Source organism: Pyrus communis, chromosome 6 (assembly GCF_963583255.1).
Source record: "Pyrus communis chromosome 6, drPyrComm1.1, whole genome shotgun sequence".
NCBI lineage: Eukaryota > Viridiplantae > Streptophyta > Magnoliopsida > Rosales > Rosaceae > Pyrus > Pyrus communis.
The window spans coordinates 26,169,592-26,233,658 of NC_084808.1; the positions used below are offsets into that span (position 1 = coordinate 26,169,592).

Consider the following 64,067-nt stretch of genomic DNA (forward strand, 5'->3'; position numbering starts at 1 on the left):
ATATTAGTCATACGATTTACGATAAATGAACACAAAGAGGATCCGAAGAGGATCCTCGTTCATAGTTTTGTGCATCTAATTGTGTGCTTGTGGCTTTTGATGCACCACCACTATCATTTATCAACATCATGTAGTTCTCATTGGCTACAAACTTATCTGCTACGCTTGGGATCTAGTGCTAGGTTGTTGACTATATCTTATCTTTTGATTAGAAGCATGCCAACTTTAATTATTATGCCTACACATCTTCTTTTCAGCTGTCTCCTCATTCAGCTAAAACAAGTTAAAGGAAGCTCCATAACATGATAATTCAAATTTTTTTCCCTTAAAGGGCGTTTGGATTGATTATTTTCATCTCCATATTTGCAATACATATCTGATCATTCAAATGTTAAACTGTTATATTCTCGGAAACCTCCGACGTTATTACAATCTTGTGGGGCGAAACTGATCAACATTTTTTGTTATGTGAGTTGAAATTTTAACTGACCATTTAATAATCATTTTATTTTTAATTTTAGTTTATAAAGACTATAAACTTATTTGGTAAATGTTTTCAATTAAAAATAAAATAAGATAAATTTAAAGCTATTTTTTGAGTTTTCATACATTGGGGGATTTAAAAAAAAAAACAAACTAAAATGGTTATTTTTTGGTGTACTAATAAGAGTTTGAAAACTGAAAATAAAGGGTGGTTTGATAACCAATTCATTTCAGTTTTTATTTTTATATTTTTTTTAACTAAAAACTTGTTGGTAACTATTTTTAGTTTTCCAAAAATTGAAAACTACTACTGAGCCTGGTAACTTAGATTTGTAACTATGCAGCGCATTAAAGTGATTGGTAGTGGTAGAGCTTGAGTTGGGTGGGTAAAGGTGGGGTGCGAGGTTGCATTAAGCACGTCATATGCTACTCGGGTTAGTAGGGCACCCCACTCCTCAAGGGTGGTAGCAAACCAACAAAAATTAAAAACTTTTTTTTCTTTTTTTTGCCTTTTTGAGCTGGTTTTGACTTGGTTAACAAATGGGGTGGCTATATTACTCTCAGGAGGTGGTATGCGCTAAGACTCGTGCATTCATATATATATATATATATATATATATATATATATATATATAGATCAAAATATGCATCAATTGAGAATTTTGGGATTGACCAGAACATTTTAAAAAGTAAGAGGGAAAAAGCTTACAAAAGAAGAAACGCATACAAATTGATGCCGTACGTTCTCTTTCAGAATGGCTGCAGTAAAAAAATATATATATATATATATATATGATCAAAATATGCATCAATTGAGAATTTTGGGATTGACCAGAACATTTTAAAAAGTAAGAGGGAAAAAGCTTACAAAAGAAGAAACGCATACAAATTGATGCCGTACGTTCTCTTTCAGAATGGCTGCAGTAAAAAACGCAAAACCCTTTAGTGTGTAATAATCCATGAGATACGCAAATTTCATTTTCAGTGCTGTTAATCATGGTTTAGCAGATAATACGTACTTAATTTAACTAAATCTTTGTTGTGTAGGTAGGGCTGTAGGATCAATATTGTTAAATTAGCTTGGCCAACGTCGTCGTCTCTACAGGCCATGCATGCATGCGGGTAGGCTTAGCAGCTGCATTTTCTTCAGCTTCTGATCTAGCTAGTATATATTAAGCTTTGTATGTAAATTAATGGATTGTACCTCATGAACAGAATCTTTCATTTTTTGTACATATATATAATCGAACAAATTATCCCAAGAATATCATATATTTATTCGCAACGTTAATTGCGAAAGTTGATTAACTCAAAACTGAGATTTGATTACCATATTTATTCAGACAGAATTTTTGAAGACTCCACTTTTTGTTTTATTTCACGTGATATTTTTTCAGACATCGTATCGTTTTAGTATGCAGTTTTAGTTCTTAATACTGATCACATTGGATTTGGTTGGTTTTACGGACTTTAATTTGTATTATTTTATAATATAAATAAAGCATTTATTCAACAAATAATATATATGTGTGTATATATATATATATGTGTGTGTGTGTGTGTGTGTACCATGCATCGATCGTATTGTAATCATTTCGGTAGGTTTTGTAAAGTAATCGTCAGCTTCAAAACCCAGAATTAATCGCCAAACTAAATTTGTATGATCCTTGAAACATATTGTTTTTCCAGGAGATATGTGAATTGCCCTAGTTGTATAGTTGTCGGCTGAGTTTGCGTACGCGTTGCTTGGCCGACATTGCTTTTTTCACTCTTCCTTTTCACCTTTGTTTCGTCTTTTTCCGGCAATTACGTACGTAAAGCTTCCTTACCGGCAGACTGGTGTTAATTAAAGTGCCAATTCCCTTACCCCTGCGCCATTTACCAGAATTGTTAATTAATTGCCGCCTAATATTCTAAAGCTGGACATGATTAATTTATGTATACCTACCGGCCTAGCTTTTTCATGAATAGCAGTTTTACAAATTCGGTTTGAGATTCAGAGAGGAACGTACACTAGTTAATTAACTACTAATCAAGTAACGCAGTGACCAGTGGCCCCCTCTTTTTGTTTGGTGATGGCAGTTGCTTTCTGTCGAACATAATTTCCCTTTAAAAACCCTAGAAAGCACCCGTGAGTAAAGTTACCCTAAGGACGTATAAAGAAGTTATCTTACGTTAGGTTGCGGATTAATCCTGTTATAGTTGATATCGTTGTTATTGTGTTTGCAAGTGCAGCTAGCTGCAACGGAGTATAACTAAAACATAAAAATCCAATCGATTAGAACTAGATGGTATTTATTTTGGTCCAAGTTTTAGAAATTATAACGATGTGGTTAATTTTGATAAATTCTGTGTGCATGCATACATTAACAATTCCAATTCCAACTCCAAAAGAGCGTGTGGAGTTTGCATGATTAAAATGAAGGCTTTCAACATTCATGCATGAACAAGTGGCGTGGTGTCGTGTAATCAGATTCTTCAATGTCAGCATAGCAGATAGCAGAGGACGCGCGCGTGCGGTATTGAGCAGCTCTCTGAGGCTCTGAATCAGTGATGAGTGAATAAGCAGCGTAAAGTGGTAACGTAGAAAATAGAAATTGAGGTGGTCCAAGAGATGAGCTAAACCTGCCGCTATGTGCGGGAGGGGATATGATCACAGGCCAGGAAATTTCCAGTCTCCCGTCTCCTTGATCGTCGGTGGCATGGAATATGTATATATATAGGAAATCTTTAAAGGAGGAGATTTTATTTATTTATTTATTATTATTTTTTAATAAAAATAGAGATTAGTTGTGGGGTTCACACCACATCAAACTTTAACGATCCGAATCGTCTATTTTTCAAGTTGCACCATATACATCATCCTTGCAAAATATTAGCTAATCGGAAATGTTTAAGACACCTAATTGGGTCCAAAGAAATTAATGAATACTTTGTTATATAAAAAACAATAAAATTTTATCTTGATAATTAAATAGGCAAATGGTTTCAAATTGAATTGAATTTTTGCAAGGATGATATATGAATAGAGACTTACAAAATAGACGTTCGGATCGTTGAAGTTCGATGTGGAATGAGCCCCACACTTAATCCCCTTTTTTAAAAAAAATGGGGATCCCTTTACATAAAGAGCCTTATATATACATAACGTTTATTTCATGTAAATTAATAACACCATGTGGCCGTATAATTGTCATATAAAAAAACTTCTCATTCTCAATGTGCGCAGTAGCTTCCCATCGCATCCTCATTCTAACCCTAGCCGCTGTTTAAAGTTAGGCTTAAATGTTAAAATGGTCCCTGTGTTTTAGTTATTGGGTCAATTTAATTCTTGTGTTTTCAATTTGGCCAATTTGATCCTTGTGTTTATCTTCGTTAGCCAATTAAGGACATTTCCATTCAATTTCTGTAAAAAATTTATAAATTATTACAAACTTATTTATAAAATTATTTTAAAATGAAAAAAAATTAAAAAAAAATTTTATTCTCTTCCTAACTCCCCGACCTTCTCCCTAACATTACCCCTCTCTTTTCTATGTCACAACCTTAATCATTTTTAATATTGGAAGCTTTATCTCTTATATGTGTAATTTCTCATTGATTTGCATTTTTCTGTAAAGAGAAAGGGTAATTGTATCTCATATAATTTTTCTTATGGGTTTTTTTAAAAGAGATTGAATTAAATGTCCTTAATTGGCTAACAATGACAAACACGAGGACTAAATTAGCCAAATCGAAAACACAGGGACTAAATTGGCCATATGATTATAACACAGGGACCATTTTGACATTTAAACCTTAAAGTGATATAGAGTGGTGGAACTGTCGAATCTTGTGGCCTCCGAAAATGGAGGACTTACCTACACGCGTTTGTACGCCTAGGTATTCATGGCATCCTAGATGATTAATACAATGTCACGTATTTTGAGATTTTTATATGTGATTGGTTTTGAAATATCATCATCTTTGCATTCTAGTTTTGTTTCCTCTCGAAACTGGACAACAAGTGGCAGACCTTATGTCCATATTGTTCCTGTGATTTCAGTTATGTGTAACATCCAATCAATCTATAAATCGTAGCCGATCTCCATCAAAGCAACTGATTGAGAGATTTGAGAGTGACACAACAAATCAAATTATCTTCTTCAATTAATTGAGCCATGTTGGCCTTTCTTGTGGCTGGGCTTTATTACTTTGTAGTCTACAATTTTGATCATGAACATAAGCCCATGTACTAGAGAAGAAGGTTCAAACTCGAGGGTGAAAGGAGTCGGAAATTCAGAAAATTGTTATGATTTTCTCTGGTCCAACTTATAAACAAAATTACTCTCTACTTGGGTTTTTTGAGCACAGTTCCGCGCCTAGACGTTCATTCGATTGCAGGACCACTCTATGTTTTCCAGATCCTTCTGCACTCACTTTGTGATTTTTCTTCTTTTTAAACATATTCTTTTGCGCAGCAATAGTCTTTTCAGACGGCTGCTCAAATCTCTTTTAAGAAGGGGCTGCTAGTATTAGGATGCATGGAGGGACTTTAGTCTCATATTCATGTTGCTGCTTAACTATGAGTACGAGTTGAATCCAGATAAAGCAGGTTATTTGTTGCCGATCCGATTTTCGATTAAGGTCATTTCTTGGTGAATGCGATCTACCATAATCTCTTTGATCCTTCATTTATGTGCTAGAATAAAGAGAGATTTGATAGGAAAGTAGAAGAGACTTTTTAATATATGAAAATCATCCACATTTTAGTATCAGAAAAGGCATGATAAAGATGTCCACCCAAAAACAAATAAAAATCAGAAACACAAGGAACCCTAGCTACCCTCAATTGTTCATGTTGGGTAATACATTTCCATCCTCTATGCAGCGGTAAAAATGGAAAAAATAGCCATGACCAACCCCACTCCTAATTCTTCCATTTCATATAAACATTTCTCTATCGGAATAAATGAGTCAGCTCCTCTATCACACCAAACAAATAATGTTTGATGCCATAAAATGGTTACACTTGCACATTGATTTAATTAATGGGTACTTATTGCCCACAGGTTCAGAAAAACAATGAGCCTGGTAATTTGTATATTAAGTCTTTCCAAGTTGGCCGGGTATACCAAAATAATTTAGCTTCTCGTATATTTAGACTCTAATTTAAGGGGAGGAGATTCAAATTTGAGTGAGAGCTTGGTAGGTAAGCATATTGTAACGACTAATTCACTTGACTCACATATGCATCAATAGTATTGTGGATTCTATAAAAATTACAGGTTACTCGATTTGGATTGACAGAAGATAAAACAAGTACCAAAATCGCTACTCAAAAGTGACACAGGTTTGTGATATGATATAGTGACAAGCCAATCCAAGTTGCCTAAAGAGTTAGAGTGTGCAATAATGAATGTTTGGTTTTGAAAGATTTGGTGTTTCCATATGAGTTCATAATTCTATTTACATAAAGCAATTGATACTCCTCTCAAGTGCTTCGTGATTCGAGTTGATGCGAATGCAATGCAAAGCTGACTCGAGCTTTTATTTCCCCATAAGAAAAAGGTTGTCTTGAGGGCTGAGGGCTGAGGTCATCTACAGAACACACACTACACTAAGATGATGGAAGGAACATATTAGTTGGAAAATAATGCACAAAACAACCCCTGTGTGCTTTGTGAAGAATAAAGGTAAATAAGCAGTACTTCGATTTTGTCATGTAGTATAACTAATTTATTCGTTAGTTATAATTAATGTTTAAAATATCGATACGAGTGAAAATATCAATATCGGTTGATTTTGATAGAAATTATGAAAATTTCGGGATGAATATATCAACTCATTTAGATTAGTGGTAATTAGAGAAAAATTTCTCAACAAAAATCCAAAGTTCGAAACCTGCAATTGGTTATGCCAAATTTTCTATAGTGAATTGGTAAATATCATAGGTGAAGTTTTCATTTCATGGCCCATTTCTATATGACAGTATCAAACAATGATTCTTCCAAACGGATATGACCGTTTTGGACCAAAGTTTCCCTAACACAGATGAATTAAAACAAACTCAAATGCTTAGTGGTAGGTGCTATGCAACCACCTTGAACCAAAATTTCTTCCCCATCGATGAAAAGTGCAAAATGGACTTTGATTCCTCATGATTCCACAAACTAATTATATTTCTTTAGTCCAATATTTCAACCTTGATGCTTAAGACATATCCATATCTCTAACAACCCCAAATTCTATTTGCAGAAGCTTTTACTATTTTAGGATCCCCTAATTTACAAGTTGTAATGTGAAACAATTTTGTTTCTTATTTTATAAAACAGAAGGGTTGTTCCTTTGTAACCGAGATGTCACAGGTTCAAGTCATGGAAACAGCCTCTTTGCAAAGTAAGGATAAGGTTACGTACAATAACCCCAACCCTCCCCACCCCCCCCCCCCCCCTCCACCCACCCTTCCCGCCCACCGCCACAAAACTGAGAGCCTTATTGGCTTAAGGTTGCCATTTTTTATCACATTGAAAGAAGACTCTACAAGGAAGATTGGCTTGAAACTTTCTTCTATGTAATCATAATTTTACAGAAATGCAAATGCATATCTGAATGTGAAAACACGGTGTGAGTGATTTAGGGATGTAAATTATGGAGGAAACTTCTCTTCCAACATTTTAAGTGGCACCACTTTTTAAAATTTCCTCATAAAGCAGGTGGTCCTTGAAGAAACTTTTGGATAAAACAGTTTTCAACACTGAATTTGGTGCTTAATAGGAAATCAGTCTCAAGTTTTGAATGGTCACAATTACAAGTGGAGTTGATTATGTAAGGTGAGAAACAATTAGTCCTTTCAATTTGTCTCTATAATCTTTTAGGGTTAGTCTAAATGAGATCTACATGACGTTTCGTATCAATATTATTATAATATTAATTAAAAAAAATTAAAACACATGTCATTATTTTATCAGCTACAGATCTCGTTCTAAAATCCAAAGAAATGTATAAATGTAAGTTTTTTTTCTTTTCGGTTCAGCGAAAAATTAAACTAGTGTGAATTACAATTTCCCTTGGTCTTTAAACTTTTCCATTTAAAGTTACAAGTAAAAGAGGGGAGAGAGTATGTGCTCTCGAAAATTACCTTATTTATGAAAACCATATCTGATGAAGTGTCACTTTCCATGACCTAGGACCCCATGACTTTAGCAATTACGTTCCTTTTTTGGTGCTGTGAACTATCATGGGCTAGATTATTTCTTTGGGTCGTCCTAGAGTCTCTCGTAAGAGTTGAAATCTTCTGTACTCAAAATTCTCTGTAATTTTTCTATCTTATCTACTTAAGTGACGCATATTTGTTTGATTTAATTTATCTTTAATTTTTTATTTTTTATTGGAGAGAAAAGTTGAAAAGTTAACACGGTTAAGTATAATTTAAATAAATAACTTGATGTCAACAAAAGATATAGGTTGCAGAGAAGTCACATAGGGCTTTGGGTGCAGAAGATTTGATGTCCTCTCAATTAGTCAGGGGCTAGATTATTAACATACTGATTTACTATTGATGATATATTATATGATTTACAAATTTGATCTAAAAATGTCAATCCAGCATTACTCTTAACTTTTGTTTTATCCAAAACACTGTAGAAGAATATATAATAATTTAAAATTCCAAAACAGTGCACTACAAATGAGAAAGATGATGAAATAAATTATTCAGAACAAGCCAAAAACTAAAAGATGGAAAATTTGCAAGAATTACTCAATTCTTCCAAGTCTCTGAAACTAAAAATGCACCCATTACCTCTGCAAGGCATTCCTTTGAACGGATGGACCCAAAGAGAAACAAAAAATTCACCACATTGCCTGTACTTTGCCTTCATTTGCGTCACTACAGTAACAGATAAAGAGACCCACCAAAAAAGTTTCACGCTTTTGTTGCATCTTCTTCCACGAAAATTCTAAAATCAACTAGGTGAATGAACGGCTGGAAGTGCAGTTAAGGATTCAACGTTCAAGGATTCTGGTGCATACTGTGTTTCGGTCCATACTTGAAAAACCCTGTCTTCCAATCTACCATGCCATGTACCCAAAATGGTCATTTGCTTCATCCTCCATTGGAGCTGGAAGATTGAGATCAAATAGTGCTGTGATTTCAGCCTCATGAGGAGGGGGTTGATCAGGTTCTTGCTGCCCAAGTACCACAGTTTTGACTTCACATCCTCCAACAAAATGTGACCTTTTGTGACCTCCCAAAGCTTGGCCTGACTTGAAAACCTTGAAGCAGAATGGACACTCATGCCCCTTGCTTTTCTTGGTCCCAGAACTTCTCTTTGCACTGCCACTGAAGTCCTGATCATTCATTGGTTTTTTTCCACTGCAATGCTGATCAGCAAGCTTGCTGCTTTCGGGTGTTGGAACAGGGGAGGGATCAGTGTCTATGCTGTTTTCCCCACTCTCATACATGGACTCAGAGTAGGCATTGGTCTTGGTGTGACTTGCTCTGTGCCCCCCAAGAGCCCTATGAGAATGGAACGTTTTGTTACATGTCAAGCACTCGTATTTTCCGCTCTTTCGCGCATTTCTGCAGGGTTCGACATTGGAAGAATCATCAACAATTGGTCTGTGAAAAGTTGCATTCTTGGTTGTCTTTCTCAGTGTATACTTCATAGTCCCTCTATCTCTATGCACTTGATCAGGACTACGAGCTTCTGCATTTGACACATCCTTCCCTAATTCAGATTCGACACAAAAACCCTTCCTTATTTTCACATCATAGGACTCATATCCCACAATTCTGGATCCAAATTCTGCTCTACCCTTGTGAAATTCACCATTCCTAAAAAACCCATCAACCGAAACATCCGAATCAACTTTCTTAGGTTGCTCATGTCTAAAATACCCAGAATCAGAATTGTCAGAAACCTCAATCTCCTCAGACTTTAACTTTTTCTCTCTAACTCTCTTCATCCCCATAACATCACTCACTTTATAGGTACAGTTCAGACCTTCCTTAGTATTAATCCTCATATCGATAGACGAAGATTTGGCCTCCAAAATCACAGAGTTGTTGTCTGAAGATTCAGCAAACGAATTCAAACCCCCTTTACCACCCGAATCGCGTGACAGCATCATCAAACTAAGAGCAACCTCTTGCTGTTCTTGCTCAATTCCGGAACCACCAGACGAAGAACCACCATTTGCCACAGAAGAGTAAACATCCAGATTCTGCTGCTTCAATCTTTTGGAAATCCTTCTCTGCCTCGGAGGAGCCGATGTCTCAGTATCCGACTGACTGTCCATTACATCAAGCAGCTTCTGTTTCTCACTGAACTCTGAGATTTCTTCAAACTTGTTCATCAGCTTCTCCTTCTCCGAGTGACAAGCCATGTGACCACACAGAGCTTTCAGTGACTGAAACCCTTTGCCGCATTCTTTGCACACTTTCTCCTGCTGGAATTGGAAAGTGGGGCCCGCATCCGAAAACCTCCATGTTTTCTTGGGATTTTCTCTGAGAGAGTACCCAGAATTCCCACCATCAAAAGGTGAAAACTTTACAATCCTAGCAGCAGCTTTGGCTATAATTTCATCGTCTTCTTCCTCTTCTTCTTTTTCAATAACTGGTTTTTTGTTCAGAATCTTCAGATGGGTTCTTATGTGACCACCCAATGACTTCCCACAACGGAAACTTTTGCTGCAAAACCTGCAGACAAATTTATTTTTCTGGTTCTGATCGTTCCGATCTTCTTCTTCCATGGTTGGATTTTTTTTCATCTCTCAATAGTTCAAACCAAAAGATGGGCAGCAGTAACAAAGTAAAATCAGCAAAACTTACCTCGAACAAAGTAGCTAGAATGCAGCATTATTCGGTTCCCTGATTCCAGCAAAAAATACCCAAATAGCAGATAGAAACAGAGGCACAATCTCTCTCAGATCGAGCGAGCAACTGAAGAAACAGATCACAAAGTTTGTAGCTTTATTGGAGGTGATGAACAGATGGGAGAATCAAAGTGCTGAGATGTGACAGTTTTGTGAAGTACGAGATCCGACCCAACAAAAAGTAACCCTTTAAATTCCATATCAAAGTATAACCCACAATCCCCTTCTTCAATGTTGAAAACAAAAATTAGGATTAAATCGAAAAGATCAAATTTTGAAGAAATGGGTTTCTTCACGCTAATGATGGCGATGAAGAGGCCTCTAAAAAACAATCAAAAAGCTAAGCCATGACTGATTCAGAGATTCTTCTCTCTCACTTTCTCTCTCCAAAGTCTCTCTCTCTAACTTGTGTTATACTCGGAGGAGAATTCCATGCATGGAAGCAAAAGATAAAACGGGAATAGAAGATTGGCAGCACGTGTAGTCAAGTGAGACGTATTCGCTGTTCAATTGGACGGCCAGGATTGATGGGTGTATTTTGAGGATCCCAAGGTTTGAGGAGCAATACTACTAGTTAGCCTAAAATAAAATTGAATCATCATCCTCCAAACTAGGGTAAAGATAATCATTGTAAATTTTTTTTATTTAAAATTAAATATAAACAACACTTGATAAAAACTGATCATACGATATATAATAAATGAATATAATTGGAGGATACTCAGGATCCTGACAAAGAGAATCCGGCAATGATCCCCTGGTCCAAACTATGCCTTAACCTTGTCTTTGCTTGTAATTGTATAGAAGCACAATCCAAAGGTCGGATCTTTATTGTTTTATAAGCTTCATGTAGTTATATAGTCGGAAGAGTGCTTGAGACAGTCTTCTACGCACGCACAGGTGACACTCAACCATTGGTGCAAGTGCGAGCCCATATGAGCCGGTATGAGTGATTGCGTCCAGCACAATCCGAAAAGGAAATGTATTTGCATAGGTGATAGGGGCATGTCAACATTTCGTGAATTTTCTTTGTTTTCAATCCCTTTCCCACTATTAGTATATGACTGGTGTTTTGTAGTCTATCCACACTTTCATATACCTTGTTTCTTTGTTGTTAGTCCACATTTTCATACTTTGAATTTAACAATTTTTTCATCGTATAATTCAAGTTTTATACGTAATTCAACGATTGAGATTGAAATCATCAAACAAATCTTGAAGTTGGATGCTGACTAAGATGACACATGTTGTTCCCAATACTTCAAACACCAAAACAAACAGTCGTTTAGAAGTGTTTTTAAAATGATTAAAAAGACTTTTAGGAAAATTGATTTTGAGTTTCAAAATCACTTTAAGTGTTTTTTTTAATAAGCACCAGATATGTATTTCTTACATAAAACACTTTTAAGTATTTTTCCAAGACCCATTTGATTTTTACTAAAGATTAGTTTTTAAAACATTTTCAACAAAAACCTTTTTAGTCTTTTTAAACACTTCCAAACACACACTAAGTTCCACTGTTCAATTCATAGAAAGGCATATTTGCTTAGTAATTACCAGTTCCATTGATTAAGTCAATCACCCTTATTGTACGGATCTGATTGTCATATATCCATTTCAGATGTTTTTTCTTTTTTTTATTTTCCTGCTTGGCATCTTCCATATCATGCATTATTCTTTTGTGGGTCTTATTTTTTGTTTAAAACTTATATGAGTTTGGATAACAAATACAATTGGCCAAAGAGAAAATAAAAGACGAAAAAGAAATTTATCTGCTCGATTGTATCTCCTAATTTATTTTATTTGTGTCCATTAACATAATTCAAATTTTAATAAACAGACACACTATTTTAATCAATTGATTTAATTTTGACCTGTGTTTGGCCAAGCTTAACCTAAATATGAGTTCTAAACTTTTTAGAGTTGTTTGATAAATTATCTAGTGGTTGACCAAAATTTGCCAACCCAACTCAAGAGAACCACCTGGCCAACACAAAAAAGTTAAAGAATTCAACCACCCATTTTTTGAAAGGAATTGGATCCTCTACTGAGCACAAGCTCATGATCCTCCTGATCAGCACACGTGAGCCGTTAGATTTTGATCCAACGATTATAAACAGGAGATTCATTTAAAAATTATAATAATTGTAACTGTTTGATTAAAATTCACGTGGGCTGATCAGCTGGATCTTGAGCTTGTGCTCAAGAGAGGATCCAATTCCTTTTTGGAATTGCAAGCATTGACTTGGAAGATATGAGTCGCAATTGCAGTGTGCATGTCAGTCGTCCCTCATTATATATTCTCAGCAGAGTGCTTGGTCGGCTGCCGCAACTAATACATTTTTTATTGGAGGAGAATTCTCTATCTTCCTAATCTCTCTACCTTTTCATGTTCTCTTATTTGAATGGTCACAGTTAAACCACATCAATATCATATATTGATTTTTTTTTATAGAGATAATAAGACAAAAAATAATGTCTGAGAAGAAGGGATGGAAAAAGATGGGAATATGAGGGTAGAGTATCCTTCTCCTTTTGTATTATCTCCCGATTCATGTTTGTCGAGATGCCAACGAGATCTTTTTAAAAGTTCGATTTTTTATGAATTTTATGTTATTTCATTTGTTTGGTACGAAAATACATAATATGAAAGAATTATCGTTAAATTGTAAGATGACGATACATTTACAAAAAATCTCATTCTTAGTCACCTTAGCATTTCTCATGTTTGTTTTCCTTTACTCGACTTCATCTATTAACCCATGAACCTAAATAACAAAAAGAACAATTTCACCACCCGCAACTTCAAAAGTTTGAAATACATTTTTTTTTTTTTCACACAGCAAATATGTTAGTGTTGAAGAAAAAAAATGAAAGTGTAAATATCATTGTTCCGAGACATCGAAAAAGGGGGAAGTGTTGATAAAAATTCTCATGAGGGTGCCTGCTGTGGGACTATAAATAAAGAGCTAATGGAGCTGCGGTATTTCTTCGGTGCAGGTTGGCATTTGTGCCGAATTTTTGTGGCCGTCAGATCCCATCCAAGGGCCCAAAATCATCACCTGGCGGCGGGAGTTTTTCATCGGAGTATGATTTTTTTTCATTCTATTCTCTTTTCCTTCTCCTCTCCTATCACATTTTTTATTTTGTCTTTTTATATAAAAAATTAATATAAAATATTGATATAACTTAATCGCGCAGATTAAGGGCTGATTTGGTATTGCTATGCTTTAAAAAAAAACTACTTCTGTTGTGCTGTGAGAATAAGCAGCTGTAAAATAAAACAGCAGAGTATTTGATAAACTTTTTTGTAAAAGTGCTTTTAAAAAAAAATAAAAAAAAACAGTATTATAATGTTTGGTAACTTTTATGTAAAACAGATGTGAAAAAAAGTTAGTTTTTCATAGCTGGGTTTTGCAGCTTCTTGTTTTTTGTTTGTTTTCACCCAAAACTATGAAAAAAAGCTGAAACTGAATGTTTACCAAACATAAAAATAGCTCCTAGCTTTTTTTTTATACCAACTTTCCTCAGAATGTCCTCACCACCAAACCAGACATAAATAGGAAGGGAGGAGAGAAGAAAGAACAAAGAGGGAAGAGAATCCAACTCCTTCCCATCTAATCGCAAAGCCAGGTGTTGCAGAGTTGGGAAATTTGCTTAGAAAGTTGGGAATTTCGAATAAGACGAGGGGAAAGGTCGACTTCTTTTGTACGATGATGATGAAGAGAAGAAAAAGAAGAAGAATAAGAGAACAAGGAAAAAGACGATGTATTTGATGACGAGTTTAACCACTCAATATTTCTTTTCATATTTTTTTATTAGCAACTAACTGGGGTTAAAAGAATTATTTCGTAAGCCACCTAGCCACCGGCCGGTGCCTTGCGCTCATCCGTCATCTTGTAATCCGCCATTCCTTGATCAAATATGTCTTCAATCATACTCCACGTTGGCAGTAGATCATCGCCTTTCATGGTGTCCACCGCGAACCTTCCGTCCCAAACTTTAGCGTTGCAAGGCTCCAATAAATATGCATGACCAGCTGCATCACTGGATGCATTAGGTTGGCTATCCAAGCATTTGCTGCGAGAATCATGGATATTGGACTGAAATTCGAAAGATACACACGAGTCATCTTGGAAATCAAATTCCTCTCCAGTACACCCTGAATTCTTTTCCCAATTCCCAAGTGTATCAAACTTTCCTTCCTTAACTGACTTCAGCATGTATGATTGTGATACATGATCTATCCTGCCATCTGCTTCGCTAGAATCTCCTTCAACATGCCCCACATCACGATCACTGTCGCCACCATCACTACTATCATCTTCTTCAGAGTAATCTTCTTCATTGCCCACACGATCATCTTGATAGTAAGGAGACTCAATAACGGAGTCTTCATCATTTTCAGCATCTCGCACATCATTGGAACCTCCATCGTTTCCATGCCACTCATCATCATCGCTATCTATTTCTAGTATACTAGATCTGTTCTGAGCACCCCGCCTGCGATGCATAAATACATTAAAATAATAGCTGACCAGTTCCCTTTTACTACGAGAAGGGAACACTGCAGACAACTGCTTCCAAAACTTCCTCCCCAGTGATGCAGGATTAGAGTAAACAACCTCAAGATAGGCCTGCTCTTCTTCTTCACTCCATCTTCGTGCCACTTCCTCCCCCATGTCACAAAACCCCAACTTGACAAACTTTTCATTTCCAAGAGTTCTTCTAAGTTCTTCCCTTGCTTCCATGACATGCTGTCGCACACACCTGACTGTACCTGCGTCCAGGCAGCTACAATCTGTTCGACCAAATCCAACCTTATCACACTCAAGTGCTGAGAGGTTTGAGTCAAGCATTGGAATGACACAAGTCCCTAAACGCTTTTCCTCACTATCATTGTTCACAGTCTTTTCTGATTCCAAAGATTGCAAGGAAATGTGGTTGTTATAAATCTCATCTTTCTGATCCGTCGATTTCATGCGTCCACTCCATAAAGGTATCCTGGCCTGATGATCTGGTCCAACTGGAACTTGTTTCCTTGGAGAGCAGTCAAACAAAGAAGAATAAGCATCCTTGAAAGGAACACATGTTCTCCTTGGGAAGTCAAATTTGAAATCCTCAGCAGGAGGTGAATAAGCATCTGGTCCAGAACGCACATCTTCTTCACCATAACTCCTGGTAACCGATGAGAAGGGAACACAACCCTTGTTGACAGCTGTTGAATCTTCAGCAACAGTATATTTTTCAAGAACCTCAAGCCACTGGGACTTACAATCACCACTCCCATTCTCACCTGTTTTACAAAGAAAAAAAAATATTAAACTTCAACATGAATCAGTCAAAGCAACCGTGTTCAGTAAGTTAAAAAGCAGGCTATATTAGCTACAAAAGGAACATGAAAGTAATGTAACGCCAAAACAACATTACCTGAAACATAAGTTTTTCGGGGAGCACCATAACAAGAAACAGCATCAAAGAATGGTGAGCACCTATCACCGAATTCATGTTGTCTTGAGTGCTTATAAGGAAGCTCCTGGAACTCGACATCATCAAAGGGCCTTTTGAATCCCATATTAACCTGAAGCCCAAATAATTAACTTCTATGAAAAATTTGAAAATATGCATGACAACACCAATAACAATAATACTTATGCAATTAGCAGGAATAAAATACTACATTTGTCATAACAGATTTTCCAAGACAAGAACTGCAGGCATCTAATGTTGCTAATCTAAATCCGCCAAAACCCGGGTAACTTGCTTTCAATTGCTCACTCACTTAATCAGAACACCAACATATCTTCACTTGATCACAGACCACTTAAGCCATTTTCACCGGACCACGCACTCCAACTTAAGCTAACCAAAAACTTACAAAATATTTTGAATAATATCAATATCAATCTCAATACTGTTTCCACTTATCACATTTATTTGTCAGCATAAGGATAATAATGATAACCGATAGGGCAAAAAGCTTCCAATAATTACAACAAAAACCCATCACAAGATTATAATGACAACAACAAAATTGTACCTCTATTAATTCTTCAGAGGAACAGCAGACGGCTTGAGTAATACAATTGAACGCTGGTTATGAGCAGAAAAGGATTTATCGGCCTTAGGAACCGTAACCCTAATCCAATTTTACCAAATAAAGAAGCTGGATTTTTTCAGAAACCCTAACCCTAGAAATTGCAATTGACAAGTGAAATCGTGAAATTATTGACAAAAACATACGAAATAGCGAAAGAAAGGTGAGGCGAACAAAACCCCTACAAGATTTTACACAAAGAACAAACCCTAACGAGATGAACTCTACGAAACCCTAGAAATTTGACGCGGCAGAAAAAATTTACAAAATTAGGACCAAATTCAAGAGGGCAAAGCAAGGAGACAGAAATTAGATCCAAGAAACGAGAGGGATTGGAATATTACGAGACGCAAGGGGCCGATTCAGAGTCGAAACCCTAGAATTGTACGAGACCAAAGGATTTGGTCGAATTTGGGATTAATCGATAGAGGAGATTCGGATTTAAACAAATGGACATCCGATTCAATGATTATCATAAGAAATTAGGGGAAATCTGGGAAATAAATTTGATCGATCTGCCTGGGATCGAATCGAAAGGCGATGACGATGAAAGATAAAAGGGCTACGGTTCGTATTTTTCTGTAAAGGAAGCGGTCCGGATTTAAAAAAAAAACCGGTTTAACTTGATACCGTGAGAGAGAGCTTTGGTGTGGGCTGGACCCTATATAAGGCGAAAGGGTTGAAGCCGGCTTTTGTGGAATTGAATTTACGATAAGGTCCTCACGAAACTTTTTTTTTCTTTAATCATTAAAGAACTTGTAGCCAACTAGTTTTGTTTTTATTTTTATTTTTATTCTTTGAACGTAAGAAGTACTGTATTTTTTTACATTGATGACAAACTAATTTTATTATTATGCAATCCCGACATTATATAAGGAGGTATTGTACTTTCGATCACTTAGTTAAAAGATACACAATATAGACGATGTTTTCAAAAATACATTTGTGAGTTTGAACTCGTCATAAAAATTTCAAAACAAAAAATTATTCAGTATACAACTCCTCTCTCAATCAAAATATTCTAATAACAACATGACAATATATCCTATACATCGAATTTCTTTTGAAAAAATACAAGAGAAAAAAATACTCATGGTACACTTGAGCGAATTTGTTGAAGGGCAAGGGGTATGTGCCCCCTCATTTTTTTTGGGTTAAAAAAATATACGTTTAGTTTTAAGTAATTTGTCCAACTACGTTTAAAATATCTCTTTTGAATTATTTTCTTGTGCAAAAGACGAGTTCAACAAAAGCTAAAAGCATCGACAACTCTCCGGTGCAATTCTATCGCTCGATTCTCATCTATGACCATGGAAAAATAGACGTATTTATTTTTAGCAAAACAACACTGTTTCTTTAGTGAAGTTTAAAGTTCGTCATTTTTTCTTAAAAATAATAAAAGAACCGCTAACTCTCCCTCCTCCCATTGTCTTATAGATTTGAACTCTCGGCCTTGTACATATATAATTTTACTCTTTCGTTGACCTATAACAATATTAAAGTAAAATAGTATTGCAACATAGTATCATTTTACATAAATTAATAATATGATTCCAAATGTGAGGCAACGCTAGCATTCATTTGGGAGCCATTTGTTCATTCGGTTCGAGCCTTTTTCTTCTAATCATTTACACACACAGCGTTGTCTATTTAGCACGAGATGTCATGGTGACAGAGCACATGTGTTTTTCTCCAATGGTAAGCGACACTACTTTGCAACATAACAAATAAGGAAGACCAAAAGAATTATAATTTCCTGGTTTCTGATTTTATTACATTAATCTAAGAGAATAACAAATTGAGATATATTCCACTAAGCTGAGAACAAACTCAGGAACTGTATTAAGGGTACTATTACAAGTAAAATACGACGCAACATAACCCCCAACTTTAAGAAAGCTGAAATAACAAATTAATACAAGAAGATAAAAATAAGGACGAATTAAGCATCCACTCTCAGTAACAAACTTCAGAGCTGATAGAACTTTTACCCACAAGGGGATCGATCTTCAAATTACTGTGCCTCTCTCCTCATCATCAAGTCTTTACGCCACGGCGGGCATGTCCTTGAGCCACTCGTCCAGGGGCTTTCCGATCGAGTAAACAATGAACCCAATTTGCCTCAGCTTCTCAGCATCCACCACGTTCCTTCCATCGAACACAAATGCAGGCTTCTGCATCTGATCATAAATCTTCTGGTAATCAAGACTCTTGAACTCATCCCACTCGGTCAGGATGCAGATTCCGTGAGCATCCTTTGTTGCCGCATAAGCATCCCAGACTACACCAACTTGCTTCACAGCCGGGGGGCTCTGAGGTTGAAGATGAATGGGATGGTCCCAATCAAACTTCTTCATAGAAAGATCCCTCTGGATCTGATCCTCACTCACCTGAGGGTCATATATGCTCAACCGGGCCTTGTCACCCAACAGCCCTTTGCACACATCAATGGCTGGGGTCTCCCTGGTGTCACCAGTGTCCTTCTTGAAGGCAAATCCCAGAATTGCAATCTTCTTACCCGAGACTGTGTTGAACATTGAGGAAACCACACGGTTCACAAACCGAGACTTCTGGTAGTCATTGATCTTAATGACCTGTTTCCAGTAATTTGCTACCTCAGGAAGGCCATTACACTCACAGATATATACCAAGTTCAAGATATCCTTCTGGAAGCAAGACCCGCCAAAACCAACGCTGGCATTTAAAAACTTGGGCCCAATTCTTGTGTCCTTGCCAACAGCATGTGCCACTTCTTGGACATTTGCACCAGTTGCCTCACAGAGTGCAGATATGGCATTAACAGAAGATATCCTCTGTGCCAAGAAGGCGTTGGCAGCAAGCTTTGAAAGCTCAGCAGACCACAAGTTAGAGCAGATGATTCTTTCTTCAGGGACCCAATGGGCATAGACCGACTTGAGTGCTTGAATTGCCTTCTGACCCGCTGGTGTTTCCCGTCCTCCAATGAGGACACGGTCTGGCTTAAAAAGGTCCTCGATCGCAGTTCCCTCAGCAAGGAACTCAGGATTTGAAAGAATTTGGAAGTTGATGCCTTTGCTGTTGTGGGTCAGAATCTTTTCGATGGCCTCAGCTGTTTTGACTGGGACTGTTGATTTCTCAACCACAATTTTGTCAGACTTTGAAACATCTGCAATCATACGAGCAGCACTCTCCCAGTAGGTAAGATCAGCTGCTTTACCAGCTCCAAGACCCTGGGTTTTGGTGGGCGTGTTGACAGAAACAAAGACAATGTCTGCCTCCATAACATGTTTTTCAACATCAGTGCTGAAGAAGAGGTTCTTTTCTCTGCGCTGCTTCACCACATCATCAAGGCCTGGCTCATATATGGGGAGAGTATCACTGTTCCAGGCATTGATCCTCGACACAGAAATGTCAACAACAGCTACTTCAATATCTGGGCACTTAAGGGCAATCACAGCCATGGTAGGCCCACCAACATATCCAGCTCCAATGCAGCAGATCTTCACCATCTTGTTCTGCTAATGATGGCCTACAGACGAGCAGACCAAAACAATGAGATAAGGTACAGTATTTTCAAGCACTGAAATGCTAGATCTTTGTGCTGTTGTGGAATTATTATAGATTTGAAGGACTAAATGCTTCTGACCGACCTTTAACTTTTCTTAACATAACGAAAACATTTACAACAACTTGCAGAAACATATATGAATTAAGAACAAAGGGACAAATACACCAATATATAGAATGATTACTAACAAGCTTTATTACTATTCGAACTTCATATATTCCATTGAGAATGCAGTATGATATCCAAATCTAGGAGAAAAATTGGTCATCCATGGTGAAGCAAAATAAAAAATAAAAAAATCGAAAAAGATTAGAAAAATTAATGAAAATGACTTAAAAAACTTTGAGTTTTAATGAGAAAATAAAGGGTAAAATGAATAGTACCACGATTGACTTTTTAGTGTAAAAATATGATTTTTCGTTAAAATAAACAGTCCTGGAAGCTTTTCGTTAAAATTCTCAAAAAGATTAACCATGAAAACAAGGGCCGACTTATCTAGCAGATTAAACAAAACTAATGAATCAATGTCTCCCCTACCGACAACCATATCACAGCATGGGCTCAAAACTTTATCTATTTCAAAGTATAATACTGATTCATGAACCTAAAACAGAGCACTGTAGTTAAGTGTGAGGTAGGTACATGCAAGATCTACAAGTTTACTAGAAAAAAACGCATTACGATTTGCAGATCCACAATTTTTTAAGTGCAAATGAAAGAAATTTATCGAGAAGGAGGACGATTTCTTCAAATTTCAGCTACACAATCCCATTTCTACAACCCACACAAACAAATCTCAAACTATAAGATCCAAATTCCCAATTAAAAACCGATCCCAATCAGATCTACAGCAATCAGTGAGAAACTACAAGGATCTACACATTCCATCACACCCAAACAGCATCACAAGTTCATAACACAAGTAAATGAGCAATCTTTCCCGAATCAAACACCTCAATACACAAAACCCAAATCGAATTACGCAAAACAATATCCAAAATACCCAAAAACACAACAAAAAAAAGAAAAAAAAAAAGAACCCAAATGAGCAAAACCACTGAGCTTGATGAAATACCAAACGAGCAAAGCAGAGGAGTATTACCTCAATCAATGTGAGGTGGCAGGTCTACGGCGGAGGCAAAAAGTGAGAGAGATCTAATGCGGAAGAAGAGGAAGAGAGACGACAGAGAAAAAAAAAAGGGAGGGAGCTCTGTTTTTCTTCTTCTTCTGATGGCCGAGAATGTAGGGGATCTGAGGGGTATATATATATACGCTCACAGCGCGGTGAGGAATTTTTAAGATCCAACAACCGAGATCTGCGTGACCCGGAAACAGCAGTGGTGGTGTGTACCCCGCGCCCCGCCCGATCCACGTCGATTCAACACGTTTTCGTTTCACCTTTCATTTTCCCAACCCAAACAAAACAAATATCACGTAGTAAAAAGAAAGTTCCCACCGTTAAAGTCAACCTAGTCTTCCCCATACGTTTTTTTCCCTTGTTTGTTTTCGTGCGGAGATAAGTGGAAGTAACGATATATCATGTCATGATATAAGTTGAAGAACGATATTTTTTTTATGTTACTTGTAACATCCCACATCGTTCAGGAGAGTGATCTTTATATGTATATTCCCTTCTCTACCTAGCACGAGGCCTTTTGGAAGCTCACTGGCTTCGGGTTCCATGAGAACTCCGAAGTTAAGCAAGAAGGGAGCTTGAGCAATCCCATGATGGGTGACCCACTGGGAAGTTGCTCATGAATTCCCAAAAACAAAACCGTGAGGGAATGGTAAGCCCAAAACGGACAATATTGTGCTACGGTGGTGGAGTGGGCCCGGGAAGTGATCCGCCCCGGGCCGGGGAAATGATCCGCCCCGGGCCGGGGAAGTGATCCACCCCGGGCCGGGATGTGACAATTTGGTATCAGAGCCTAACCATGGTTGTGGTGTGCCGACGAGGACGTCGGGCCCCTAAGGGGGGTAGATTGCGACATCCCACATCGCCTAGGGGAGTGATCCTTATATGTATATTCTCATCTCTACCTAGCACAAGGCCTTTTGGGAGCTCACTGGCTTCGGGTTCCATGGGAACTCCGAAGTTAAGCGAGAAGAGGGCTTGAGCAATCCCATGATGGGTGACCCACTGAGAAGTTGCTCGTGAGTTCCCAAAAACAAAACCGTGAGGGAATGGTAAGCCCAAAGCGGACAATATCGTGCTACGGTGGTGAAGTGGACTCGGGAAGTGATCCACCCCGAGCTAGGATGTGACATACTTTACCTATTTTATCACATTTATATGTGGAAAAATTTCTCATTTACATGATTGATTTAGAGTTACAATAACGTCATCCTTGATGATATCTTATTTCTTTCGTCAATGGAATTATTTGAATACATTGAATTAGCTGATTTGTCTATTCCCTTGTTAACATAGATGTTTTGTTAGTGTATTTAGATCCAATTGTATTTAAAAATGTATAAGTAAATGTCAACTTATGTGATTTGGACTAAATCGGACAATTTATTAGTAATTATAATTAATTAAAAATCAAGCTCATCATCTATTTAAAAAAAATAAAAATAATCTCGTTTCAATTTCCAATAAGGTAAGGAACGTGTCATTTTATTTACTACTACTTATAATTGGAATGTTATTTTCTGCATTTTTTTTATTTTTTATTTTACTATTCTGAAGACCTTTGGATTTCATGCTAGTTTTGTAAGGCACATTACAGTCTTGGGGTCCAAATAAAGACCTATAACCTTAAACAAACACATAACCAGGGGCGAATGGAAGTAGAGATTAAGGTGGTCCCAGAACCACTCAAGTTCAAAAAATATATATGTGAAGGCCTTGCGAGACCCTCCGAATATTTGGTACAAGTCATTTTTATGCCTACTGGAATGCATGTTAAGCATATCTCAACATGTTGTTTTGGTACAGGTCTTTTCTTTTTCCTCCCTAAAAAAACATAGAGCCATGATATACATTGTACAAAAAAGTCCAAAAACAAAATGTCAAATTTCATTAAATATTAAACCTATAAAAATAAGTATAAAAAAGGAGAAAGTGAAGCGTTTATATATGATTAAATCATTGGAACATTTGGTAGGACCAAAAGAAAAAAAATGGAGTACGATGCAAGGCAAGGCATGCATAATGCAAACAACATGTCCTCACCCTCACTGGTAGGTACAGATCCGAATAGGAAGGAAAATTATGAATGAATAATTAATTAATTTATATAAAACGTGCTGTTGCATGCACTTTCACCAATATTAATTTATTAAACGAAATATCAAATATTTATTACACCAAATAAAAGCTATCAAATATTTATGTGAGAAAATTAATTGGAGGATATTTTTAATGTTAGACGTGAAGGACATTTGATGTTAATTTGTGAGAGAGTGACAGAGACGAGGAGGAGGAGGAGGACAAGGAGGAGGACGAGGACGAGGACGAGGAGGACGAGGACGAGGATGAGGATGAGGACGAGGACGAGGAATTGTTGTAAAAGAATTAGGTCCACTCCTTTCGCGGTCGGTTTGGTCATATGACTACGATTCCCAAACACAGAGTGTTTTTTATTTTGTTTGTTGGAATTTTGGAGTAATTACTACGCCAACAACTAGTCCTCCATTTATGGGTTTCAATTGAATTAGGCAGCTAATCATTTTCCAGGCCAAACAATACCATCGCAGGATGCGCGTTAAGGACATTAATACAGTTCAATTGTTAATATCATTTGTCGGCAATGCAGTATTCTCGAACTCGAGTGCAAGAAGATGAACACACTCAAGGGCGGATATACGTTTGGGATTAAGGTGGTTCAAGATCACTTGGAGTTTCGGAAATATACATTTGAATATTTTTCGAGGACCTTCCGAATGTTATGACGGGTCTTTTTTGTTCCCATCAAGTGTGCGTCGAGAATACTTGACAAATTATTTCGATCTCACTCATCAAATTTGTTTCGACATATGTCAATATTTGTGACATTAACGCAATATAGTTTGGTTGACGACAACAAGTCCACCAAGTATTCGAAGAAATATCTCAGTGAATAAATTGAAGAAAAAAAATTTGCACTTCGTGGTCTCTTTTTATCTAGAAATCTGAACATTTAACATTAGAACGTCTAAAGTCCGAATTCTAAATTGGCCCCTGAACACATTATCCATCCAATTGGCCTAGTCCAAATTCTAAATTGCATGACTCGTTATTTTTTTTATCGGCACTGTTTGACATGTCCATGCGAATTGGATTTGGATTTCATCCGGATCCAAATTGCTAGGATCCTCACATTTAAACTATTTATTGTACATCATGTGGTCATAAATTATTTAACTTCTTTTATTTAAACTTAAACATAAATAGTACCTGACGAAAACTGGTCGCACAATGTACAATGAACTGTTAGAATGTGAGAATTCTTGACTAAAATGTGAGTATTCTTAGGATTCCCACAAAATGGATTCGGAGAGAATCATCTTCCATGCGAATGAAATATATTAGACAGTGATTGGTTGGAAGAATGACAATAGTACTAGTGAAATCAACTTAAATAGGATCGAAGCCACGGACGTGTCATATTTTGCCGCCCTTGTTCATGGTTAGGCCAATTGGCATATTCAATAGGTTAGATTTTGGCTACGCAATCCTTATCATGGAGAAGGATTTGAAACTATAAGTCCTTCCTGGTCAACACAAAGATTATGCAAACATTGACCCATGTTTAAACTTTGGTGGACTGGTTGATTAGGACAGGTGGAACTGAGATAGAGTTGAATGTGGGACCACAATACAATTAGTTTTATATTTTTGTTAGTGCCCTAAAAAGGTCGGAGATTCTACATAAATTTTCTACCAAATGACCTAAAACCAACTCTAATGGTTTACTTATGGCTTATAATTTAAGACCAACTCTAACATAGAGTTAGGTGGGATAAAAATATAAGTGTTTTTATGTTTTTGTGAAAGGTGTCAAACGAATGATGTGATTGGAAACTCTTGACAGGTCTTTCTCAATCTAAGGACCTAAGGTACTAGCTGACTGTCAATTGGGCTCGAGTGTTGGAGAGCAAACAGTATTGATAGCTTGAACATTGGATCATGATCGCTTCCTCGACGTGACAAGAACATGAATCAAAACAACCCTTGTGTGCATTTGATGAAACCTTCTGGTGTAATTTAAATGCAGAATTTCGCGGAACGTAAGGAGCATCGGTTCATCACCTCCTTGTTCAAGTAGAAGAAGCCGAGAAGTTCTTGAACCATAGAGCAGAATCCTTAAGGTATCTCTTGAGATTGTCTTTGTAATCGACAAAATATAATCCGAATCTGAGTTTGATTGCCTTCAACGCCAGTTTGATTAGCGGAATGAGTTGCTTGAATCCCAAGGGATTGGAACGGAACACTCGTTCCTGAGTTTGCTTGCCTTTCCAGCCTTTCTCTGCTTCGCAATGTATATCGTGTGCACTAATCACACCTTTTATGTTTCTAAGTGTAACAATATATTGATTGCAAAAATAAATCAAAAGCTTGTAATTTCAAATCATATTTTTCTTTTCATAGAATCATAAGCTATTTTTGTTCCAAACGTCTGTCCACAAACTATGATCTGAACACTGTTTATGATGGCTTGCTCGATCCCAAAGAAACTTGAACTGCAACAATCCTCATGTACTCGATGAGTTGGGGTGCAAGTGCAGGACTTCAGATTCACAACATCAGATGATCATTCCCTTGTCTGAGTAGAATTCAAGAAATTCGTGAACCATTGAACGGAGTCCTTTGGGTATCTCTTGAGCTTGTCCTTATAATCCACAAAATAGAGACCAAATCGAGAAGTGTATCCAGCCGCCCATTCCCAATTATCCAGCAGAGACCAAGCAAAATAGCCTTTCACATTGCAGCCGTCTTCTCTGCATTCCACGAAAACAGAATGATATCAGCTTTTACACCACAAAATATGGACAAGGAGGAGTAGATTCATAGCTAGTGGATTAATAAAAGATGGTTAATACTTGATTGAAGCTAGCAAATTCGTAAGATAGTCATGGTGGTATTTAATCCTTTTCGTATCCTTTAGAGCATCCTTGAGCGAAATGAATGGGCTATTCGGGTCATCCATGCCTGCGGAAATAATGAAACCAAGAAGATTAACTCATGAAATGTCCCATGAACATGAAGAACTTTTGGATTTCCCATCCCTTCTATTTGGAAATCGAAACATTACCATTTTCAGTGATAATCACTAGAGGATTGCCGTACTTTTTCTTAATGTAGTTCATTAATTTTCTCATCCCCTCTGGCACTATGTATAACCATATAGAATTCGCCTGCAATTTCACACAAGCATTCATGTCGGATCAATTAAAGGTAATTTACGAGAGTTTAACCATACTACATACCCTATCTCCGATAGGTTTCCCGTCTTTGAATGCTGAAAACATGGAAAAAGAAAGGATATCTTCAGCTAACAACAAAATTTTGAATGATAACAAGTTATGGAACTCTAACATGTTGGTCTTTGACTTCCCTATCTCTGAATTGGTGATTCCGACAACTTATGGAATAACTGGAACATAGAACGGTTAAGAGGAATATGTAACGCGTTCAATGTGAGTACTTACGAAGAGTAATGGCACCAGAGTCTGCAAGGCTGTCATTGAGTAGATGTCCAATTATATCAGCGGTATCGTTGCTTCCATAGAAGGTAGTGTAGTGATTAATGCCCACAAAATCCAAGGACCCTTTAATTAGAGCAGACTCGGATTTGGAAAAGGTTGGCAGCCGACTTCCAACCCTACTTCTCATAGAGCTTGGATAATCCCCAAACATAAATGGATCAAGAAACCTGCCGTTCCAACATAGTGATTACACAAATTATAACGCAGTTCCTAGTCAAATATAACTAAGTAGTAAAATCAAATTTGTGATTACCAGCCAAGCTGAAAATCTTGGGCTATTTTAGTTGCAATGACGTCTGCTGTCGAGTTTGTTGCTGATTCATACCAGATAACATCAAATGATGCCCCAACCGATCCACGCTGTTTTGACTGCAAAGACACCAAGTAGCATCATTAATCAACTTCTGTTGTTAATAGTTACGCGCATGAATATTTCTCCATTCCATCATTCTTACCTTATACTTTCTCCGGTAAATATCAGCCGCAGTTCCATGAGACAGGATGACATTGTGAGCAACTATGTAAGGCTCAGTTGCTGAGTTTCCTGCCCTGCAGAAAAGTAAAAGGGGGATGGAGCACCTTCCCGGTGCCTCGAGCCCTACATCATATCCTTGTATAGAAAATGTATGTGGCTCGTTGAATGTGATCCAGTGCTTCACCCTGTCACCAAAATTTTGAAAGCATGCGTCCGCGTATGTTGCAAAGTCCTTTCTGCAATGGACTAAGGTCATATGAATCACTTGAATCCAAAACTCATCGTTAATCAAACTTACAAAAATTAGAGGAACAAAACTGTCAACGTTGATTACATGACTTGAGGGTTGAGCCACCCGTTGTATTTGTCTTCCAAGGCTTGAGGGAGGTCCCAGTGATAGAGGGTCACATATGGTTCAATGCCTGCACATACAGAATCTCATAGTTCAGTCCATGATTCCATCCTGATAAATAAACGTTCGATGCTGAAATTTCTCCGTTGCCATTAAGAAGTGTGACGGAGCTTAATGCAAAGTCAGAAGTACATACAAAACTCTGGAGAAAAATGAAAATGTAAGGCACCTTTGGCTAGCAATGCATCGATGAGACGATTGTAGTAATCAACACCCGCCTGATTAATATGCCCGGTTCCATCTGATATACGAAAAGCTCGCAGTTAAAATTTGATGAACTAATCTTGTATGTGAAGTAAATATGAACTCATAGAACTAATAGAGCTTACTGGGGAAAATCCGAGTCCAGGATATCGAAAATCTGTAAGCATCCATTCCCATGTCCTTCATACGTTGCACATCCTCCTGCTTGCAACTAACTTAACTTTTGCTCAATTTAACAAAGAAAATGCAAGGGTTAGTTTTGAGTACTAGACTTGCCTTATAACGGTGATACTCATCCACAGCAACATCTGCATTACTGGAATCGGTTATTTTACCTGCAGCACAAGGCAAATGATCCGCATGCGTTAGGTGTTATATATTTCTGAATTGCTCCCTAAAATATGGACGATTTGAGTGTCACATGGAATATATATACGAGCGTCTCTTTTTTTATTTAATTATGATGTGATGAGTGAGATACTTTGTAATTGGTAAATATTTCAAAGTACGGCAAAATATAATTTAAAAATAAAACTAAAGATTGACGATAAATTAACAAATTATTACCAAAAGTATGTGAAAAGGTGTCCCAGATAGAAGGCCCCCTTCCGTCCTCTTTAACTGCACCTTCGTACTGACAAAAAATCAGAAGGTAAAAAATGTAAGTAACTTGTTTTTTTTTATAACCATATTCCTCAAATAATTGTGTATCATATCAAAAGTACAATTGATATTAATAAAAGTTTAAATAAATTATGAAATAAAACAATATCTGGTTGATGAAAGACAAATTCTGAATGCTTTCGTGGTCACTATATATACGAAAAGTTATAAGCATCAAAAGGCTGGTTTGCAAATATCGTGAAGGAATGAAGAAAAGTTCTTTCTCAATTTACTTTGTCACGGAATTACCGAACTGTAATCAGAGTCATTAATATTATAAATTACTTATACACAAACAAATGGATAAATTTGATAAAATCATTATGTACTGTTATTTGGATTCAAAATTACACCATCGGCCCGTGCAATCGAGATCATTGATTGAGCATAATTCTAGATCGTCGGATGGGAAAAAACGAGATGAGTTGGATGCGAACAAAGAATCTTTAATCCAAAAACAGTGCAATTCAAAGTAATTTTGGATACGTGGTATGTGGGCATACGGATTGGTTCCACTTGGGAAGTTTTGGGAACCAAGGGATAAGGATCAGCATTTTGGGAATGATTAGCAGCACGTGGCATGCTATAATCATTATCATTTTGGTTAATATTGTTTGTTTGCCCAAGGTCGCTTTGCTGATAGGATTGGGTTTTTTGGTTATTATTATCCATTTAAAAGTGGGTGATATTGATGATGGATAAATGTTGCTATGCATGTGGCTCGGAATTGATCAAGATGGTCGGATAAGATGCATGCATGAGATGAAATTTTGATAAGAAGCCTAGATGGAATAGGATTTTGGTCTGATGAGATGCATGTATGGGATACCGAACTGAAACCTTAGTCTCGATTTCCAAATCGAAAATTTCGGAATTTCCAATTTCAAGACCGATCCCAAACCAAATTTTCGAGAATCCTGAAATAGTTTCAGTATTTCGGGACAATGGGAATCCCTAAATATTTTTGGGCTTTTCGACTTTTCGGCTATAATAACTTGGTTGTGGCTGTGCAGTGTGCAGAATAGCAAATCTGCACTGCATATCTTGGCTGTGCAGTGAAGTGATCATCATAAAAGAAAAGCACCACCTATCCATTAAACACCACGAAATGAGCAAGACCATTTATTAATTTGAAACATAATATCAACACATGAGTCATGACTAATAAATTTCCAGATTAACTATCAATTTTAAGTTTTTACTACTTATTTCAACTACTTAACAAATACACACATTGCCCACAATTATATTCCAAAAAGGATGTTGTGTAAAGCAAACCCAAGTATACAGTATACTACAGAAAGTGTTCACCTTCAGCTAACATTTGAAGCCAGACTAGTGATAAAGATAACAGTAGAAATTATGTTTCACCAGGCTCCGGTTGTAGTGATAAACATCTGTAGAAACACGACTCCCACACATTTTACATTATTACATATATAGTTGTTGGTAAACCTTTTCATATGCCATGATGATCCAAGTGATTTCATTCAAACAAACTGCTCAACACACCATTTTTTTTTTTAAGATATCTCATTTCAGATTTGTCCTTCCATACCACCAAATATATATACTCTCTCAAGACTCATCATGTCAATAGATGAACATACATTGAAGTTTGAACAATCGTGTATACGAAAAAACAAAATAGCTTATAATTATATCATGGGACAAAAACCAGAGTTTACTAGGTTCCTTCATAATTTCTTTTACGACTGACATAATTTGAGTCAGAGAAGCGGGATATGAACTTATAGTTTACATGTGTGCAAGTGTTCCCGTGAGTGAGGATCATTGCATGTGTAAACAGTTTAAAAGCACAAATAATGTCATGCTTTGATGACCATTCCAGCAAAACGTTTTACAAGGAACAAAGAAACAAAAGTAAAAAAGCTCTGATTGCAGAAGGTATTTTAGAAAACATGACTTACGTCAAGCTTCCTCCCCCTTTAACCTCTCATTCCCTCTATAACCTCTTCGTGGATTCAAAATCCCTAATTCCAAAAGCCCTAATTCAAAAACCCTAATTTCAGAATTCCTAATTCAGAAACCCAAATTCAAAATCCCTAATCGAATTTGGAATCAAACAATTTGTATGAACTTTGGTTGAGTTTATTGCAGGAATTTCTTACCTTTTGTAGCGAGGAGAAGTGCGGACTGAGACCGAGAGCTCAATTCAGGAGCCGGATTCGGGTGGTATGGACAGTGGGTGAAGGCCCGATTCTGGTGAGGAGTGAGGACTGTGAGGAATGAGGACTGGTGTGGGTAGATTCGGGATTAAGGCGAGTGGGAGGAGAGTGGTGAGGTTCCGTTCAGAAGATACTAAGGTGAGGTGAGGTGAAGTTTTGAGTCTGAGGTAAGGTAAGTGTCGAGAGACCGAGAGAGAAAGTCAGAGACAGGGTTTGATAACTTTGATTTATATTCAACGGTTAAGATTAAATCTCAACAGAATCCGACGGCTATTAAAATTCTAAATATATATTTAAAAATTAAATAATATATATATTTTTCGGTTCGGTTTGGGATTTTCGAAATCCCAAAAACTTGAGACCGATTCCTGTACTAAAATTTCGGGATCGGTTCTGTATTGGGTATCGAAATTTTTGGGATTTTCGGTTTGGGATTTTTTCGGTTCAGTTTCGGGAAATATTCGGTGATGTGATAAGCGCAGATAGGCTCGGATAGATGACACGCGGATCAGTCTCCCTTCCAAGAGTTTAAGTTGCAATTGAATTCTACAAATACCATCAGACTGCAAGCAGATGCACAATCACTATAAATACAAGAGGTCGTGCAACATGGAAAACATACTCCAATTCAACACACAAATTGTCTTGGGCAAACCTCTCAAACATCTTGAGATTTTTTTTTTTTCCGTCAACACACCATCAGTTTGGATAAACAACACTGTGAAGGCAACTGGTGACATCTTCAGTTTGGATAAATAGCACTGTTGCCGTATAATCAACCGTTCCCGGAGCACCTTCAGTTTGGATAAACAGCACTGCATCAAGACCGACTGGTTATCTATCCAAGTCTCGGTCAAGAAGGATTTTCGAATCCTTATTGCCATAGGTCATCTCATTAGCCATCTTGGCGAAGTGAGGTTTTACAGGTTACTACATTCGGCACATTGAAAGCCGAATTTGATATTGAACTTTGTAGAACTAGCAGCCTTGTCTTCAGGCTCTAGACCTCAAAGGTCGAGGCGTGTTTCTTCCTTGGCCGTAGTTGCAAGATCAAGAAGTCAGTAGCGCGCTCAACGTAACATCAACATATTTTACTCATTGGTCGACAAGTTGGCACGCCCAACATACAATTGAAGAACATAGTTAGCTTATTAATTACTCAGCTTGCGCGCCACGTAGACTTGGTAGTTTTTAGGATCAATAACTGTCTATCTATTTACTGTCGTTGATTGATTAAATGATCTTAAATTTAATTTTTTTCCTTAAAAAATCCATAAAAGATGATTTATAATATAAACAGTTATGAACACTATCTAAACTGAGGAGGAACTCTTCTTCAATGTTAAGAGCCAGCCAAGCTCCTCTCTACCTCTATCATAATAGATAGTGGTCATTTTTTTAGGCCAAAAACTAGAAAACTCCCGAAAATGAACTTGGAATTCCGGTAATGACCCTCATTTCTCGATTGCATGACTTTGTGGACTCTGGCCCTCAACCGTCATTTTGATGTGAGCTGAAGTGCTTTTTGCCTTTTAAGTAGGGGTGGTATTGGTACGATTACTGTACCAAAATCCATGTACCAATTATCATACCAAACTTTTGGTATAACAAAATCTATTATCATTACCATGCTAAACTTTCTGTATACCGAATTTCGGCATGCTATATAGTTCGGTTGGCATGATATGGTAATAGTAATTACCACTTTGTTTTGGGCCAATTTTTTTTTTCCAACCCAATTCAAGGCCCAAACGTGTTTTGGTCATTCCCTTTGGATTTCTAAAACTTTTTTATTTAATTATGAGAATTTTATAAGATTTATTTAAGAAACAAAAAGTAAATAGATGGAAGAATTTCTGAAAGAACCTAATATCCCTAAAAAAATAGTACAAAGATTCCTAAATTTCATCTCTACATTCTTTAAAATTGTACAAAAATTAACTTGATAGACGAAGTCAGGGAGAAAGACATCCCAATTTGATGAAGGAGAAGATGAGATGGACTCTGGAGAGAGAGAGTCGCCGGAAATGGAGCTATAGAGACGAAGTCAGTGGCTAGATGAATGAAAAGATGAAGAGTCGTAGCGCAAGAAGACTTAGGTTTTTTTATTGGGAAAGTTGAGGTTAGAGGGTGAGATGATTGGATAAATGACTAGGAAAAAAATATAAGTGCATATATAATGATAATAATACCTAATTATATATAAATGAATAAATAAATGATATAATATTAATAGTAGTGATACGGTACGGTATACCATTGGTAATAGTTTTGAATACAATTACCATACAAAAAATGTATGATACGGTATAAATACTGTACCATTACCAATGGTACAAATTTTTTGACACAACTTTGGTAGGGTAATTTGGTAAAAAAATTTCACCCCTACTTTTAAGTGGGTTTATTTAGCAACAAAATTGAAAAACCGGAAAAGCTCCTATGCTCCAGCAATTACATCACCATCACATTCTATCTTCACGTGATTACTGTGAATCTGCGGATGCAATGACTTGCAAAAACTACAACTACAATTTTGTTTCAAACATGCAATATTTGTAACGATGAGTCAAACTCGGAACCTCACGTGCTCGGGCGCTCAAATACGATGCAAATGCTTTTAATCAAGTGAGCTATCCGCACTCGCACGAGGAACGGAGCGAGAAAAACATCAAAACTCAGGGTATAAGATGCAAATGCAAATCCCAGAAATTAATCACTGATTACTGGAAACCCAAACACTAAAAAACAGAAAACTATAATCACGAGAAATAATGAGTAATTAGTGATCTTTAACCACCACGTTAATCAAAAGGGCAAAAGAGTCAGTTGAAAAAGACGAACCTGGAAAGCAGAAGACGCAGTTCCGAAGACAAAACCTTTGGGAAAGCTACCCCTGTTGATATCCAAATCCGACAAACATGTTGGAAACCCAACAGCCAATAGAAATGCTGTGACGACCAAAGCTAGGCCTCCTCTTTCCGACCCCATCACTTCTCAACGGCGGCGGAGATATTAAGAAGGAGATTGGCTTCTAATCCCTGCTTAATTAGAGAGAGATTAACGAAAACTACAGGGGAGGAATTTGTAGAAATGGGTGAGGGAATAAGGGAAGAGCATTTATAGTGGTGAGTATATTTGCAGTGAGAGACAGACAACGTGAAAAATGGGTGGTTGAGTTCGATAAGGCATTAAAAACGTAGTGCAGTGGGTGGTGGTCACCACCAAAAGTGGCGGCGCGCTACCCCAGAGAGAGAGAGAGAGTGGTGTTATTGGACAGCGGGGAATGAAAAACCAAACTCCTGAGTTCACACGTTTTCATACCAGAATGATGAGCATGGTGGATGCATATATATATACATGTATATTCATATCATAAATGTATTTGTGTATCCAGTCCATGAGGATTCAGATTTCAAATTGCAAATTGATTCATTTTACATTGCCCTTGCCTTTATCTATAATCCTGGACTGTAGTGGATTGTTTTACAGCCATTCCTTTGTTTTTGGAATATATAGTGTGCCTTATAGTCCAGCTTGGCATTCCTCATAGGAAACGTACCACATTATCTGGAAATAATTTTAAAATGATTGAAAACGTTTATTTTTTTTTAACGAGCGATATTATATAAACTAAGCAAGAGGAGGTGGGCTAAGCCTCACAATAGGCTAACAATAATGTAGTTTAAATTGCTTTTGACAAAAATCGAACCTTAGACCTATCACTTATAAGTGAAGAATAATACTACTAGACCGTAGTACTAAGTAGCGATCAAAAGCGTTTTTAGAAAAAATGTTTCTGTGTTTTAAAAACACGTGAAGTGCTACCTATAAAAAACATCAGTTATGTTTGCACATGCCATGTGTTTTTCACACACGAGGTCACAAGTGATGTACATATGTCCTATCAGTTACTGATATACTATATTCAAATGTAATGTAATATAAATTGTGTTCTATCTAACATTATTACGATATAAATAATAACATAACTAGTCATTTCTGTAACATCCCACATCGCTCAGGGGGGTGATATTTATATGTATATTCTCATCCCTATCTAGCACGAGACTTTTTGGGAGCTCACTGGCTTCGGGTTCCATCGGAACTCCGAAGTTAAGCGAGTAGCGCACGAGAGCACTCTCAGGATGAGTGACCCATTAGGAAGTTCTCGTGTGAGTTCCTAGAAATAAAACCGTGAGGGCGTGGTCGAGGCCCAAAGCGGACAATATCGTGCTACGGTGGTGGAGTGGGCCTGGGAAGTGGTTCCCTCCGGGCCGGGATGTGACATTTCAGTAAGTATGGTGCAAAATTAATAATTAATTTATGGCATTTAGTTAAAATGATCAGTGAGATTGTTATATACTTCCTCATTTTGGTTCTCGAGATTTGAAATTAATAGGAATGATCTTTGAGTTTGCCACCATCAATCATTTGGTCATTCTATGAAAATTGTGTTAAACAAAAGCTAAAATGATAAAATTACTCTTAATTTAATAAACAATGGTCCAAAATAATTTGGCAAAAAGTGAGAGTATTTTTGTCTTATCCTTATTTAATAGAGATTTTTTACGGAATGACCAAAATGATTGATGGTGGATAAACTCATGGACCACTTTTATTGATTTCAAATCTTAATGATCAAAGTGAAGAGTTTATGTCAAATTTAAAGACCATTTTAACTTAAAAACCTTAATTTTTTGTCACTATTATCTCACTCCATACCAAAATATGAAGGGTTAGGCCTGGCAAACGGGTCGTGTCTGTCGTGTTCGTGTCGTTTTCGTGTAACACCTGTTATCTTAACGGGTCGTGTCGTGTCACACCCGTTATCTTAACGGGTCCTTAACAGGTCGTGTCACTTTACCCAACGGGTAAAGTGACCCAACCCGTTATGACCCGTTAAGAAAAATATATTTTTTTTTACAATTTGCACATACCACACATTGCGACATAAATATTACTTGAAAACATTAAAACATTTCTCGTTCAAGTACTATATCTACACTCGAAAATGAAAGCCTAATAAAAAAAATAATACATACACTACTAATCTATTACAAATATTAAATGTATATAATTATTAATATTATAGTTGATTCATACTTTTATTAAGCATATAAATTCCACTAGTGTAAATATTTTAAATTGAAGATCGAATTCATTCTTTGTATTCATATAGGGTCAAGGAGTGTAGCTGTTAAAATTCATCAAAATCAGAGTTAAAATAACCGTTAAATCGTGATTTTTCGTTTATAACCGTCGAAAAGCTTTGTCACGTTACTTGATCTTTGAATGTTTTTTTTTTTGTGATTTTTTGCTGATGTGATCTCCAAGCATATACAAACAATTTTTACGGTTTGGATCGTTGAAATTAGTTTTGGAGAATTCGTAAAACGATAGATTGACTAACACTTAGAGTTTATTTATAATTTTATTAAGTATAACATAAGATTTTGTGGTATCCACTTGTGTAAATATTTTAAATTGAAGATCGAATTCATTCATTGTATTCATATAGGGTCAAGGAGTGTAGTTATAAAAAATCATCAAAATCGGAGTTAAAATAACCGTTAAATCGTGATTTTTCGTTTATAACCGTTGAAAAGCTTTGTCCCTTTACTTGATCTCTGAATGTTTTTTTTTTGTGATTTTTTGCTGATGTGATCTCCAAGCATATACAAACAATTTTGACAGTTTGGATCGTTGAAATTAGTTTTGGAGAATTCGTAAAACGATAGATTGACTAACACTTAGAGTTTATTTATACTTTTATTAAGTATAACAGAAGATTTTGTGGTATCCACTTGTGTAAATATTTTAAATTGAAGATCGAATTCATTCATTGTATTCATATAGGGTCAAGGAGTGTAGTTATAAAAAATCATCAAAATCAGAGTTAAAATAACCGTTAAATCGTGGTTTTTCGTTTATAACCGTTGAAAAGCTTTGTCCCGTTACTTGATCTCTGAATGTTTTTTTTTTGTGATTTTTTGCTGATGTGATCTCCAAGCATATACAAACAATTTTGACGGTTTGGATCGTTGAAATTAGTTTTGGAGAATTCGTAAAACGATAGATTGACTAACACTTAGAGTTTATTTATACTTTCATTAAGTATAACATAAGATTTTGTGGTATCCACTTGTGTAAATATTTTAAATTGAAGATCGAATTCATTCATTGTATTCATATAGGGTCAAGGAGTGTAGTTATAAAAAATCATCAAAATCGGAGTTAAAATAACCGTTAAATCGTGATTTTTCGTTTATAACCGTTGAAAAGCTTTGTCCCGTTACTTGATCTTTGAATATTTTTTTTTTGTGATTTTTTGCTGATGTGATCTCCAAGCATATACAAACAATTTTGACGGTTTGGATCGTTGAAATTAGTTTTGGAGAATTCGTAAAACGATAGATTGACTAACACTTAGAGTTTATTTATACTTTTATTAAGTATAACATAAGATTTTGTGGTATCCACTTGTGTAAATATTTTAAATTGAAGATCGAATTCATTCATTGTATTCATATAGGGTCAAGGAGTGTAGTTATAAAAAATCATCAAAATCGGAGTTAAAATAACTGTTAAATCGTGATTTTTCGTTTATAACCGTTGAAAAGCTTTGTCCCGTTACTTGATCTCTGAATGTTTTTTTTTTGTGATTTTTTGCTGATGTGATCTCCAAGCATATACAAACAATTTTGACGGTTTGGATCGTTGAAATTAGTTTTGGAGAATTCGTAAAACGATAGATTGACTAACACTTAGAGTTTATTTATACTTTTATTAAGTATAACATAAGATTTTGTGGTATCCACTTGTGTAAATATTTTAAATTGAAGATCGAATTCATTCATTGTATTCATATAGGGTCAAGGAGTGTAGTTATAAAAAATCATCAAAATCAGAGTTAAAATAACCGTTAAATCGTGATTTTTCGTTTATAACCGTTGAAAAGCTTTGTCCCGTTACTTGATCTCTGAATGTTTTTTTTTTGTGATTTTTTGCTGATGTGATCTCCAAGCATATACAAACAATTTTGACGGTTTGGATCGTTGAAATTAGTTTTGGAGAATTCGTAAAACGATAGATTGACTAACACTTAGAGTTTATTTATACTTTTATTAAGTATAACATAAGATTTTGTGGTATCCACTTGTGTAAATATTTTAAATTGAAGATCGAATTCATTCATTGTATTCATATAGGGTCAAGGAGTATAGTTATAAAAAATCATCAAAATCGGAGTTAAAATAACCGTTAAATCGAGATTTTTCGTTTATAACCGTTGAAAAGCTTTGTCCCATTACTTGATCTCTGAATGTTTTTTTTTTGTGATTTTTTGCTGATGTGATCTCCAAGCATATACAAACAATTTTGACGGTTTGGATCGTTGAAATTAGTTTTGGAGAATTCGTAAAACGATAGATTGACTAACACTTAGAGTTTATTTATACTTTCATTAAGTATAACATAAGATTTTGTGGTATCCACTTGTGTAAATATTTTAAATTGAAGATCGAATTCATTCATTGTATTCATATAGGGTCAATGAGTGTAGTTATAAAAAATCATCAAAATCAGAGTTAAAATAACCGTTAAATCGTGATTTTTCGTTTATAACCGTTGAAAAGCTTTGTCCCGTTACTTGATCTTTGAATGTTTTTTTTTTTGTGATTTTTTGCTGATGTGATCTCCAAGCATATACAAACAATTTTGACAGTTTGGATCGTTGAAATTAGTTTTGGAGAATTCGTAAAACGATAGATTGACTAACACTTAGAGTTTATTTATACTTTTATTAAGTATAACATAAGATTTTGTGGTATCCACTTGTGTAAATATTTTAAATTGAAGATCGAATTCATTCAGTGTATTCATATGGGGTCAAGGAGTGTAGTTATAAAAAATCATCAAAATCGGAGTTAAAATAACTGTTAAATCGTGATTTTTCGTTTATAACCGTTGAAAAGCTTTGTCTTGTTACTTGATCTCTGAATGTTTTTTTTTTGTGATTTTTTGCTGATGTGATCTCCAAGCATATACAAACAATTTTGACGGTTTGGATCGTTGAAATTAGTTTTGGAGAATTCGTAAAACGATAGATTGACTAACACTTAGAGTTTATTTATACTTTCATTAAGTATAACAAAAGATTTTGTGGTATCCACTTGTGTAAATATTTTAAATTGAAGATCGAATTCATTCATTGTATTCATATAGGGTCAAGGAGTGTAGTTATAAAAAATCATCAAAATCAGAGTTAAAATAACCGTTAAATCGTGATTTTTCGTTTATAACCGTTGAAAAGCTTTGTCCCGTTACTTGATCTCTGAATGTTTATTTTTTATGATTTTTTGTTGATGTGATCTCAAAGTATATACAAACAAGTTTGACGGTTGGGATCGTTGAAATTAGTTTTGGAGAATTCGTATGCCATCAATCAAGTTCCGTGTGTGTGTGTGTGTGTATATATATATATATTAAATAGATTTAAATCTATTTATTTTGTACGTATAAATTATAATTGACTGGTACACGGAATAGTACATACATCACGTGTCACGTGTGTCATTATAAAAATAGTGAGATATGTCATGACAGTCATGTGTGTGATAAAAAGTTAATAACTTAAAAAAAAAAAAAATTTTCTCACCACTTCTATTAATTTTCATTTTTCCCTCTTTTTTTTGTTTCCTTTTCAACTTTTTCTTATCATTTTCACTTTTCCCTCCAACATCTTTCCCTAATTCCCTCACTTTTTTGTTTTATTTTCAACTTTTCTTAACATTTTCATTTTCCCTCCATTTTTTTTCTTCAAAAATGGCGGCAAGTTGGCAAATGCATGATCATGATTCATGCATATTAAATTATTAATTAATATGCATTATAGTTTTTATAAAATTTAATATATATATATATATATATAATTAGTATAGATAGACTTAATATTTTGGGGGTATAATTATTATAGTATATATAATAATTATAATTATTATAAATTTTATAGTTAATTTAATATATATATATATATATATTTATTATAATTTTTAGGGGTATAAAATTGTAAAATTAATGTATATAATTATTACAGTATTTTTTTAGGGTTATAAAATTATAAAAATAATATTCTGCTTATCGTGTATCGTGTTTACCCACGTGTATACCCGACCCAACCCGTTATCTTAACAGGTGCTTATCGGGTTACCCAATAAGACCCGATTCGTTATCGTGTCGACCCAAACACCTGTTAATTTCGTGTCGTGTCGTGTCGGGTTATCGGGTCGTGTCAGAAATTGCCAGGCCTAAGTGATGGTAAGTCCTTTTTTTTAGTTTTTAACTGAACAAGCAAACAAAATTGGAATATTCTTTGCGTGACATACGATAAACTGACTAATCTGTTTTATTCACGGCAAGATGCAATTTCTTTACGGTTAAAGGATGTGTGCCCATGGAAATGTTGTAAACTTGTTATACCCTTTTATGGCCTTTACCTAACCGATATGCGGCCACACCGACATATGGTGGCATTGATTTATAATGTTTAATGTTGTGACTGTTTTTGTTGGACAACAATAAGGTCATCGTTGATTTATGGCACGAAATGTTAGTCGGTTAAAAAGTAATGCGTGCAAAAAATAAGAATAGTAGAAATGATAAAGCTTCGTTGAATATGTGGACACACGAAAAATGATAAAATTAAGAATGAAGACATCCGAGGTAAAGTAGAAGTGACCGTAGTTGAAAATAAGATGAGAGAAAATCGGTTAAAATGATTTAGTTAAAAGATGCGACTATGAGACGGAGGCTCAAGACAAACGGGATAGAAGAAAACCTAATAAAACTTTAAAAGAGACTATAATAAAAGATATGAAATACTTGGAAGTAACGGAAAACTTTGCGCAAAATCGAGTACAATAAAATTCTAAGATTTATATAGCTGACCTTACTTAATAAAATAACGCTCGATTGTTTTTTGTTGTTGTAGTATTGTGGCTGCTTTTGATTAATCTTTATTAGCCAGCTATGACATGCATATTTAACTCCGCATATTGGATACCTTTGGTATTTCGGTCTAAAATGGGTTTAATCGTCGCCAACCAATGACAAACCATATCTCACATCATTTGGATATAAAATAGGTGAGAAATATATGTAAACAATTGGAATGTGCTTTTAAGTTTGTTCGAATTCCTGCTCCCTCAGTATCGTTTGTATATATATATATATATAAATTAAAACAATACTCTTCCATAAATTATGGACTATAATCTAAGGAAGATAGTTGTTTGTATACAATTAAACAAGTATTGAATAATTTGATTAGAAACTATCATGTAATTTGTTCCTTAATTAGGAAATTGGTTGGTCAAGTGTGTTCCTTAATTAGGAATTAATGAGTTCTTTTGAAAGTGCTTTTAAAATGACGTTTTTAGTGAAAATATTTTTGAAACCAATCATTAGTAAAAATACAAGTAAATTATGAAAAAATACTTAAAGCACTAATTATAAGAAGCACTTCAAACGTTTTTAGAACAAAAAAATATTTTCTCTCAAAGTATTTTCAGTAATTTTAAAAGCATTTCAAAACGAGTCTAAAGTTAATTCAGAATGATGAATTCATGCATCCAAAAGTGATTCGAACTTTGAAACAATGCAATCTGTTTTAACCACACGAGCAAGTAAATTAATTTAAGGGAATTTTAACGAAAAGCTCTCGGTACTGTTTACTTGAACGAAAAACCATATGTTTACACTAAAAAGTCAATCCTGATACTATTTACTTTATCATTTATTTTGTCCTTATCGTTAAAACTCAAAATTTTCAAGCTATTTTTATTAGTTTTCCTTTAATTTCGTGAACAAAAATAGTAGTTTAGTTTGGCTTTAAGTTTATGCAAATCTATAGACTATAATGTTCTTGTTCGCCACCCCAACTGCTGAACCAATGCAAAGACCTCACCATCTCCAGTCTCTCCATTTGATTTCCGAACAAGCATTGTCCTCCTCATCCTCATAGTCCGGCGGAGCAACTCCACCCATCAAGTAATTATCTGAACCAAACAGGGACCATAATGTAAATCTAATGCTACATTATTTTCGCATACGTGGACTCTCATTCGGTTTCAAATATCTCATCCCTATTTAGATTAGTTTAAAGTATAATATTGCATTGTGTGTGAGTTTATTTGGTTTTACTCATTAAACCAATTAGCCCATACACCTAGGGAGATTGGTTCAATGAAATCAACTTGAAGAAGAATTTCTCAAAAAAAAAAAAAAAAAAAAATCTTTAATCTTATAATTACATTCAACATATGGTGATACTGTAGAAATGTATGCTTATTTCTAAAATAAAACAAAATACTGGCATATCATTAATACCTTTCTCGACTTTTTGGTTGAGGTCAAGTATAGTATTTGTTCAAATTAATATTTGATACGTGGGTTAATGATTAAAAAAATGATATTGGAGAATATTTAGGCTAAACTGCATTATACGCCATGTATTATTGAACTTATCACGGTAAGTCGAACTTGACCTCACATTTATATAAGAATATTACTAGACTGTCGTTTCAGTGACTTTTTGTTTATAATTTTTTTAATTTGAGAGCTTCATTTGTACCTATTTTTCATGTTTTATTTTTTTAATTTTGGTTAAGAGGTGGGCTGAAGCCCAACAAGAAAACCCGTAGAAGATGAAAATGGAGAACGTCTACTCATGAAGGCCCAAACTATGACCATGACCGATGGGCCCAGTGGGTCAGCATAATTCAAGTTCAAACTGAGGTGGATCCTAAACCTGTGAATTTCCCGGGATTGGAAAGTAAATGGAAGACGATGAAGAAGCTCCACCTCTCGCCATTGAAATCGACCAACCGCTGGGACCCTACTCTCAGCAGCAACCCAATTCATCTAGTCACAAAGACGACGACGTGTTGGTCGGCGTCACCGTCATCACCGGCTACCTCGGCCCCGGAAAATCCACCGTAAGCTCACTTCTTTTTTTGCTATATTTTTCCATTTTTCGGGAAAATATTAGAGCTTTGAGTGTGTTTTTGTTGGTTTTTGAATTGGGTTAATCAGCTGGTTAATCATATATTGAATTCCCAACGCGGGAAGAAAATTGCTGTGATACTAAACGAGTTCGGTGAGGAAATTGGCGTGGAGAGAGCGATGATTAACGAAGGAGATGGCGGTGCGCTTGTCGAAGAGTGGGTGGAGTTAGAAAAAGGGGGTATTTGTTGCACTGTTAAGCACAGTTTGGTGCAGGCATTGGAGCAACTTGTTCCCAAAAGAAAGTTTTTGTAAAACTATATTGAAATTTGTATGTTTCATTGAAATTTGTTATTTTTGATTGTGATTATGATGAAATTTGAGACGTGGGTTTTTGGTTTTCTTTGGTTGTAGACTTGATCGTATATTGCTGGAGACTACTGGGTTAGCGAACCCCGTTCTACTTGCTTCGGTTCTGTGGTTGGATGATAATCTAGTATCATCTGTCATGCTTGATTCAATTATCACGGTGAGTTCTGATTCGTTTATCTAGTTTGTTGCTGAGTTTTGTGTTAGTTTTAATATCGGATGCGTTACATGCCAGTGTTGTATTAAAGTTCTAGCAATTTTGTTATGGGATTTTGAGTTATAATATTATGTATTGGAGTACCATTTGAAGTTTGGAACTTGTCTTGCTAAATGCTTACTTAGCTGCACTAAGTGTAGATGCATATGGTATGTTAGTTAGGTTCTGTCGGTTCCACTGTTTTCTGTGTTTTAAACACTAGCTGAACTTGTTAAGTTCTTTTTCCAGAGAAGCTATGTGATTTATATTTACTATGTTGGTAGCAAAGGTTTATTCATCGATTTCTGTAACATGTCGTGGATGCCAAGAACCTCCGTTTTAAGCTCAGTGAGCATCAAATCTCGTCTTCATTTCCTGAAGCATATCTTCAGATTGCGTTTGCAGTATGGTCTCCTTATGACTTATTTTGGATGCAAAATGAAGACGATTGTATAATAGGATAGCTTTATCAGACTTGGTTTTTTGTTACTGGTAGTTTTACTCATATCTGTTCTATTCTAGTGCTCTCTCTCTCTCTCTCTCTCTCTCTCTCTCTCTCTCTCTCTCTCGGGTTTCAACTTTGTATTATTATGCTGGATTGTATTGTGCTTGCTCTTCATATCTTACGAGTTTGGCTTTTTGTTGTAGGATGTTAATATTATTAACAAGGTTGATTTGGTTTCTCCAGAGGGTTCTGCGGATTTTCTGGAGGAACTACATAGTATTAACTCACTCGCATCTTCATTTTTTTGGACTGTCGGGCCTATGATGCCACGGTGAGTCATGCGCATCTTCATTTTTTTGTTTGCTTATATTTGTAGTTCATACCGGTCTTCTAATAATATTCAAATTTTACTCAAAAAAAACAATTTAAAACCTTTTCTTTCTCAGCATGCTACCCAGTTAGCATCATTATTGGAAGAAAGTCGCGCTCTTTCTACAAGTGATCTTCATGATAGTGGTGTCCGAACTTTATGCATTTCCAAGCCACGGTAGGTTGATCTTGAAAAGATATTCTTGTGAAATAGTTATGATATGAGTTGTTTGAAATCAATACTGTTTACTATTTAGTGCTGTGTTAACAACTTTTCAGAAAGGTTAGCATTCATCATTACATTGTTGTTAGTTTGATTATTTTATTCATCTGTGAAAATTGATTGGACAATGAAGTTCTGGCAACTAACATCAATTGTTTATAAACTAAGGTTATATAGTAGGTAGAGAAAAGCAACAGTAATGAATTATTTACAATTTCTGCGGCTAAAACTGTGGTGTCAAAGATGGTGGATGCTTATTTCTCGTTGCTGCAGTTTTTCGAAAATCAACAGTAATCATATGTATCAGTCATTAATATCTGATGGTACTGTTCGATACCGTTTGTGGATTGAGGAGATTCTTTGGGAGAAGAAACATGACATGGATGTATACCGCTGCAAAGGGATTCTGAGCGTTCATAATTCATATCAATTTCACACTTTGCAGGTACTGTTCGATATCAAATTATGCTACTGCTTATCTTGAAAAGTTGAGTCTTATGCTGCAAATACATACTTTGCAGGTTGATCCTGTACTTATATGGTATATTGTGTGCTATTACTGGGTCTTGTTATTTACGCAACCTTTTTTCATTGATAATGGCAGAGAGTCAGCTTTTGTTCTTCTCCACATTCTTGCCGGGTGATCCAGGAATTTGCCTATTTGCATTTCAGTGGGCTTGAACGAATCCGACGAAGAATCCCTTGCTTGATAGGGCTTGAGGTTAGAAATCCAAGATGAAATCTCGATGCTTCAGATGCGGAAGCGAGAAATGGAAGAGGGTTTAGGGTTTGCGGTTTACAGGTCATAATCTAAATTAGAATGTTCTCGCCGAGTATTTTAGATCGTGCGTAGTTTGTTGATTTGGTCACAATATTTTGTTAATTTTGAATACTTTCAATTATATACGGATTCATGCTACATTGAACTCTCGATGTTGTTTTGGTTGAATACTTTAAATCAGAATTGTAAACTCTTTCGACGTGTTATAACATGATGATGAGTGCAGATCGGTCACAAAACCTGTTGTTTGTCTATTCTTGCAATTATACAAATTCATTTTAGCTAGAATTCTGAACTCTCTCGACCGGTTGATTTGTAATATCATGTGAGTTGCGACACTAAAAAACTTCTCGATGAAACTTTTCTCTTGCGTCAAGTCAAATATTAGGCCAAAAATAATGTATGCATATTGTTCTGCTATATCTGTATAACACTAGAAGAAAAAAAACGAAGAAAAAAACATCAAAACAAAGGAGCTGCATTTGCTATTTCAATGAAGGAGCTGTTTCTGCCATATCATTTTGGTTCTACGTCTTTAACAGTGCCGGCAGATGCATATTTCAAAAGAAGCTCGAGAGATTCCTTTCTATAGTCGATAACGGGCTGATTCGAAACCTCCTCGTTTATAATTCGGCATACCACGTACCTCTCAATCTGAAACAAAGGGAACAAAAAATGTCACTTACCAAACAATTTGGACAAAATTCACAACCTAAAACAAAAGCATATCATAAAAACTTTTATACGTAGTTTACAGTCCGTACCTTATTCCTAATGCTGTCATTCAGCACATGAGCAGGTACTACACGAGGATTGAGCCTGTATTCGTTCATGACAAAGGGAGTTTTGGTCCCGTTTGGCGCCTTCCCCTCGTAGAAGTTCATGACGGCTTCAAACCCTACGATTACTTCACTATCCTTGAACAAAACCTCATATTCGTCATCGATCACCTTCCAGTAACCACCGTTTGCAGCCGTCTTAATTATCTTCCCTTCACTAGCGTCAAAGGGTTCTCTGTTGGCGAAGTAATAGGCCGCATTGCAACCAGCATTGTGTTTGAAGTCACCTGCAAGTCACAGAACGATAAGCAATTAGTTTTGAACGTAAAACAGGGACCGAACTCAATAGTAGTACAAAATAACAATCAAATCGGAAACTCACCATTCGGCAGCTGATGGGGATCATACTCGTACACATCAACCTCTTTTATAAGACCGTAGGTAGGCATTGCGCGGTCCATAATCTTGTTAAACAGAAAGTACACAACGATCTCATCTTCGGTGGGATTAAATCGATACCCTAACGGTAACCTGACCTCCGCTTCCTTCTTCCCCTCTTGGACGGTCGAACACTTCAACAGATCAAACCCCTCGTACTTGTCAGCGGACTGCGAGGAAGCTGAAGATGACTGCGAGGAAGCTGAGGATGCCATGGAGGAAGACAAGGACAATGACGCAGTTGATATTTTCTGTCACGGTTTGAGTTTTGAGCTCTCTGAGTTGTGGGATAAACCTTTGTTTTTGTGAAACCTATACATACACATATGCATGTATATATAGAGAAGCAAAAGCAATCAAAATAGGAATACCTAATGAATTCCAGCGCGAGTATCCCTTTTTTTTTTCTGGATTTAATTACCCTATTTATAGATTTTGGGTTTGAATTAGACGTAAAACAATTCGATTCCTATTCTAGATCTACTTAATGATCGAATCCCATGGTACTTAGTAGATCTAGATTCCTATTTAATAGTCGCATAATTTGAATTAGACGTAAAACAATTTGATTCCTATTCTAGATCACATGGCCGTCCAACCACGCACAAAATCTAAGCCCCTGTATGTGGTACCACCCGCCCTCCGATCTCACTTTCTTATATTTAGGGTCCTATACAGGATAGAAAATCTTCTTTAGAAGAACTAAAATTGGACCAGGAGTCGGATGAGATCAAAATACACTGGTTTCACTCCACACAAGGTCCTATACAGGATAGAAAATCTTCTTTAGAAGAACTAAAATTGGACCAGGAGTCGGATGAGATCAAAATACGCTGGTTTCACTCCTCTTATGTGGGGTGACCTTACTTGAGACACAAAATCTCTCCTTGGATTGAGTTTCCACACCTTCTGTCAGTTTTCTCACACCAAATTCAAAAAACGTGAAGTCGAACGAGACCAAAATAACCAATCAAACCAAATATTTATGCTAGATGACTCAAATTGGAATATCCTATCCGTATAATAAAGTAATTTAAAATATGGTACTGTGAAATGTTATCGCATGACATAATCAAAGCTCCTAGATTGACAAGGAAAGAGAGTGCGAGAATTGAATTTAAAAAAAAGTTGAAAAGCCAAAGGTGGATGAAAAACTTACCGGGATTTCGTACCAGTCGGAGCCGAAAATCAGAGACAGAAAGAGAGGTGGGGAATTAGATTGTGAGTGGCGGAAGGCTGGTGGAAACTGCGCGTCTAGGGTTTATATAGCGGTAGGATTTTGAAAGAAGACGACGGAATTTCTTCGCTTTTATAACGTCTTTCCACGAGATACGTGAGACGAAATGAACTGTTACAATTACTTCTCTCACCGTCCCACGCAAACATTGTGTGCGAGTAAACGGAGACTTGCGGCTGTACCGAATCAAAATTCAAAAAATAAACCGACGCCGAATCACATTCGCACCGGTCCGGGTGGGGTGGGGTCTGTGTTGGTGAAAATAAAGAAAAATAATGAGAAAGATTTGAAAACTTTGAATTTTAACGAAAATGACAAAATAAATGATAAAGTAAATATTATACTTTTTAATATAAAAATATAATTTTTCTTTAAGATGAACAGTACAACGAATTTTTTGTTAAAGTTGCTGTGAAAATACGGCACAACCGAATAATTTGTTTGAATTGACCCAAAAAGTGAGTAATTTTGTTTGAAATGTTAAATACATCGGAGCGACGTCGTTTGGCCTTTTCCCGAATCCCTTCTTCCTCTGGCGTTGTAGTGCGACTTCACACTGTCTCCAATTTCAAACCGAACTATGTGAGTCGTTCAACTCCTTCCAGTTCCATCTGAAATTGTCGTCTTCTTCTCGTCGAACAGGTACTTTTCAAGCCCCGTATTTCTCGCTTTCTTCCATTGTTGTGCTTATGCATGAATGCTTTGTTAATTAATCGCTTCTTAATCTCGTTTTATTTGAGTTAATTTTGTCGATTCTTCAGTTTGTAGGGATTTTAATTGTTGTTTTCGTATTAATTTCCGTATAGAGTTCTTGTCTAATCGTTAATTAAGGTTTTCAGTCTGGAAAGTGGAGAGTTGCTTCTGAATTTCGAGAAGTTGGGATTTCTTTTGTGTACTTAGGCGTAGGTATATTCTTCTGCAAATGGCATTGGTTGTGATTTGTGGACAACCATGCAGCAGGAAGTCAAAGGCTGCGCTCTGCCTGGTTGAGGCTCTCAAAGAATCGAGATCACATCAAATCGTTAGGGTTATTGCTCTGTCCAAATTCGATCGGTAGCAAATAAATCAAACAAGAAATTAAAAAAAAAAAAAAAAAAAAAAAAAATCGTTGGATTAAACTCATTATTCGGGATTCATGGCTGGGACTTAGAACGGGTCGCGTGAAATTGGGGAGAAATTCTAATCCCGGCGAGCAGTTGCCGCTATGCATGATATCTTCGCCGGAGAGACGCAGAGAGAAGGGAAGTGGAAGGGGAAGACGAAGATTGGGGAAGAAGGAGAAACCGAGGAGGGAGGGAATGAAAGCAGAGAAGAGGAGAGATGATGATGGTGGAATGAGGGAAAAAGATCAAATGGGGGGAAAAGGGGAAGAGAGATAGAAAGAAGAGAGAGAGAGAGAGAGGAAGAACCGGTCACATGAGGAGAAAAAGAAAAGGGTGATAGGGATGTCTGATAAATTGAGTGAGGAAAAAATATTATTCAGAATTATTCGTGTAGGGATGGAGATGTAAAAAATAATTATTGTTCATTAAAAGTAGTTATTGTTTACTAGATGAATTAAATAGTGAATAACCTTAAAAAGTTTTAGACACGGCGGAACTGCTCTTGGTGCAAAACTTTGGGCTTAAAATATAAAAAACCAAAAACCGTGGGCTTAACCCACTACGATTGGCACAGCTAATATTCCACCTGCACCACTCTGGATCTGCAGATTTGCCAAAAAAATATAATATATTTCTTAACTGGGGTGGATTGTCTGCCTTTTAATTTTCATACTCTTTCCATGTCTTTCTGTTTGTGTTGTCACTGTTAAGCCACGTTAACATTTTATATTCATATTACTTTTTGTTTTATTATTTCTATAAAAAATTAATATAAAATGTTGACGTGGCTTAACTGTGATCACACATCACAAGAGGGCATGGGGAGAGTATGGAAATAAGAGGGTAGACAATCCACCTACTTCTTAACTAGAAAGGCTCCAAATTCCAATAGGATCCTCTTCGGATTCTCTTGATGAGGATTTTGAATATTTGTAAATTGTGTCCATTCATTGTATATTATGTAGTTAGTTTTTGTCAAGCACTGTTTGTATTTTATTTTAAATAAAAATATTTAAAATTATTTACGTGTTGTATGATGAACAAATACAATTCATATATCACAAATATCTTCACAAAGAGTATCTGACGAGGATCTGGATTTCTCCAAATTTGCAAAAGCAGCTCCAACTCATATCTTTATTTTATTAAGTAAAATGATGGTAACCAATAAAGTTGGTTACCAGCTAACACCTACGCAATTCCTTATTTTATTTTAGTTTTGGAAAAAAACCCGGTTAAGCTCACGGGATGACCAGTGATTGAGATAAATTACATACATATCTTATGCGACACGTCTTGAGTATGATTTTTTCGTAAAGATGGACACCAACATGTCCCTTTTTAAAAAAGAATTATAAACCCGGTGGTGCCAAAATACTTTTTATTAACAACATGTTGAAATTTTATATAAACCTCATGTGCTTTTCCTAGTGATTCTTTGAAAAAAAATGTTTCATTGACCCATAAGCGGTTGAACATTGTTACATTTTTCTACCAACCATAATAAAATACGCTTTTAGTACTCGAAGTATTTTTACTTTTTCTAGATACAATCTCAAATATGGCCCAAATAAATTTCCAAACGAAGTCCTAAAGTATATTTACTTTTTCTAGAAGGGGAACAACAGTTGGCAAGTTACGATTTTCTACTCCTTCGGAGTTCGGAAAAACTATAAGAAATTTCACCCTACCCGTAACTAGAGTTAAGTAGACTCATCAACTGGAAACATTGAACCTGACATCTCATAATTTTTTATTTATTGAAGAGTCGTAGTCTGTGTCTTTATCATTGGGTCACTTATTATGATTTAGTAGGTGATATTTTACAATAAAGGCTTCTTAAATTCATTAGCACAATAAATTTTTCTATCAAACATAACCGAAACGCTTAACACAACCACAATCAATCCCATATGGTCGAGGGATGAGATTCTTTTGGTTTGGCCACATGGGGTCGGTTGGTTCCAAAACCCCACCGTTTTCCATTTTTGCACTGCACCAAATAGATGTGACGTGTAATTTTCTTTTCCCTCCACCGGGAATGAAAAGGAAAGGGAAGAAAAAGAAAAAAAGGATAGTCAGGAAACATTTTGACAACGACGTGTTTGAAATAAATAGTAAATGCAAATTGGAATTATTGTAGAGGATTATCTTCTTCTGGGATAGTAATTAGTCAAATGGAGTATGATTAGCAATAGAAAATAGTGATTAAAACTAATTAATCCAGTTACCGTGACGGTTGAATCGCAACCGTCAATTATATTCTTTTTGTATCTCGACGCTTAGTTGTAGCGTTTGCTTACGTCATGGCGTAGGAATAAAAACAACCAACAACCAAAGTTTAATTTAAAAAAAGCAAATAAAAAGTGCAAGACACAATAAATAACAATGATTTCGTATTAATTCAATTATGTTATAAAATTAATTAATTGAATGATTGTTTTCTGTCTAAATCAGCGAGCCTCTGGATCTGATTAAGGGTCGAGTTATTAATTAAACTCCAACACGAACACAAAATAATAATAATAATTAAAAAAAAAAAAAAACTAGAATTCCTATAAATTTGGACTCACATTTAAAAAGCTAGACTCTTTCTCTGTTTTGAGGCTTTGAATCTCCACCCTTCCACGAACCCAAAACCGGTAAGCATTTCCCCAAAACCCTAATAATTATCAGTTTTGGGAAATGGGTTTCTGTTTTCGTTATTAAATTCGAAATCTTTTTTAGGATTTCATTCCTTTTTGTTCTATGTTGGATGATTGGTTTGATTTTGCTTTTGATTGGATCTGAGTTGAAAGTTTTTGGATTTTCCATTTCGGGATCTGGGATTGGTCGGTGATCTGTAAAAATGGAAAGTCATGGCATTTATTTTTGACTAATGCTCTGTTTGGTTGCTGGGAAAAGGGTGGAAAATTGAGAAGTGAATTTGGAATCTTTTCAGTGGATTCTGTTGTGGGATTTACTTGTAATTTTCTCAGCACCCAAATGGGAATTTATGTTTTTGGGACATTTATTGTTAGGAATTTGATTTTGTGGATCTTTGGATTTTGTTGCAGGTTGGATCTTTAGCTCAACACTTGTCATTGTCCGTTTCTTTACGAATTTGGCGTTAAATTCGCCGTGGGGAGGTTTAGAATTTTCTGGTTCATATTTGTGTACTGAATTGTGTTGGGTTGTGATCTTAACTTTGTGTCTAAGTAAGGATCGCGATGGATTTACAGACTGATTTATGAGTCTGATGGCACGATCAGAAAGCGAAGAATTGCATATGTTGTTGTGGAAGAAGTGGAATTTATTGTTTCAATGCTTGTAGGAATTGTTCGGATTCACGGCAATATATATACAAGCTTGTATGTTATGGTAGGTTATGATTTTTGCTGTTCTTGGAGGTTTAAGCTGAAGTGCTTCGTAATTTAGTGGGGGTTATTTTGGAATTCTAAAGTCAGGGTTTCACGATTTGGACATGAGAAGCTCCTGGTTCAGTAAACTCTCCCTCATTTTAGGCCCTAGACCGCCACTCAATTGGTTACTCTTGTGTGGTGTTATTGTACTCGCACTAATTGCAGTGCTGGGATCATCTTCTTCAAATACATTTGACTCTTTAACTCCCACTTCGGTACCCAACATATATACAAACTATAGGAGGCTAAAGGAGCAAGCGGCGGTTGATTATCTGGAGCTGCGGTCTCTCTCACTGGGGGCTAGTCGACAAAGAGAGCTTGGCCTTTGTGGCAAAGAAAGAGAAAATCATGTGCCTTGTTACAATGTTTCAGCAAACGTTTTAGCTGGGTTTAAAGATGGGGAGGAGTTTGATCGGCATTGTGAAGTATCAAGAAACAGAGAACGGTGTCTGGTTCGCCCTCCTAAGGATTATAAGATCCCCTTGAGGTGGCCAGCTGGTAGGGATGTGATATGGAGTGCAAACGTGAAGATAACCAAAGACCAATTTCTTTCATCTGGAAGCATGACCAAAAGGTGCTTTGCAGTTAAAGCTATATATTTGGCCGCTTTTAAATAGTGATGTCTCAACAGTGAATTAAAACATTTACATTTCTCAACTCTTTACAAATTGAATTAGTTTTTATGCTGTTTACATATTTTTTGTTGCGAGTGAATATTTATTTCTGTACATAATTATTTTTTAACTTCTTGACAAAATATTCAGGTTGATGCTGCTAGAAGAAAATCAAATTGCCTTTCACTCTGAGGATGGTCTGATTTTTGATGGTGTCAAGGATTATTCTCTTCAAATTGCGAAGATGTTAGGTTTGAAAAGTGACTCTGACTTTCTTCAAGCCGGTGTAAGTCTTCTTTGTGGATTACAGTCTGTAATTATCAATTTTTACTTCTCCTGGGCAGTGTGACTCTTAGATTTCAAAGAGGCTAGAATTGTTAACACATATCCCTGCTGTTGTCTCATAGCCCAAAATTTAAGGTTGTGCCTGAAGCAAAACAAACCATGCTACTTTTGCTTCTTGTTTGTGACACATGTAAAGTCTGACTTGTGCAAGATTTATTTTAATTATATCTACGTTAAACTACAGGTGCAAACTGTACTGGATATTGGTTGCGGTTTTGGTAGTTTTGCAAGATTTATTTTAATTATATCTATGTTAAACTACAGGTGCAAACTGTACTGGATATTGGTTGCGGTTTTGGTAGTTTTGGAGCTCATTTAGTATCACTGAATGTAATGGCTATTTGTATTGCGGCATATGAGGCAACTGGCAGTCAAGTTCAGTTGACCCTTGAGAGAGGTCTTCCAGCAATGATTGGCAACTTCATTACAAGACAGCTTCCATATCCAGCATTGTCGTTTGAAATGGTTCATTGTGCTCAATGCGGTATTGTTTGGGACAAAAAAGGTAACTGGAATTTTCATTGCGCATATTTCTCCTTTGGAGTTGCCCTTTGCTTTTTCCGAATGCCATTCCTCTCATGGATCCTTAATTAATTCTTGAATCAGATTGGATGTTGCTTTTAGAAGTTGACCGGGTACTCAAGCCCGGAGGCTACTTTGTTTTAACGTCATCGACAAGCCAACCATATGGAAATTCGTTGAGCATGAAGAATAGCATGGTCACAACAATGGAGGAATTGACCCCGAAAGTCTGTTGGACTCTAAAAGCTCAGCAATATGAAACTTATATCTGGCAGAAAACTCTGGATTCTGATTGCTATACATCTCGGTGAGGATCTCTTGTGGATAATTGTTAGTTTGACCTTTGAAAGTTCAGTACTGTTTAAAACTTTGGCATTGAATTGCACTATTGAGCTAGTGTATTCCAAGAGCTCTGCTCATTTGTCTTCCACTGAAAAGAACATTAGTAATGCTTTTCTTTCTGTGCTTTATTGTAGCAAGCAGGGTGCTCTACCAGTTTGTAATGAAGGGCATGACGTTCGATCATATTATAAGCCTCTCGTATCATGTATAAGTGGGACCACCAGCAAACGCTGGGCTCCAATCCGAAATAGGTCCTCTAGTCCTCATCGATTGAGCTCAGCTGAGATTGAAGTTCATGGAAAGTATTGTTCCATTATCATTCAGTTCTGAGCTTCATTTGCTCTGCCAGCGTATTGATACCGTTTTACCCTTGCAGGAGTTCAACCTGAAGATTTCTTTGAAGACTTACAGGTCTGGAGATCAGCTCTGAAGAACTATTGGTCTTTACTTACACCATTGATATTTTCCGACCATCCGAAGAGACCAGGCGATGAAGACCCATTACCTCCATTCAACATGCTACGCAATGTGATGGACATGAGTGCTCACTATGGGGGTTTAAATGCTGCTTTTCTGGAGGAAAGAAAATCAGTGTGGGTGATGAATGTCGTGCCTGTCAATGCTCCCGACACACTTCCTCTCATTCTAGATCAAGGTTTTGCTGGTGTTTTGCATGACTGGTAAGTCGGTTTCAGTCTCTTCTGAAACTCTTGACTAACTTGATACTAGAAGATTTTTCTGTGTGGTGTAAATGCACTGTTTTTATGAGGAAAAAGAAATTTGAGAATGGTTAACTCTAATTAAGGCTGACAAACTTTGAACGTAAAAAAACTAGGACTCATTTGTGCTCTTTATATCCTATGCTCTTCCCCTTTCTATAAAATTGTGCCTGCAATATAAATTTCTTGAGTAGAGTTGTCGTTGTGATCTATCTATCGGTACAGGTGTGAACCATTCCCTACATATCCTCGAACATATGATTTGTTGCATGCAAATGGGCTGCTCTCACATCTGTCTTCAGAGAGGTGCAGCATGATGGACTTATTCTTGGAGATGGACCGGATTCTGCGACCTGAGGTATTTTTATTTTCCTCTTTTGCTTATATTGTTAACCTTCAATATTTCCGTGTTATGTGTGAAATTGATCATTTTGGACATGAATTTATGACCATTTGGCAGGGATGGGTTGTTCTCTGTGATAAAGTGGGAGCTATAGAGATGGCGCGCGTGTTTGCTACACAAATACGTTGGGAAGCTAGGGTGATTGACCTTCAGAATGGAAGTGACCAACGACTACTTGTTTGCCAAAAGCCGTTCGTAAAAAAATGATCATTTTACCTCAGAAGCTATCATTGCGGACGTGTACAATTGTTTTTCCTCTTTTGCTCTGGTAACTTCTCTCGTCTTTCGAAAATTCAAATTAGGCTTGCGCAAGGCTGTCCAGTCTCCTGATTTAGTGGCTCTCAGTTATCAGCCCTAGGACGTAGGAGGTTTAGAACGGTTGCAGGATATTTTTCACTGAGCCTCAACTTACGAGAAGCGATGTGGGGTTTGGGTAAATCACGAATTAACTGTCATTTTTGTGTTCGTTAGCAGATTATGATCTGGCAAGAAAATGTGATTTGTGATCAGAAACCGAAGAACGTCGAAGGCGCTCATGAGTCATTACTGGAGTGAGCATGTGGAAGCTGTAGATTAGAATATTTCGCCCAGAAGTAGCTGCAACTCGTATGTTTTTGTGTTAAGGCGTTTGTAGCAATTCATTCATCCATTTTTTTTTCTTCGTGCAATTTTCTTCTTCTTATTTGTTTATTCATTTTAATATTTGCAAGAACAAATCCTTGCTGTGTCCAAAAATCAAAGAGTTTGGACACACTTTCGTGTGATCATAAAAAGTGCTGAGTTGGGAAATACCGGAAGCAATTTGTTATTGACTTGAGGAATTTGTACTGTTATAAAATTCTCTCTTTCTTTGAACTGGGATTGATACCTCAACGCGCTATCTTACATGTGGCAAATTTGCAAGCTTAGTACGTAAACAATACAAATCGCATGATGAATTTGCAAGCCTAGCATGCCACGAATCATATGATGAATTTTTAAGCCTAGTACGTGTACAATATAAATACTCTCCACATATATGGTGCCACCAAGGGCTAGTACTTGCGGACCGCACCCCCCTTGGTGTAAATATTTCATGCAATAAAAAATCAAATACCAACATTGTTATTAGTATTATGGTGTGTTATTACTCACTTATAAGTGAAATATCTTTTAATTTCGAATTTTATAAATAACGAGCTTAATAACTAATTACGGCTAATTCCGAGGGAAGGGCAAGTATTCAAGGGCGTTCAGTTCCTTGCGCGCTTCCTACTCCGAGCGTCCTCCTCTCTTTCAAGCATTCCGAACGGACGGTCCAGATCTGGTCAGGGGCGCCCCGCAAGTTGCTCGATGTTTAACAGCAAACACCCCCATAATCCTATTATTATTATAATTATTATTATTTCAGTCAGTTGAATTCACCATCGTCTTCGCTTTGATCATCATCTTCGAACGACCATTCTCTCTCTGAAACGAAACGATGTCGTCGCCCGAGAAGGAGAGAGAGTCCCAGGTTTACATGGCCAAGCTCGCCGAGCAGGCCGAGCGTTACGAAGGTCTCTCACTCACACCTCACTCTAATTATATGTACATGTAGGATTGTGAGTGTTGCAGCATTGTATCGGATCTTACAGAATTTTGTAGGAATTACGGAACGGATGCAATGCCTTCGTTTTTGTTCCATTTTTGTTGCATTGGAGGATTTCAAAGTTCTTATTATTCGACCGTTACGTTTGTAGATTTGATCATTGTGTTGGTTTGAACTTTGAGAGAATTAAATCTCATGGATTATGCTATTTAGACAAATACTTATATATATATATATGTCAAAGCTGGCATTGATCAGATTGTGTATGTTTCAGCATTTGTATCGAATTTAGAGAATTTGTTGTATAAAATTCTGAATGATTGTTTATTATTTGTTAGATTTGATCGATTTGTTAAATATTATGGAACTTATTGTTTGGATTAATATTGAAAAATGGAAATGAATCGGACACGTGTTTTTGGCGTTCGAAATTGAATATGTGTTTTGCCGTGTGAGTGGGGTTGCTAGCTAGTTTGATTTGGTTTTAAATGGGTGAAGGATATCTACCCGGTGATGGTTAATTGGTCGTTTCGGTTTAGGGTTTGATCTGTTGGATAGTGGCCAAATTAGGCTAAGAAACAAAACAATATTGATGAGGGAACATCATGATGAGGATTATGTTTCCTTGTTTTGTGGCTTTTTTGTTCCTTATTTTGTGGCTTAATTTGCTCTTGTTTTATGGCTTTTTCAAAGCCATAATTATTTGGCTTTCGGGTGGAAGAAAGGAGGAGAAGAAAAGGGGTTGTTTTTTATTTAAATGCCTTGCCAAAGGAGAAGGAACGGATGAAGAGAAAAGCATCCAAAGAGATGGTGAGAGCATTTGGCTCTACCATGGGCACGGGTGAGAGAAATCAAGAGAGCTAGAGTGAAAGATCTCTTGTGAAAGAACTCTTGGGGTAGAGTGAGGCTCTTGGGAAAATTCTGTGAGTGGGTGTACAAGGGATATGGGATTGGGTTATGTCGATTTAACTCATGTGTAACTTGTACTGTTTTTCTCATAGTGAAGAGCAATATCTCTCCGAGGACGTAGGCAGGTTTTTGCGAACCTCGTAAATTTCTCGGTGTCTTTATTTCTTGTATTTTTAAACTATTCAACTGTGGGTTTGTATGTTGGTGAAGATAATCAGCCAAGGCACAACATGATCGTTCTTTTTTCGGAATACAGGGAGAATCAAATGTATACACTTTTATGCGTAATGTTGAAATGAGTCACTAGATGTATGTCAAGATGAGTTTCTCGCTGAATTGTAATGTTTACTCGATGATGCAGAAATGGTTGAGTGTATGAAGAAAGTTGCGAAACTTGACCTTGAACTGACTGTAGAGGAGAGGAATCTTCTTTCTGTGGGATACAAAAATGTCATAGGTGCTCGACGGGCCTCTTGGCGCATCATGTCTTCCATTGAGCAAAAGGAAGAGTCTAAGGGAAATGAGCACAATGTGAAACTGATCAAGGCTTACCGGGTGAAGGTGGAGGAGGAACTCTCCAAGATTTGCAATGACATTCTGTCAATCATAGACAAGCACCTGATTCCCTCTTCCAACTCTGGAGAGGCCACTGTTTTCTACTACAAGATGTGAGTCCCATTCATCATACTGCATTTGAAATTAATAATGTTTTTGTGACCAATAGTTACGTGCATGTTACAGGAAGGGTGACTATTACCGGTACCTTTCTGAGTTCAAGACCGATCAGGACAAAAAAGAGGCAGCTGATCAGTCACTCAAGGGATACGAGGCATGTTTAATCTAACCACTTTTCACAAATGGACGTTAATCAGTGATTATGTATGTTTTATTCTTTACACCACCGATCAGTTGATGTGCTCTCCAATTCCCACGTCTTTTCTCAGGCTGCATCTGCAACTGCAAACACAGATCTCCCATCAACCCACCCAATCCGTCTTGGTCTAGCCCTCAACTTCTCTGTCTTCTACTATGAGATTATGAATTCTCCTGAGAGGTATCAATTTACATCTGTTATCTGATTATTTTCGTTGAAGTAACTCCTGAGATGTTTGTTGTTATCGGATACTTGTAGGGCTTGCCATTTGGCTAAACAAGCATTTGATGAGGCAATTGCAGAGTTGGACACCTTGAGTGAGGAGTCATACAAGGACAGCACCCTTATCATGCAATTGTTGAGAGACAACCTCACTCTCTGGACCTCTGATTTGCCTGAAGACGGAGGTACAGCATACCTCGATGCCTGATTAACATGCATTTACCGTTTTCAGAAAAACCCTAATCAAAATTGCCAAGCAACACACGTTTACAATATTAATCCTTCCTAATTCCAAACAATATAAAGGAACTTTCCTTTTCAACTTACTGTACATTTAGAAAGGCTTCGAAAGACTTCTGTTTATCTTCAGCTCCTCTTTGTATGAATGTGAAACAACAACGGGCATGCTGTTGGTGAATGGATACAGGTATCAAAAACTGTATGAACTTTTAGGGTAGTATGTGACTGAAAGCATGCGTAGGTACACATACAAAGGTGCCTGTATCTCTGTGCAGGCACCGGCATGGTAGAAGTTTCTGTTCTGAATCACAATTCAGATGGAAGAGACTTAATGTGAAAGTGCTTTTGTGCAGGTGATGACAACTTCAAAGGTGAAGAAACCAAGCCTGCCGCCGAATCTGCAACTGCTAAGGTAAGTGCTTTTTATCTTTTTCTTTGGGGCTTAATCGGTAATAATCAATCCCTACTAACTAACTGTTACTTTGGATAAAACACAGTAAATCTTGCAGCATTGATCGGGTTACCTGAAATAGCCCGGAAAACAGCAAGTAGAAAGACTTCTGCAAAACGCAACCCCTTAGCATTTCTCACTCAGTTTTCGCGAGGGAATTTGACTCAAGGACGTAGACATAATTTTTTTACGATATTGATCCTTCTAGGTTCCAAAGAAGATTAGGATTTGATCAATTTTTCTGGTCTTGTTTTTGTTTCTGGATTGATGGTTTTGCTACATGTTCTTTAATATAAGCTTCTTATGTTAAGCAATAGACTTTTTATCTTCTTTTTACTTTTACAGTCCCCTTGCTTGTCTTGCAAGTTTGAGATAAACTTGACTTTTCCAATATAATATATATTTTGTTAACGATGGTGAGCATTGTCACTTCATTATTTGAGATTGAATAAGTCTGATTTAATTTACCCGCTACTTGAATTTTTTAAGCTTGTTCAAACTTGAATTATTGTGATGGCGATGCTCACTATCAATAACAAGAGCGAGTAAATGCGTTCTCGCCAAAGCCGGCAAAGATTTCGCCCGTGGACCGAGGGGACGAACACGCTGACCGCAAAGAATTGCAAGACAGAATTGCCGCCAAAAGTTTCTATATAGAACAGTAGAAACGGAGGAATTTTATGCACTATAAGCCAAGAGTACGTTATTAGCAATCCAAAAATTTCAATCTACACTCCTTAGAAGTGTATTTTTCTTTCTAATTCCAAAAAAATTGGAGTGCAAAATCAGATTTTTTTTAATGCCAATAACAATTCCGTTTATATACCTTTTCAAAACTGTGAAGCAACATCAACATCCACTGCTGAGGTATAACCCTCAAATGCTAATTAAGATTTTCAATCAAGTTCATACATATTAGCTAAAACCACCCTGACATTGTATGGTCACGGAAAAAGACTGGATGACCGGCATCGTATAACATTAGAGCAAACACAATACGTTTGAACGAGATATAATTCTATACAAAAATAATCAGTTATGGTTCTTCCTTGACGAAGAAATTTTGAGGCAGGCAAAACTCTTCCTCGCGATTCAGGAAATCCATCTCCTCGTCGTCTGGTTTCTGAAATTCAAGGAAAAAATGGTAAAATATGTAGATTTCAGTAAGTCTAAAGAGGAACAAGAGATATACACATAATTAGTCCCTTGGGACCATTTGAATGTTTCATTAGAAGTAATTTCAGTAGTTGTTTATCTCAAGTCTCACATATGTTTCCTCAAGCCTACCCTTTCACCGAATGTATGCCTCGAACTCGAATAATGCAGCTATTTAGTACCTATTCACCTATAATGCAGTGCAGAGATGAGCGTATATTTTGTATTTCTAGAGTTGTTTTACCAAAATATGAAGCTTCTAGTTATTTTACATCCATATTCTGCACGTGGCGCTGTGAATGTTCAGTGTTGATTACCGATGAACATGGATATTTAAGTTTAAAAGTTCCATCATAAGATAAAGAGCACAGAAATATGGAAAAACTGAATGATAAAATTAGATACCAGCATTTCCAAGTTGTAGAACCTCTCTAGCAATTGCAGAACCTCATCAGCAGAGAAGTGTCGATCAAAGCTGTGAAAACAACACAACAATGAGTAAGGCTATGCATCAGAAATTGGAAGCTTTTTAGAATAACTAATATAAACCAATAAACAGAAACGTGAAGTGGGACAAACCTTCTTCGAAGAAATTCCATTAAACCATAAAGCACGAAATGACGGTGTATGCCTGCGCCCAAACAAGTAGCAGATTGCTCATATATGTACTTTGCTTGCTTGTATATTTCCAAATAACATGATAATGTAAGAACAAAAATGGAAGAATTATGCTAGGGCGACTAATCATAGTATCCCTCAAAAAGTCACTCGCGGGTGTGTGGCCGACTAATCCTAGTATTCCACAAACAGTCACTCGCGAGTGTGTGGGCGACTAATCCTAGTATTCCACAAACAGTCACTCGCGGGTGTGTGGGCGACTAATCCTAGTATTCCACAAACAGTCACTCGCGGGTGTGTGGGCAACTAATCCTAGCATTCCCCAAAATGGAAACGGTATTGTATTATTGCCTAATTAATCACCCGTCGTGCATTAATGTTGATTCAGAACAGAAACTTCTATATTGAAGTTTTTTACTCCAATATAGAACAGATGGAATGTTGATTTATTATAACTCCCCTTATATTGACTTGAACCATCAGATTCGAAGTTCAGATTTGGTAAAAAATTACAACTATATTTCTGAATTTTTCCTACCACCACAAAAAAAAAAAGAAAAAAGAAAAAAAGATGACTTCTTTGCATTTTCTGGGTGAAAAATTCTCCATACGAAGATTAAAGATGCTAATTAACCACCCGTTTTACAATCAAAATTGATAACTTACATAAAATTGTCACCTATATAACAAACCAAAACTGGAAATCCAAAGATAATAAACTGAAATATGAGCATTAATTAGAGAAAACCTGCCTTGTAATTTTCCGGGAGGGTAAATTTCAAGAGCTTCTAACAGTCTGAGCTCCAATTCAACCTGTGATTGGTCCTATTACATTCACCATCAAATTTAAAACCAAATAAAATCAACATGTATGTGTGTGTGTGTAATCTAGAGAGAGAGAGAGAGAGAGATAGAGAGAGGAGAGAGAGGGACCTTTGGGAGAGAAGAAGCAGAGGAAGGGGGAGGTTTGCAAGGAGAGTGTACGGACATGCCGTCTTGTTCCTCTTCTTCTCTGCCTTTGCCACCACTCCTTTCCATTTTAATTCAATCGATTTTATATAATTATTTTTTGAACATGAAGAAATCTAACAAATTTTGAAACATTCAATAGGAATACTGAATTTGGAAAGTGAAAGTGAAAGCGAAAGCAGATTACGTTCTGTTTTTTTCACTTTTTTTTTGCTAGGTTTTCCTTTTTGATCCAAAACGCTCTCTGGAAATTGAAGTGGCCTTGTTTTTGGGCTTTTGGAGTAAAGCCCAAGTTTGTCCTGGTCTTTTTGTTGACTTTATTCGTTTGAGTTACTGATTTGAACTTAAGCCCAAAATAAGTAAATTATTAGATAATGCGACATCCTAAATCGTTCTAATTTATAATAATGTATGTATGCGTGGTGTGTTTGTGAGAGCGTGGGGAAAGAAAAAAAAAGAGGGGCTCGCTGCTGTATTGAAGTTTTTTACTAATTTACGGTGAGAAAGACTGAAACTTCGATTTAGAAGAAAATCATTCACTACTTCAATTAACTGACCTAATATTAGGATCATGATGCCAATAAAAAGAAAATTGAGTTGTACACGTATAATGTGTATGCCGGTTGCTATTTTTTCTAATAAGATAACGAATGACTAGATTTAAGTACTGAGGTCTAAACAGTAACTAACTTTTTAATTTTTCTAATAAGATAACGAACGACTAGATTTAAGTATTGAGGTCTAAACCGTTACAAAAAAAGAAATTATATCGTTACAAATATGGGGTATTCAATACGCGGTGCATTGTAACCACCTTGTTACCCTTCGTGGAATTCATAAGATCTTAAGTAATAAAACGTTAATAGTTTTCCAAAACAAAAAAAGTAATAAAACGTTAATTTTGGCTAGTATTTGATTTGTATTAATCAATTTCATCCCTTGCCTCTTTAATTTTTCTATTATTTTAAGGTGGGATAAGTTTGTTTTATACAAACGCCATATACTTTGGTGAAAAACATACATCAATTTAGCTCAAACATACTCCTCAACAATCTTAACGTAAATTTGATTAAACCTAGTGAAATTTAAGCACAATCGAGCATGAACATTGAGTTCAGAGAATTAAGCAACGTAAAATGAATTTCAGGAAGTAAAATGTGATTGTCTTTGGATATAAACTTACATAGAAACAAACAGAGAGCATTTGAGTTTGGAGAAGAAGTTTATGCTGTAATATAAAAAAGAATAAACCAAAATTTAAAATTAAAAAATTAAAAATTAAAAAAAAAAAGGTGCAAAAATTGAATAACGACCCTATAACAGTCTCTTCTTTCACCATCCAGTCTCTCAGTTAACAGTCTTTATCTCCATTAATGTCTGCACTATGATCTCTCTCCCTCCCTCTCTAAAAAGCTTTCAACTTTTTCAATCCCATCTCTGCCCCTCACTTAATCAAGCTCTTTGGGTATCTGGGTTTTATAATTTTGGATTCTGTGACATCTGCTGTCAAAATTTCTCTGGTTCTCTGGTGTTTCCAGAAAACGAATGCAAAAAGAAATCATTTTCTCTGTTTTCTCCTCATCGAATTTATACAATAATATAAATATCCTCATCTCCTCGTTTCCAACGTTCATATATGCTTTAATATCATTGCACGCGCACCCTTTTGTTTTGCCCAACTTCTCAAAAAAATCCAACTGCAATTCGTTGACAATCTTTCTTTGGGTTCAATTTTTTTCATCAGATTTTTTCTGGGGTCTGAAAAATGGCTTCAGTGATCAACCAAGTTCACTCTCCAATCCGAACTTCTCAATTTTCTTCGCTTTAGTTATCGTCCAATAAGATTTCGCCTTCTTTTGCTTTGCTCAAAGTTCGCTCGCTTTCTTCCAGAGCTTCAAGCTTGGCCTTTTTGCCGTTGCCGGAGGCTGCAAAGCCTTCACCGGAAATTGGATTTTCTGGCAAGGGGTTGAAGTTTTCAGGGTGGAGTCAGCAGCTGAGACGGCTGGGCTCTGTTGAGTTGCTGCCGGTTGCTAAGGCTGCAGCTGCGGATGCTGATGGTGCTGAGATTGAAATTGCTGATGGGTTGGATTTTGCTAAACCCTTTAATCTTTCTTCCTCTTTTAATATTAAAGTATGGAACTTTCAACTT

At 36.4% G+C, this 64,067-nt stretch overlaps 11 protein-coding genes across 16 annotated transcripts in view; 5 read left to right on the forward strand and 6 right to left on the reverse strand.

Moving 5' to 3' along the window:
• Positions 1 to 1,815, forward strand: part of LOC137737723 (probable WRKY transcription factor 57) — a 6,145-nt gene extending 4,330 nt beyond the window's left edge. For both annotated transcript variants that reach the window (XM_068477272.1, XM_068477273.1), the window contains exon 4: positions 1,531 to 1,815. The gene's annotated coding sequence lies outside the window, so the exon portion shown is untranslated. The remainder of the gene's footprint in view (positions 1 to 1,530) is intronic.
• Positions 1,816 to 8,535: 6,720 nt separating this feature from the next.
• LOC137736321 (uncharacterized) lies at positions 8,536 to 10,218 on the reverse strand. Its single transcript, XM_068475609.1, has one exon. The coding sequence runs from the start codon at positions 10,216 to 10,218 to the stop codon at positions 8,536 to 8,538; it is 1,683 nt and encodes a 560-aa protein (XP_068331710.1).
• Positions 10,219 to 13,981: 3,763 nt separating this feature from the next.
• LOC137737575 (uncharacterized) lies at positions 13,982 to 17,056 on the reverse strand. The gene is made up of 3 exons (XM_068477106.1): positions 16,382 to 17,056; positions 15,772 to 15,922; positions 13,982 to 15,637 (listed from the first exon to the last, which is right to left on the reverse strand). The coding sequence occupies exons 2-3, from the start codon at positions 15,914 to 15,916 to the stop codon at positions 14,202 to 14,204; spliced, it is 1,581 nt and encodes a 526-aa protein (XP_068333207.1). The 5' UTR covers positions 15,917 to 15,922; positions 16,382 to 17,056; the 3' UTR covers positions 13,982 to 14,201.
• A 1,126-nt stretch (positions 17,057 to 18,182) lies between these two features.
• Positions 18,183 to 21,339, reverse strand: LOC137736638 (UDP-glucose 6-dehydrogenase 5-like). The gene is made up of 2 exons (XM_068475875.1): positions 21,088 to 21,339; positions 18,183 to 19,946 (listed from the first exon to the last, which is right to left on the reverse strand). Exon 2 carries the CDS (start codon positions 19,924 to 19,926, stop codon positions 18,484 to 18,486), a length of 1,443 nt encoding a protein of 480 aa, XP_068331976.1. The 5' UTR covers positions 19,927 to 19,946; positions 21,088 to 21,339; the 3' UTR covers positions 18,183 to 18,483.
• Positions 21,340 to 25,487: 4,148 nt separating this feature from the next.
• Positions 25,488 to 33,625, reverse strand: LOC137737991 (beta-glucosidase 40-like). Its single transcript, XM_068477584.1, has 13 exons — positions 33,466 to 33,625; positions 28,337 to 28,403; positions 28,046 to 28,104; positions 27,895 to 27,970; positions 27,735 to 27,806; positions 27,488 to 27,575; positions 27,134 to 27,389; positions 26,932 to 27,047; positions 26,622 to 26,845; positions 26,400 to 26,431; positions 26,225 to 26,327; positions 26,013 to 26,121; positions 25,488 to 25,910 (listed from the first exon to the last, which is right to left on the reverse strand). The coding sequence occupies exons 1-13, from the start codon at positions 33,610 to 33,612 to the stop codon at positions 25,724 to 25,726; spliced, it is 1,536 nt and encodes a 511-aa protein (XP_068333685.1). The 5' UTR covers positions 33,613 to 33,625; the 3' UTR covers positions 25,488 to 25,723.
• An 8,832-nt stretch (positions 33,626 to 42,457) lies between these two features.
• LOC137736322 (uncharacterized) lies at positions 42,458 to 43,969 on the forward strand. The gene is made up of 3 exons (XM_068475610.1): positions 42,458 to 42,617; positions 43,039 to 43,153; positions 43,838 to 43,969. Exons 1-3 carry the CDS (start codon positions 42,469 to 42,471, stop codon positions 43,967 to 43,969), a joined length of 396 nt encoding a protein of 131 aa, XP_068331711.1. The 5' UTR covers positions 42,458 to 42,468.
• A 1,397-nt stretch (positions 43,970 to 45,366) lies between these two features.
• On the reverse strand, positions 45,367 to 47,699 carry LOC137737438 (NAC transcription factor 29-like). 3 transcript variants are annotated; one of them, XM_068476909.1, is made up of 4 exons: positions 47,384 to 47,699; positions 46,169 to 46,501; positions 45,772 to 46,073; positions 45,367 to 45,661 (listed from the first exon to the last, which is right to left on the reverse strand). In XM_068476909.1, the coding sequence occupies exons 2-4, from the start codon at positions 46,437 to 46,439 to the stop codon at positions 45,524 to 45,526; spliced, it is 711 nt and encodes a 236-aa protein (XP_068333010.1). In that variant the 5' UTR covers positions 46,440 to 46,501; positions 47,384 to 47,699; the 3' UTR covers positions 45,367 to 45,523. The 3 variants fall into 3 exon arrangements, with proteins under 3 accessions (XP_068333010.1, XP_068333009.1, XP_068333008.1); XM_068476908.1 differs by having other exon boundaries at positions 46,169 to 46,475; positions 47,384 to 47,698; XM_068476907.1 differs by having other exon boundaries at positions 46,169 to 46,536; positions 47,384 to 47,698.
• A 3,376-nt stretch (positions 47,700 to 51,075) lies between these two features.
• Positions 51,076 to 55,794, forward strand: LOC137736936 (probable methyltransferase PMT5). 2 transcript variants are annotated; one of them, XR_011068812.1, is made up of 10 exons: positions 51,077 to 51,206; positions 51,621 to 52,539; positions 52,730 to 52,865; positions 53,189 to 53,429; positions 53,531 to 53,753; positions 53,923 to 54,085; positions 54,164 to 54,468; positions 54,733 to 54,865; positions 54,968 to 55,178; positions 55,385 to 55,794. XR_011068812.1 is itself a non-coding variant. In XM_068476262.1 (9 exons), the coding sequence occupies exons 2-9, from the start codon at positions 52,028 to 52,030 to the stop codon at positions 55,115 to 55,117; spliced, it is 1,863 nt and encodes a 620-aa protein (XP_068332363.1). In that variant the 5' UTR covers positions 51,076 to 51,206; positions 51,621 to 52,027; the 3' UTR covers positions 55,118 to 55,794. The 2 variants fall into 2 exon arrangements, 1 of the variants encoding a protein (XP_068332363.1); XM_068476262.1 differs by having other exon boundaries at positions 51,076 to 51,206; positions 54,968 to 55,794.
• Positions 55,795 to 56,131: 337 nt separating this feature from the next.
• On the forward strand, positions 56,132 to 59,577 carry LOC137737844 (14-3-3-like protein GF14 iota). Its single transcript, XM_068477412.1, has 7 exons — positions 56,132 to 56,448; positions 57,751 to 58,057; positions 58,131 to 58,218; positions 58,334 to 58,443; positions 58,522 to 58,670; positions 59,079 to 59,137; positions 59,223 to 59,577. Exons 1-7 carry the CDS (start codon positions 56,373 to 56,375, stop codon positions 59,223 to 59,225), a joined length of 792 nt encoding a protein of 263 aa, XP_068333513.1. The 5' UTR covers positions 56,132 to 56,372; the 3' UTR covers positions 59,226 to 59,577.
• Positions 59,578 to 60,075: 498 nt separating this feature from the next.
• On the reverse strand, positions 60,076 to 62,120 carry LOC137738286 (uncharacterized). 2 transcript variants are annotated; one of them, XM_068477914.1, is made up of 5 exons: positions 61,883 to 62,120; positions 61,702 to 61,762; positions 60,911 to 60,962; positions 60,737 to 60,806; positions 60,076 to 60,299 (listed from the first exon to the last, which is right to left on the reverse strand). In XM_068477914.1, exons 1-5 carry the CDS (start codon positions 61,985 to 61,987, stop codon positions 60,213 to 60,215), a joined length of 375 nt encoding a protein of 124 aa, XP_068334015.1. In that variant the 5' UTR covers positions 61,988 to 62,120; the 3' UTR covers positions 60,076 to 60,212. The 2 variants fall into 2 exon arrangements, with proteins under 2 accessions (XP_068334015.1, XP_068334014.1); XM_068477913.1 differs by having other exon boundaries at positions 61,702 to 61,774.
• Positions 62,121 to 63,683: 1,563 nt separating this feature from the next.
• The window catches only part of LOC137736323 (triose phosphate/phosphate translocator TPT, chloroplastic-like), a 2,194-nt gene continuing 1,810 nt past the window's right edge, over positions 63,684 to 64,067 (forward strand). The window contains exons 1-2 of the mRNA XM_068475611.1: positions 63,684 to 63,704; positions 63,747 to 64,000. Coding sequence (XP_068331712.1) covers positions 63,684 to 63,704; positions 63,747 to 64,000 — 275 coding nt within the window. The remainder of the gene's footprint in view (positions 63,705 to 63,746; positions 64,001 to 64,067) is intronic.

Excerpts from the sequence above, each read along its gene's own strand:
- LOC137736321 (XM_068475609.1), bottom strand. The coding sequence starts at position 10,218 with ATGGAAGAAGAAGATCGGAACGATCAGAACCAGAAAAATAAATTTGTC.
- LOC137737575 (XM_068477106.1), bottom strand. The coding sequence starts at position 15,916 with ATGGGATTCAAAAGGCCCTTTGATGATGTCGAGTTCCAGGAGCTTCCT. Across the intron at positions 15,638-15,771 it reads CCGAAAAACTTATGTTTCAG|GTGAGAATGGGAGTGGTGAT; the intron begins GTAATGTTGTTT and ends TTTGTAAAACAG.
- LOC137736638 (XM_068475875.1), bottom strand. The coding sequence starts at position 19,926 with ATGGTGAAGATCTGCTGCATTGGAGCTGGATATGTTGGTGGGCCTACC.
- LOC137737991 (XM_068477584.1), bottom strand. The coding sequence starts at position 33,612 with ATGGGGTCGGAAAGAGGAGGCCTAGCTTTGGTCGTCACAGCATTTCTA. Across the intron at positions 28,105-28,336 it reads CACCTTTTCACATACTTTTG|GTAAAATAACCGATTCCAGT; the intron begins GTAATAATTTGT and ends CTTGTGCTGCAG. Across the intron at positions 27,390-27,487 it reads TGGCTCAACCCTCAAGTCAT|AAAGGACTTTGCAACATACG; the intron begins GTAATCAACGTT and ends AGTCCATTGCAG.
- LOC137736322 (XM_068475610.1), top strand. The coding sequence starts at position 42,469 with ATGAAGAAGCTCCACCTCTCGCCATTGAAATCGACCAACCGCTGGGAC. Across the intron at positions 42,618-43,038 it reads TCGGCCCCGGAAAATCCACC|ACTTGATCGTATATTGCTGG; the intron begins GTAAGCTCACTT and ends CTTTGGTTGTAG. Across the intron at positions 43,154-43,837 it reads TGCTTGATTCAATTATCACG|GATGTTAATATTATTAACAA; the intron begins GTGAGTTCTGAT and ends TTTTTGTTGTAG.
- LOC137737438 (XM_068476909.1), bottom strand. The coding sequence starts at position 46,439 with ATGGCATCCTCAGCTTCCTCGCAGTCATCTTCAGCTTCCTCGCAGTCC. Across the intron at positions 46,074-46,168 it reads TCCCCATCAGCTGCCGAATG|GTGACTTCAAACACAATGCT; the intron begins GTGAGTTTCCGA and ends TGTGACTTGCAG. Across the intron at positions 45,662-45,771 it reads ATGACAGCATTAGGAATAAG|ATTGAGAGGTACGTGGTATG; the intron begins GTACGGACTGTA and ends CCTTTGTTTCAG.
- LOC137736936 (XM_068476262.1), top strand. The coding sequence starts at position 52,028 with ATGAGAAGCTCCTGGTTCAGTAAACTCTCCCTCATTTTAGGCCCTAGA. Across the intron at positions 54,086-54,163 it reads CAGCTGAGATTGAAGTTCAT|GGAGTTCAACCTGAAGATTT; the intron begins GGAAAGTATTGT and ends TTTACCCTTGCA. Across the intron at positions 54,866-54,967 it reads ACCGGATTCTGCGACCTGAG|GGATGGGTTGTTCTCTGTGA; the intron begins GTATTTTTATTT and ends ACCATTTGGCAG.
- LOC137737844 (XM_068477412.1), top strand. The coding sequence starts at position 56,373 with ATGTCGTCGCCCGAGAAGGAGAGAGAGTCCCAGGTTTACATGGCCAAG. Across the intron at positions 56,449-57,750 it reads GCAGGCCGAGCGTTACGAAG|AAATGGTTGAGTGTATGAAG; the intron begins GTCTCTCACTCA and ends TCGATGATGCAG. Across the intron at positions 58,444-58,521 it reads ATTATGAATTCTCCTGAGAG|GGCTTGCCATTTGGCTAAAC; the intron begins GTATCAATTTAC and ends GGATACTTGTAG.
- LOC137738286 (XM_068477913.1), bottom strand. The coding sequence starts at position 61,987 with ATGGAAAGGAGTGGTGGCAAAGGCAGAGAAGAAGAGGAACAAGACGGC. Across the intron at positions 61,775-61,882 it reads CTGCTTCTTCTCTCCCAAAG|GACCAATCACAGGTTGAATT; the intron begins GTCCCTCTCTCT and ends TGAATGTAATAG. Across the intron at positions 60,300-60,736 it reads TCTACAACTTGGAAATGCTG|AAACCAGACGACGAGGAGAT; the intron begins GTATCTAATTTT and ends CTTGAATTTCAG.